The sequence below is a fragment of the Podarcis liolepis genome (genome assembly GCF_965112155.1).
Source record: "Podarcis liolepis genome assembly, chromosome: 2".
NCBI classification, from domain to species: Eukaryota; Metazoa; Chordata; class Lepidosauria; order Squamata; family Lacertidae; genus Podarcis; species Podarcis liolepis.
This window is the reverse complement of record NC_139555.1, coordinates 12,076,183-12,147,894: the sequence shown is the minus strand read 5'-3', so window position 1 is coordinate 12,147,894 and position 71,712 is coordinate 12,076,183. Positions and strand designations below refer to the sequence as shown.

The 71,712-nt window shown below is 47.4% G+C and overlaps 1 protein-coding gene across 2 annotated transcripts; it reads left to right on the top strand.

Moving 5' to 3' along the window:
- The first annotated feature begins 47,931 nt into the window (after positions 1-47,931).
- Positions 47,932-65,075, top strand: LOC310700473 (TBC1 domain family member 15-like). 2 transcript variants are annotated; one of them, XM_083490157.1, is made up of 12 exons: positions 47,932-48,080; positions 50,682-50,798; positions 51,703-51,938; positions 52,867-53,046; positions 53,181-53,266; positions 55,039-55,142; positions 57,404-57,471; positions 60,040-60,186; positions 61,969-62,059; positions 63,043-63,167; positions 64,082-64,229; positions 64,874-65,075. In XM_083490157.1, exons 3-12 carry the CDS (start codon positions 51,914-51,916, stop codon positions 64,923-64,925), a joined length of 1,026 nt encoding a protein of 341 aa, XP_083346283.1. In that variant the 5' UTR covers positions 47,932-48,080; positions 50,682-50,798; positions 51,703-51,913; the 3' UTR covers positions 64,926-65,075. The 2 variants fall into 2 exon arrangements, with proteins under 2 accessions (XP_083346283.1, XP_083346282.1); XM_083490156.1 differs by lacking the exon at positions 47,932-48,080 and adding an exon at positions 49,915-50,103.
- Positions 65,076-71,712: the final 6,637 nt, after the last annotated feature.

The following is a 71,712-nucleotide window of genomic DNA, read 5'->3' as shown; positions in this document are numbered from 1 at the left end:
CTTCGGCTGGTATCTCCAGCAGAGTCTTCAAAGAGCAGCAGCATGCTTGGCCCTTCCGCCAGCTGTGCTGCCCTAAATAATTGGGTGTCATCGCTAGCTTTCTCCAACTCATTACTCATTCTCCTCCCCACCTTCTCCGGATCATAAATGAATATATTGAGCAGCAGACACTGCATCAAACCTTTGGGCCTCTCCTGTTAACCTTTCATGGCAATGAGGATTGACCGCTCAGGCCACCTCTCTGCTCTGGGTGGGAGATGTGACTCATGGCGGTGCTTTTTCAAAAGGGGCTTTGAGTTCCTGCACAAAAGTAAGAATGGTGTAATTCCCCCAATTTTAGCTTTCTGGCTCCTGTCCTTGGGGTTGCACCTATTCCCATCACCATCCTTGTTCAATTTACCCGTATTTTTCACTCTATAAGACGCACCAGACCACAAGACGCACCTAGTTTTCGGAGGAGAAAAACAAGAAAAAAAATATCCTGAATCTCAGAACCCAGAACAGCAAGAGGGAAACGCTGCGCAGCAAAAGCAGCGATCCCTCTTGCTGTTCTGGCTTCTGGGATAGCTGCGCAGCCTGCATTCACTCCATAAGATGCACACACATTCCCCCTTACTTTTTAGGAGGGAAAAAGTGAGTCTTATAGAGCAAAAAATACGGTATTTGCTTGAAGCGTGGTTAAAGGATCTAGTTATAAGCTATATAACTGCGTATCAGCGGGTGTGTACATAATGTTAGTGATTAGCCCACTGTGAAAGCATGCTCACTGCATTTGGGGCACATAGAAAAATCTCCCCGGTGCCCGCCATTGTCACCAATTGAGTTTAGGGGGGCGGGAATCAGTTCTCCTAATTTTTAGCAGAAGTTGAACTTGCAGGACACTAACTGGTCAGGATTCATGTCCATCACAAAGCCACATGACACATGCACTAAGGCAGGCACCCCCAAACTCGGCCCTCTAGATGTTTTGGGACTACAACTCCCATCATCCCTAGCTAACAGGACCCGTGGTCAGGGATGATGGGAATTGTAGTCCCAAAACATCTGGAGGGCCGAGTTTGGGGGTGCCTGCATTAAGGGCACACAACACTGAATGGCTGATCTTTATGTCAATCACAAAGCCACCGCTCTGGAATGATTTTTAAACTACGAACAAATAAGATAAATGACTGGACAAAGGTAAGAGCAGATGGGCACACAGGTGTGCAAGCGGTGAAGATAACAGCTACCTCAATTGGGGGGTGGAAAGGAGCTTCCTGGATGCATGTCATTACAGGTGCAAAGGTGAAGGAAGCAGGGCTTACCGTGCGATAGAGAAACCTAGCTCTCTACAAAAGATCAGTAGATAATCTTAGGGAGCACTGCCTTCTGTAAAAGCCAGGCCACTTATCAGGGTCCATGCAAAGCCTTGGCCACACATCCATCAGACTGAAGTGGAAGAACCAGTGTGCGACTTCAGATTACAGGTGAGGAATACCAATTCTGAATGCTCCCCCATGCAACAAAATCACTGAAAATACAATACTAACATAGCAGGAAGTTCAATCTCCTAACCAAGTCCTTTTAATAATAATAATAATAATAATAATAATAATAATAATAATAATAATAATAATATCTTTATTGTCATTGCCCCCTTCAGGGACAACGAAATTACTTCTGCTATGCTGGTTTTTCTTTTTGCAGAGTTACGTATTTGACATAGGGAAGCCTCCAGAAATGGGATCTGACCTGCAGTCTGAAATGGCTCAGTCCATTCTACCACTTCATTCTTCTATATCAGGCTTCCTCAAACTCGGCCCTCTAGATGTTTTTGGCCTACAACTCCCATGAGCCCTAGCTAACAGGACCAGTGGTCAGGGATGGTGGGAATTGTAGTCTCCAAGCATCTGTATGAATAGACTAGGCAAAGGGCCGGCCCTAACATTAGACAAACCAAGGCAGAATTTGCTAGGCAATTGGAGGAGGCTGGCTGCACAAACATACACCCAGCTGTTCTTCACAAGCCCCTCAGCTGTACCAGCGCTGGGCGTGCCTCACAGCCTAGCTTGCATCCACTAAGGTAGCCTGCTGCCCTCAGGTGCAGCAGCAGAAGCCATCCCATCATACATTTAAAGCACGTGACTTTCCCACAGAGAATCTAGGGAACTGTAGTTTATACACCTGCAGGGCTACAACTCTCAGCACCCTTAACAAACTACAGTTCTCTGGATTCTTTGGCAGAGGAGGCACGTGCTTTAAATGTATGGCGTGTACATGACCAAAGGAAGATTTGGCTGCCACTCCCGACAGCTCCTCTAAGTGGAATAGGGGTCGGGGATGGTGCCATTTGTCTGAAGCAAAGGACATCTCTTGGGCCAACCATAACCAAGCCCAAGTGAGGATCTGCTCTGTGTTCTCCCTCCTCAGGACTCTGAAAACCCAAACAATGGGCCATTTCAAAGCAAGGATGGTGCTCCATCTATAGATATTCCTCTCTAGGGCAAACCTCATGAGGTTTTAATCAATTATTAAACTCCAGAAACTCCAGCGGGTACAGAATGCCGCGTCGAGACTCCTTACGGGGTCCTTGCTGCGAGATCACATTCACCCAGTGCTATACCAGCTGCACTGGCTCCCGGTGGAGTACAGGATCAGGTTTAAGGTGATGGTTTTAACCTTTAAAGCCCCATACGGCCTAGGACCCTCGTACCTACGGGACCGCCTCTCCTGGTATGTCCCACAGAGGATCTTACGATCTTCAAACAAAAACATCTTGGAGGTCCCAGGCCACAGAGAGGTTAGGCTGGCCTCAACCAGAGCCAGGGCTTTTTCAGCTGTGGCTCCGATCTGGTGGAACGCTCTGCCACAAGAGACTAGGGCCCTGCAGGACTTGACATCTTTCCGCAGGGCCTGCAAGACAGAGCTGTTCCACCAGGCCTTTGGCCAGGGCACAGCCTGACTCCCTCCTTTGGCAATCTTCACAGAACTCTAGCCCAACGGTTGCCATCAATTTGATTTGAATTCATTTTATAATGATATGATTTTAGAATGTTGTGTTATTTTATTGTTGCTAGCTGCCCTGAGCCCGGTTTCAGCTGGGAGGGCGGGATATGAATTAAAAATATTATTATTATTATTATTATTATTATTATTATTATTATTATTATTTGATTGAAAAATGAATAAGCAAGCAAGCATCTCAAAAGCACTTTAGGATATTCAAAGCTCTACTCCTCCTACTTTTGGAATACGTCCACAGAAGACCACCAAGCACCTAAGCCTTTTAAACCTCCTGAGCCTCTTAATGGCTTTTTGCATTTTCTAGCTTTTTGACTTGCAGTTCTTGGGTTACTACTGGCCAGCTGTTGGGAACAGGATCTGATTTACAGCGTGGTCCGATGCTGGCTTATGCAGAGGTAAGGCAAATATGTCTATTTCAGTTTCTCATTTTCCAATCTTAAGTTCAGCTCTCCACATTTCCACATCAGTTTGTGATTTCTTTAGAAAAACAAAAACACCTCATGAAATTCCAGCAGCATTTTTATCCAAATTTCTCTTACCACTCAAGTGCTTGTATGCAGTTTTGCATAATATGCATATTTTGGAAAGCTATTTCCCTATATATTTATATTTTGCTTAACATAATGCATTATCGTATTTTATTGTCACTAATATATGTATTTTTATGCAAGTTTTATTCTAGTACACATCACTCGGCTGCAACATTGCACTGCAAAATTCAGAAAAGAGCAAATTTTGAAGGATGGCCGAGTTTGTTTGCAGAGTGTTTTGGAAATAGCGAATTATGTAGACTCACCTTTCAATGTGAACTGAATTTAACTTCTCTTCCCCCCCACCTCCAACCACGAGTCCACCCAATGGGGCTTACTTCCAAGCAAGTATGCAAAAGATTACAACTTTACTATCGTAGAAAATCACAACTTTACTTTTTACTTTTTTGTTCTTAACTTTCAAGACTTACGCCATTGCTTTAACCGGGGAATTGTTTTGTAGTTCCTTTAAGTTCTTTAGTAGGATGAGTTGCTGAAATGGACCTTGTGTGCTTTTTAAAGCGGAACGTTTTGAAAAATAAAGAAACAGAATCTAGAAGAAGCCTGGGCAAGTTGTTTAATTACTTATATCCCAACTTTACTCTAGTGAGCTCAAGGTGTGATATATGGCTCTCTCTTTCTCTATTTTACCCACACAACGACCCTGTGGGGTAGGGTAAGGCAGAGAGACAGTGATTGACCCAAGGTCACTCAGTCAGCTTAATAGCAGAGGAGAGATTTGAACTGTCGTCTCACAGGTCCTAGTCAGATGCTCTAAACACGACACTGCACTGGCTCTCTTAATGAATGACTTGGAACACATCACTTTCCATTGTTGTCGTAGTCATTTGTGTCACACATGTATTAAACTTAGCAGCGCACTCGTAGCTGATCTCAGAGGTTGTCTCACACAGTGCATAGCTAAGCTAAGGAACGCTGTCCAAGGGGAGGCAGTTACGGCCACCAACTCGGATGGCATTAAAAGAGGATTAGACAATTTTATGGAGGAACGGCTCCTCTGTTGCTGGACACTGTGTTTGTCTCCCCAGAATGTTCCACGATTTAACTGATAGAACCCAATACTAAGAACTTGTCAAGAATGTATAACTTGCTGTTGAAATGGAATACACAAGATGAAACAGTGAAATCAGCCATGATAAAGTGGGCACAAGATATTGGTCATAACATCATGTTTGCTGACTGGGAACAGTTGTGGACCACCGGTATGAAATTTACGGCATGTAATGCCTTAAAGGAAAATATTATGAAAATGATTTATAGGTGGTACATGACCCCAGTCAAGCTTGCAAAAATTTACCACTTGCCTGATAATAAATGCTGGAAATGTAAAGAAACTGAAGGTACTTTTTTTCACCTTTGGTGGACGTGCCCAAAGATTAAGGCTTTCTGGGAAATGATATATAATGAAATGAAAAAGGTACTTAAATGTACTTTCCTTAAGAAACCAGAGGCCTTTCTCTTGGGCATTGTTGGCCAATTGGTGCCAAAGAAAGACAGAACTTTTTTCATGTATGCTACAACAGCAGCAAGAATACTCATTGCAAAGTATTGGAAGACACAAGATCTACCCACTCTGGAAGAATGGCAGATGAAGGTGATAGACTACATGGGACTGGCTGAAATGACTGGCAGAATCCGAGATTAGGGGAAAGAGACGGCGGAAGAAGATTGGAAGAAATTTAAGATCTATCTTAAGAGACATTGTAAAATTAATGAGTGTTAAACTGTTGCGGCTATAGAAGTAAGTGGATTACAGCTGTAAAGATTAGGTTAAAGGAAAAGAAAGGATTATAATTAGATTAAATTAAGGGTGAGGATTTGCGGAACTAAATATTTGAAATTGGAATGCAGAAAGGGGAGGTATGAGGAGGTCGGTGAAGTAAGTTTTAAGAGAATAAGGATTTGAAATTATATTTGTTTGTTTTTGTGTGTGTTTGTTTGTATTGTGTGTGATTTTATAATTTGTGAAAACTTAATAAATATCTTTTTTTAAAAAAACAGAATGCTCCATGATTTAACGGACCTGCGTCAAAATATTGTTCTGTTCTATTGCATTCTGGAGGGGGAAATAGTGGCTGTCAGCAGCGGGGAGCCAGGAGTAGCACCTGTGAATTTTGCACCCCCTCCCTTGAGATTCACTGCAGTCACCAAGATGCCTATTTTTTCCCCAGTCTGAAAATACTACTCTTAAATTTGCAGCAGTGGCTGAGCATTTCGATCCAGCATTAAAGTTCAAGAGAGGGCTTTGAACAGAGCCAGCGCCTTTTAGAAGAGACTGTTGTTATTTAGTTGTTTAGTCGTGTCCTATTCTTCGTGACCCCATGGACCAGAGCAAGCCAGGCACTCCTGTCTTCCACTGCCTCCCGCAGTTTGGTGAAACTCATGCTGGTAGCTTCGAGAACACTGCCCAACCATCTTGTCCTCTGTCGTCCCCTTCTCCTTGTGCCCTCCATCTTTCCCAACATCAGGGTCTTTTCCAGGGAGTCTTCTCTTCTCATGAGGTGGCCAAAGTACTGGAGCCTCAGCTTCAGGATCTGTCCTTCCACTGAGCACACAGGGCTGATTTCCTTCAGACTGGAAAGGTTTGATCTTCTTGCAGTCCATGGGTCTCTCAAGAGTCTCCTCCAGCACCATAATTCAAAAGCATCAATTCTTCAGCGATCAGCCTTCTTTATGGTCCAGCTCTCACTTCTTATAATTCTTATATCACTCATTTAGTCCACAGTGATCTGGGGTGTCCTCTGTTCCCTGTCCCAACAATGCACATTGCTCACTTTCATGCCTTGAAGTTCCTCACAAAGGGGTCAACATGGGGCAACTAAGCATCACAATCGTGTGATAATATTTCTGTGCTTCAGCTGGATGCCTGAAGCTCTGCAAATGTGGAAACTAACAAAGGATGAGGGGCAAAGAATAAACTTTCTAGTGAAGACATTCCAAAAGGAATTTACCCCAAGGGGCTGAGGCAGAGAGTGTGAACATCATACATTTAAAGCACACAGACACAACACATATGCAGACAGAATCCTGGGAATTGTAGTTTAAGGCAGTGTTTCCCAACCGGTGTTCCGCGGCACACTAGTGTGCCGCGAGACGTTGCCTGGTGTGCCGTGGGAGGGAGGCGGGCGAGTCGGGCGGCGAGAGGCGGGGCGGCGGCGGCGAGGAGAGGCCGCCCAGCGTGGGGCTCTCGCAGTCTGCCTGCCTGGCTGCCTGCGTGGCGCTGACGTCACGGGGCTGTAACGTGCCCCACATAGGCACACGCGGGGCGGCGAGCGAGCTCCCTCCCACATCCCATCGCCGCTCGCTCGGCCGGCCTACTGGGCTGTCGCAGGTGGAAGGCCTGCGCATGCACGAGGTTTTCGCGCCTTCGGGATTCCCTTCACACCTTCCTCCTCCCGGGTCCTTGAGAGCGCGGGAAGCGGCAGCGCGAGACCGGCGTTGAGCCTGGTAGGTATTGCGCTTGCCAAGGCAGTCATTTGGGAAATGAAAACTTGCAAAGCAAGCAACCAGTTCAATCTGAAGTACGTGTATGCTTAATATCCTGTATCTGAAACCTGTTCTGCCCCCTCCCCCACACTTGGTGCCATTTTCATCTACACATGCAGCAGAGTAAGTTGACCCAGAATAGTACCAATTCAGATGGCAGATGGGAGAATGACAGTGCTGAATGCTTTCCCATGTAGAACAGTCCCTGCAAATAAAAACCTAGCATATTTGGAAGAGGGATGCTAGCCTAACCATTACCTTCTATGCTGTTACTATTTTTTTATTTTTTTTTACATAAGTAAAAAGTGACCTTTCCCCATCTGGCATGGTGGTGTGCCTCGAGATTTTTTTCATGAAACAAGTGTGTCTTTGCCCAAAAAAGGTTGGGAAACACTGGTCTAAGGGTGTTGGGGACTGTAGTTCTGTGAAGGGGTAAACTTACCGTTCCTGGGATTGGTCTTTTTCAGGGGCGGGGGCAGGGGGTGTGCTTTAAATGTGCTATCTATGTTCCAAAAAACCTTTATGACTCACAACAGTTGTGTGTGAGCATGGGTGTACAGGCACACTACTTCACATACAAAAGTGATGTTTTAAAAAGCTGTGTGTGTGCATGGCAAGCACAAAATTTCACGCATGCAGATGAACACATGCTGATGAGCAAATATTTGTGGCAGACTTGTATTTAGCAACTTGTCTGATAGCGGGTGGCGCTGAGGGTTAAACCACAGAGCCTAGGATTTGCCAATCAAAAGGTCGGCGGTTCGAATCCCCGTGACGGTGTGAGCTCCCGTTGCTCAGTCCCTGCTCCTGCCAACCTAGCAGTTCGAAAGCATGTCAAAGTCCAAGTAGATAAATAGGTACCGCTCCGACGGGAAGGTAAACGGCGTTTCCGTGCGCTGCTCTGGTTCGCCAGAAGTGGTTTAGTCATGCTGGCCACATGACCCGGAAGCTGTCTGCAGACAAATGCCGGCTCCCTCGGCCTATAGAGCGAGATAAGTGCGCAACCCCAGAGTTGGTCACGACTGGACCTAATGGTCAGGGGTCCCTTTACCTTTACCTGATAGCCACAGGCAACCTGGAATTTCATTCAGACAAGTGAAAAGATTGAACTTCCCTTCTTCCATGGTCACTGGTCAGCATGCAACCACAGGGTACTAACTTCATAGCAGGCTAGCTGTTTTTTCTTCTTCTTTTGGCAGGCTAGTAACTGATTTATATATACAAAAATAGATAACAGACTATAAAATTGCTATTACCCTCAGGAATAGCTATCTATATAGACAGGCAATGAAAACTCACATATTCTTGCAGAGATCAACTATCCGGTTAATATTTGGCCTCTGTTGAGATAACCAACATAAAATTGGCAGAGAGTTCCTGCGGCAAATTTGTTTCAGCTGCATTATCTATAATTTTGATCTCAGTTATAACAAGACAGCTGTTGGTGAACTCACCCTGTAATTACCAGGTAAGAGATGTTGACATGAGTAGGCCCTGTGTGTGGTTGGGTACACCCAAGATCTATTGTGCATATGCATGCAAGATGCTGAGAGGGTAATAATGAACTTCTAAATGCAAGAGCCCTGATGGAGACTGAAGTGTCCTGGGCTGACCCTCACCTTATGGGAACGAAATATTTAAAAATCGGACTACCAAAATGTGAAAACAACAGCATAAGCATTGTGCCAAAATCCCTCGAAAATGTCAGCCCTGATCGGCTACACACCTCACAACCATTGGCTTGTAAATATCTGTGTGAATTCACCACCACCCACACATCTAAGTTTGCCAACTTATTCGCAGCGCCATAAACATCAGCAGGAATCAGCAGGCAAGACATTTCCTAGCATAAAGTCGTCTCCCGCCTCCCTTGCTAATTGCTACAGATCAGCTATTCAAGGTAGAACAACTACAGAGGCCACTTTTAAATTTGATAACCTATTAACATCTGGGTTTTTGCTGGAGTGTGGCACCAGGCACCAGATACATTTGTGTGCCTTCAGCAGATTTTATTTGTAACACATTTTTCTACAAACACACACACACACACACAAAATCATGTTCAAGGCAGCTTACAGCAAAGAAAACAGAGATGCATTTCAAACACTACAAAAACAATTTCATAGCAACATAGCAAAACGATGTAACATATTAACAATTTCATAACACAGCAAAACAGCTAAAAATAGGATAACGTATGAAAAGCCATACTTGGATACTATAAACATAACAATATCAATATCACATGAGCGACATGCAGCACACCAATAGCAAAATTAGCAAGGGAGCACCACTGTTTAACCTTAGCCCTAGAAACACCTGTCCCATGATGTTTCTCACAGTCATTTCTTGCAAGGCTTCAATAGGCCAAGGGGTGGAGTAGCTGGAAAAACCCCTCCCATAATATTACATCCCAGCAGGAGTTATGGGGCTGTGGACAGACTGAACACAGAGTGGCTGGGGACCAAGTGGTCACACAGACTCAAGTTAAAATCCTTGCAGTGTAAATGTTTTTATGAAAGTTGCAAAAATATTGAAATGAAATTACTAGGCTCTTGTAAGAATGTTTAAAGAATTAGGTAAAAAGGTAATGGTTATGAGAAGCTGGTAAAAATAAGATTAAAAATTTAAGTTTTAAGGTTTTATATAAGATAAGATGAAAATAGAGCAAGGTAATGTATTGAAAGAATATTATGAATTATGGAAAGGATTTGCTGTGACAATTATCAATCAAGATACAAGAGATGGGAGGAGGAGGTCATGGAAAGAAGGTAATGAAAGTGGAGAATTTGAAAATGATGGTTTTATTTTTTCTTTTTTATCTCGTGTTTTTGTCTTTTTTCTGTATTTTTGTCTTTTTCTCTTCTTTGTGATTTTAAAAATTCTTTTTTCAATAAATATCATTTTAAAAAAATAAAATAAAATCCTTGCAGTGTGTTATTATTATTGTTATTATCCCTTTCCATTGATACACACTCTGTTATTATGAGTGTACACAAATGGAAAGGGAATACAGTGGTACTTCGGGTTACATATGCTTCAGTTTACAAACTCTGCTAACCTAGAAATAGTACCTCGGCTTAAGAACTTTGTTTAAGGATGAGAACAGAAATCGCGTGGCGGCAGCGGGAGGCCCCATTACCTAAAGCGGTGCTTCAGGTTAAGAACAGTTTCAGGTTAAGAAGAGACCTCTGGAATGAATTAAGTACGTAACTAGAGGTACCACTTTACAGTTCAGCGGCGGAGCATGTGCTTTACATTCAAAAAGTCCCAGGTTCGTCCTCAGACAATGTAGTGATGGCCACCAACTTTGGCCAAAAAAACAACTTTTCTGTCCGGATTTTCACTTTCTGAAATACAGCAACCTTAGACATGGACAAACGACCTGACTTGCTATAAGGCAGTTTCTTGTTTCCCTAACAAGTCAAAGCCCAATCTCTGCAGTGCCATTACATTCACAATGGGCTTTCTCCATAGTAAACGTGTTCCAAGTTGGCTATTTTGCCAGTGTCTTATTCACTGCCACGAATTTCTAGTTCAGCAGGATTTGCAAGAAACCCCTTATCTAATCACAATACTAATTACTGTACTGAAATTTTGAAAAAATCGAGGCACATGCGCAAACACACCCACCCACCCAAGCCAGGTGACCCCCCTAGCCCGGGCTTACAAAATATAGTAACTTCCTGTCCCAGTTAGTTCCTTTTCAGGCCAGGCGTCTGCTGCCCCCTGCTGGACAGTCACGGGAACAACGGAGCACAGGGTCTCACTTCCCACGTTTTTTGTACAGACCTCGCCTCGATTATGCAAATGTCCGCCGTTGATGGGGGTGGGTGTCGAGAATTCCCATCGCCTTTCGCATGCACTGCAACACGGAGAGCAGAATCTCCCCCTGTTTCGGATTGCAAAATTTCAGATTGCTGAAATGCAGCCATTGGAAATTGAGGCGACTGGAGGAATTTCCCAGGGAAACGTTTGATTGCAAGCTTGAGTGAGCCCGGAAAGGAAACTTCACACAAGCAAAGAGGCCGTTCTCTCTCCCGTCCGGCCTCGCTCCCGACCCATAAACGGGCGTTTAGTGTCTCTCCATTATGGTTTATGGGACTGTAAAATTTAAGCAGCTCCCATTAGAGCCACTCTTGGCCCTACATCAAAGGGGCGGGCGGGCAAGCAGATCTCAGCAGTCAAAAGAGTGCGGCGACCCAGGCTGCTTTTACACGATCACAATATTGAGATAGGGAAGCCTGGCGGGAGCAGCGCCAGGAGGCTTATCACCACCTGGCCCAGGGGTTGTTCCTATGATAAACTCCGCTTTTTGGAAGAGGATGGGGTTGCTGAAAAGTAGGCGCCTCGTTCCCCAAAATAATAATGGTGCAATCCTACAAGTGCTTACCTGAGAGCAAGCAAGCCCCGTTGGACTTCTGAGCAGATCGCCTGTGAGGCTGGCAACCCTGTACCCATTTACTCGAGAGTGGGTGGCGCTGTGGTCTAAACCACAGAGCCTAGGACTTGCTGATCAGAAGGTCAGCAGTTCGAATCCCTGTGACGGGGTGAGCTCCCGTTGCTCGGTCCCTGCTCCTGCCAACCTAGCAGTTTGAAAGCACGTCAAAGTGCAAGTAGATAAATAGGTACCGCTCCGGCGGGAAGGTAAACGGCGTTTTCGTGCGCTGCTCTGGTTCGCCAGAAGCGGCTTAGTCATGCTGGCCACATGACCCGGAAGCTGTACGCCGGCTCCCTCGGCCAATAAAGCGAGATGAGCGCTGCAACCCCAGCCGTCCATGACTGGACCTAACAGTCAGGGGTCCCTTTACCTTTAAACATGCTCAGGATTGCACTTTTAACTTTACCATCACCCTTCGCACCTGATGAAGCTATTCAACAAGGTGTTCTGTCTGCTCTTCCTGCCTTGGACACAGTTTGTGTGTGTGTGGTTTGATACTGGCTGCCTTGTTGCTTTAGCACAGTTTGTGTCTTTAGTTATTCACCCCAGTTGCAATTCCTCTGCTGGGTGTTTTGTAGAAAGGTAGGACATAAATCTGGGATCATAAATAAATAAGCATTCAAATGAAAGATTAGTCAGGCTCAAGCAAGGATGTGTTGGATGTTGGCGGGGTTGTAATGGATTTCAAAACTCATTTTCTAAGGCAACAGTTGCCTCCCCATTCACTTTTACCGCAGTCTAATTTTGCCTTCCATAACAGAAGAGCCTGTGCATTTGCAGCTGATGCCATCAGCTACTGCCGCTTAGTGCGCAAAGAGGCTCCAACATCAGGGAGCTGGCTCACACTTGTAGACGCTTGTCCTCTGCTAGCACAGGTTAGGAAGGGTGCAAAGCCTACCTGGGAAGCTTGGGAAGGGCCTGGGATTTAAGTGGCCAGTCCTTTAGCAACTGGTGCTATAAATAAGAGAGGAGGAGATGATGTACAGATGGTATATGACACAGTTAGGGAAAATGTATAAAACTAGTTCAAATATATGTTGGAAGTGTAAGTATCATATGTGGCGGGATTGTAATGTAATTAAACAATTTTGGGAAACGATATACAATGAATTGAAGAAAATGTTCCATCTTAAATTTGTTTAAAAACCTGAAGCATTTTTGTTAGGGGTTGTAGGGAAAGACCTGCCAAAAAAGCTGAAAAACATCTTCATGTATGTGACAACAGCTGCGAGAGTCCTAAGAGCACAAGGATGGAAGACTGAAGAAATTCCAACTAAAGAATCATGGCAAGAAAAATTGATGGACTATGCAGAACTGGCAAAATTGACACATAAGCTACGGGTCAAGGATAACTATGACTTTCAAGACGAATGTGAACCCTTTACAAAGTATTTGAAGAGGCAACAAAGTGAATTGGACTCCTTGGCAGGTTTTGAATAAACATTCACAAACTTTTTGTTGACAATAATCAGTTAAATAATTTAAGGATTTATACAACTTTGTAACATGCAGAGAATAGCATTCAAAGAGAAACCAAAGGCTGAATATGTTTGTGGATAATATGTTTTGTTTAAATCTTCAATAAAAATTTTATATATATATATATATATATATATATATATATATATATATATATATATGAGAGGAGATTCCAACTTAACATCAGGAATAACTTCCTGGACAGCGGAATGGTCTCCCTCGGGAGGTTGTGGATTCTCCTTCACTGCAGGCTTTTAAGCAGAGGTTGGATGGCCTTCTGTCACTAAGATTCCTGCACTGCAGTAGGTGGACTAGACAACCCTTGGGGTCCCTTTTTGTAATTCTACAGTTATGTGATTCTAGACTAGAACTTGTATGGACTAGGACAGGATGGGCTTAAAAGTAGCCTGTCTTCCTGGGAAGACTTTGGTTCACTGCAAGCTTCTCAGAGGTTCCTCAAAAGGAGATGAAGACAGCCTTTCCTGAATAACAGCTTTCTGCTTACCACTGAGGTGCAGCTGTGATGTTGAGATCCCTGCATCGCAATGGGTTCGACTAAATGACCCTCAGGGTCCCTTCCAACTCCTTGTTGTTGTTTTTTGTTGTTTAGTTGTTCAGTCGTGTCCGACTCTTCGTGACCCCCTGGACCAGAGCACGCCAGGCACTCCTGTCTTCCACTGCCTCCCGCAGTTTGGTCAAACTCATGCTTGTAGCTTCGAGAACACTGTCCAACAATCTCGTCCTCTGTCGTCCCCTTCTCCTTGTGCCCTCCATCTTTCCCAACATCAGGGTGTTTTCCAGGGAGTCTTCTCTTCTCATGAGGTGGCCAAAGGATTGGAGCCTCAGCTTCAGGATCTGTCCTTCCAGGGAGCACTCAGGGCTGATTTCCTTCAGAATGGATAGGTTGGATCTTCTTGCAGTCCATGGGACTCTCAAGAGTCCCCTCCAGCACCATAATTCAAAAGCATCAATTCTTCGGCTTTCCAACTCTACAATGCTATTATTCTATGACTTCCAGGCAGGGCCGGCCTGCCCATGAGGTGAGCTGAGGAAGCTGCCTCAGGCTGTGGAATCCCACGGGGCAGCACTGGAGAACTGGTGGCCATGCAACCCCAGAGAGCGAGGCTTTGGTGGAGGGGGAAGTGCACCTTCCTGTTTCACCCTGGATGAGCCGCCCATGCTTCCAGGGAATGTTGGGTGTGTTCTAGACCCCAAATCCCCAGCCGTGTGACCAGAGCGTGCTCTTGAGAAGATGCTCCAGAATCCTTTGCAGCACACAGGAGTCCCAAGGCCGACATGCAGAGGCTTCCTTAGCAAACAAGTGTCCCCTTGAGATACAATATTTGAAAAATCCTGGCTAGAGGAGCGATGCTGCCAAGGGAGGGGGTTGCCTGTGTCCTGCAGTGTGCCTCAGAGTTGTGCTATTTGAAGCTGTTTTGACTTGACATGTACCACACTCCCTCAAAAGACGGTCCACTGCTGCAAAATAATCACATTCACATCATAACAGAGTGGCTGTGCATCTCACTTTACAGAGGGCAATCTTCTGCTTGAAGGAATGTTGCAGGACAGTCCTCTGTTTGACAAGCCTTCTTTTGAAGGGCAGTCTAGAAACCAAGTCCTCTACTATTTGAAAGGCTACCTTATCCAAGTCCGACTTAAAGATAAATAAGTGCTTGCACTTCGTTAACAGCTGGAGAGAGCAAACTGAGCAATCACATAAGTTGCTTGGTCCCAGTCTTTCCCCACTATGGTGAGATGTATTGTTTTTCTCTCTGAATTATAGTAATTACTTCTAATTTTGCACCTGTGTATATATATCAATTAGTATATGCAAATTTTATGCAAATCTGCATCCTCTGTAGTTTTGCAATTCGTAAGTGGTCACCCAAGAGCAGATCAGTGTAAAACGGTATCAACAGTGAATCTATAGATTTGAGAGAGCCATTAATACCGACCCTTTAACCAATGTTGCTTGATGGGGCCACTCACCCGTTCCATTTGGCACAATATGGAAGACAATGCAACACTGTTAGTGATAGTCACTGGAGGTTCCAACTTATCTGGGAGGAGAACAGCAAAATCCCTGTTTGTAGCATAGTCTTAACTACACTACAAGCCTAAATGGATTTAACTGTCATGGGCATGCCGTCTTAAAGCCCTGCCAGGTCTCAAATATAATATTAAGCAGCTTCACAAAAGCACTGTTTCCTGGTTACTTACTGTTTTAACTAACAGTAGGTCAAACACTGCAAAATGAAAGCAGAGCAAAATGCACACTTCCTCCAGGCCATAATTAGAAAAAGTTTTGCAAGAAGGAAGCAGAACTCCTTGCAAAGCCCTTAACTCCTGTTCAAGCCAGATAAGGCCTTGCACATAATCAACTGTAAATTAAAGATTAAAATCTACAAACAAGACAGAGGAACCAAGATACAAACTGCTGTTCAGCCTTAAAACGTGGCAGAAATAAAGTGGGTATTCTTTTGCTTTAAGCATGCTCTTAGGAAATAACAATCTGAGCAAATACAACACGTTATATACCGTATTTTTGTTTCATTGACTTGCTTTCCAGTTGGGTCAAAGGATCATGGCAGAATAAAAATTCTAACAAAGGAATCCTGGGGAGATATTTTTTGGGGGGAATGGTACTCAAATGCAGCTGTGGCTCAAGACAGAAAAAATTATTCCCAAATATTTTTTCCCATTCGAGTGAAAGACAGCCGTTCACAAACTCATCATTTCATAGAACACATGTGCCTATTTAGTGACACCATCAGAGCTTTGGGGGTGTTGCACAACAGTGTTGCCAACTGCAAACCACACACACCTCCAAAGACATGAATGGGAGCCATTGACAACCAGGTGAACTCCTATCTGCATAGTCCCACTCCTGGTCAGGGCTGACCAAGACACTTATTTCAACAAACATTTGGAGGAGCTGCTTATACACTTATCACTGCTGATATGGCTCATGTGTTTTAGTCTGCGGCTTCTTTCAAATTGAGGCCTGTTGGTTGCATTCCATTTTAAAAAATATTTGACGTGAGTCACTTTGGAAATGTATTGGGTATGTGGAAAGGTGAGGCACGACTTTTAAAGATTAAATATTGCACTAGTGCCGAGGATTTCCAGATTGAATTCAAAGGGGATTATCGTGACTTCTCCCTTGTCCACATCTCATCTGCAGAGATGAACATCTGCCTGCTCGTCCTTCTGACTGACAGATGGGCTCCACAGAGTGCCACATGTGTTTTGCAGGGAAGAGTCAACGCTTCCAGACCCAATGGCTGCCATCTATAGGGGGTTCCAGATGTCTGAGGACTTCTTTCTAGTTGCCAGGTGTTTTGTGGATGGGTTACCAGCTGTGTCATGGGACCCACAAAGTGTAGCCAGATGTTTTCTGGCACAGAATCTCCAGGTGTGTGTGTGTGTAGTCTAGCCAGAAACCTTAGTTTCAGGATTCACCTTCACAAGATAGGAGAGACTATAGGCTTTCACCAAATCCTCTAATCCGATCCACAAACTAAAGACTATTGAGTGGAACACATTATGTTGAGTATTGTGTACCATTGCCTATATACCGTATTTTTTGCTCTATAAGACGCACCAGACCACAAGACGCACCTAGCTTTTGGAGGAGGAAAACAAGAAAGAAAATATTCTGACTCTCAGAATCCAGAACAGCAAGAGGGATCGCTGTGCAGTGAAAGCAGCAATCCCTCTTGATGTTCTGGCTTCTGGGATAGCTGTGCAGCCTGCATTCGCTCCATAAGACGCACACACATTTCCCCTTACTTTTTAGGAGGGAAAAAGTGAGTCTTATAGAGCAAAAAATACGGTATATATTTACGACAAAAAGGAAATATCTAAATCTGACAGTTGCTGGATATTATTATTATTATTATTATTATTATTATTATTACAAATCACCCAGTACGAAATAAAAAGGAAATTATATAAAGAGATATGTTTAAAGGCATATGGCTCATTTAAAGAATTGCCAGTAATTCCATCTCCTTTCTCAGCTGCTGTTCCAGAGTGGTTCCGGAGAATCCCAGCGAAATTGGAGCTGTTGCCAGAGTGACCAGATGATCAGGCATCTTTTTTTGCAAGCTGAAATGTGTAGGCTAGGCTGAAGGCAACTGAGGGACCTTTGTCTGACAGATATATGACCTGCAGGGAACCAACATCAAATTTTTACCAGCCTGGCAAAAAGACAGAAAGCGTCACATAATCCTGATCGCCCCCTACTGGCCTCTTTGGTGCACAGCACCTCAGTCAGAAGTATCTCACCTTTTCTACACAGACTCCACCTCTGTTTGATCACTGTCTCTTAGCCAAATCAAGACCTAAATTGCAGCAGTATCATATAACAACAGTTCTCTATGGCAGCAGCTGATGCACTTATAGGGCACTGAGATGGGATGCTTTGACATATACTTCAATGTATAGCCTTTCCCTTCTAGTCAAGTGCGTAAAGGTAAAGGGGACCCCTGACCATTCGGTCCAGTTGTGACTGACTCTGGGGTTGCGGCACTCATCTCGCTTTATTGGCCGAGGGAGCCGGCGTACAGCTTCCGGGTCATGTGGCCAGCACGACTAAGCAGCTTCTGGCGAACCAGAGCAGTGCACGGAAATGCCGTTTACCTTCCTGCCGGAGTGGTACCTATTTATCTACTTGCACTTTGACATGCTTTCGAACTGCTAGGTTGGCAGGAGCAGGGACCGAGCAATGGGAGCTCACCCTGTTGCAGGGATTCAAACCGCCAACCTTCTGATCAGCAAGTCCTAGGCTCTGTAGTTTAACCCACAGCGCCACCCGCGTCCCTTGTCAAGTGCATAGGAAACCAGAAATTTCTGCAGACACACATTTATTTATTTAGCCAATTAATTTTTATTCATTTTTCAAATGTATAACACAACAACGCCAAATTAATACTGATTTAATACAATTCCACCCCACAAATAAAAACTGGCTTCCCAATCTGCCGGGAAACCATGTTACCATTACTCTGCCCCCTCTCGTCTATTAAAAGCACATTGTCTGTGATCTCCTTTGGATGCATCTTGCATGCATCTCATTATCAGAAGCAGACAGTGAGGTGCAGTGGTTAGAGTGTCAGCCTAGGACCTGGGAGACCATTCAGTCATGTAGCTCACTGGGTGACCTGGGTGTGCCAGTCACTGTCTCTCAGCCTAACGTACCTCACAGGATTATTGTGATGATAAAATTGGCAGGGAGAGAACCACATACACCACCTTTCTTGGGGGAAAGCTGGGATACAAATGTAATAATAAACGGACAGAAATAAATCCTAGGCCAGATCTTGGTGGGTGTAAGACAGGAAAATGTGATTGTGTAGACGTGCACAGTGGACGCTCAGGTTGCAAATGTGATAAATGCGGGAAGCACATTCGCAACCCGCAGTGTCCGCAACCAGCCACGCCGCGTCTGTGCACGTGCGGGTCGCAATTTGGCGCTTCTGCGCAAGCACAAAGCGCAATTTAGTACTTCTGCGCATGTGCCTTAATTTTTTTTAGGCTATGTATGATTGGCCAATAAAGCGAGAGGCGCGCCGCAACCCCAGAGTCAGTCACGACTGGACCTAATGGCCAGGGGTCCCTTTACCGGCCAAAGTCAGTTCCCTTGGCCCTGATAACACCTGAATCGGGTGGAGTGGCAATACTGTACAGTGGTACCTCGGGTTAAGTACTTAATTCGTTCCAGAGGTCCGTTTTTAACCTGAAACTGTTCTTAACCTGAAGCACCACTTTAGCTAATGGGGCCTCCTGCTGCCGCCGTGCCACCAGAGCACAATTTCTGTTCTCATCCTGAAGCAAAGTTCTTAACCCAAGATACTATTTCTGGGTTAGCGGAGTGTGTAACCTGAAGCATCTGTAACCTGAAGTGTAAGTAACCCAAAGTACCACTGTATTGTATTTTCTCCCCCAAGCTGGCGGGCCAGCCTTTCTCCCATGCGAGATGTGGCAAGGCCTCTTCCCTCCCTCGCTCCTGCCCATCCAACCTCCTCCCCAGAGTAGACCATAAACCCATCACGGTCTGCCTCGTAATTGCCTCATTCTCCAAGCTCCCCAGAGGCCCCCAAAGCCCAGTCACAGCAGATAAACATCTCCGGGCCTGCGCTTTGTTGTTGAAGAGCAAAGAGTAACAAAGTGTCTGGCGTCCTCCACACACACACACACACACACGGCCTCCCCGACACCCAGCCACCCACCCAACGCCGGCCTCATCCATGCCTGGGCTGAGAGGCCCAGGAGATGGAGGGGAAATCCTGGCTGGCTGAGGCCTGCAGCGAGACGCAGCGTGCTCTGGAGTTGCATTCCACCGCCAGGCCTCCTGCGAAGGTATTTATGGCTGCCTGCTGCCGGCCTTTTATTGCACTTGGTTGTGAGCCTGTTGTCTCGCTGCCCTCAGCCCCATCTGCAGCGGCGCTGTTCACACAGAATTGCCCCTCCTAGGCCTCACTGGAAGGGGACCCCTCAGCCCCTTTGAACCAAGGCAATTATCCCATCTGCTTCCCCCACCCAGAGGGGTCTTCCTTTGTGACTTCCCCCCATCTTAGAATACCCTCCCGGGGAAGGATCCAGTTCTGCCTTGCAGAAATGAGGGGTCTGATCCACCAAGGGATGAATGAGCACAATTTGTACAGCAAAAGAGGCATCTCCACCGTCAACCTGGTTTGCACGCGGAGAGCAACGCAAACTGGGAACGACCCACAGATTTGCACACTGGCGCGCTTTAAACAAAATGCACAATTCCGCCCAGGCAGGGGAAATTTCCACATGCCCCCGTGTACTTGCGCAACAGACGCTTCCCCATCTGCAGTCTGCCTCATTGCGCTCCGCAACCTGGTCTGAAAGATGGTGCCCTCTGGTGGGTCGAGCAAAGAGCTCGCCCAGGAAGGCCTTTTTTCGGCAGTCGCATCTGTGCCACGTTTAGGGCGAGTGGAAGTTTGCTAACGTCCACGACATGTGAAAGCTGCAAGATGGAGGCGGGAGCATTTTAGCGCATCTGGCATTATTTGATTCTGAACTGGCAAGTGACCCAAAGCTTAAGATTTGGTTGCTTATTTGAAATCATCATGAGATACTGGGGCCGGTGGGGGGCGGTTCCAAGAGACGTTTCCTAACACATTTAAAGTGTGTGTGTGTGTAGGGCATCTTCATTCACTCACCAAATGCATGGTTAAATGGGTTGGGTCTAGCCCATATGGTCTCACGATTGCCTTACATTTAACATGGGGGGGGGGGGAGACTGCTAGCTTGCAGAATTCCAAAGATTTCTGATTGCTTTAGAGCAGGCATCCCCAAACTTGGCCCTCCAGATGTTTTGGGACTACAACTGCCATCATCCCTAGCTAACAGGACCAGTGGTCAGGGATGATGGGAGTTGTAGTCCCAAAACATCTGGAGGGCCAGGTTTGGGGATGCCTGCTTTAGAGTATCACTATTGGATATTTGTAACTGTGTCACAGAGAAGTAATGAGTGTATTGGGGGGTTAGTTGTGGAAATCTGTTCTAAGCCCTAATAGACTTGTGTTATTGAAACATACTGAAACCTTAGGTATATGTTTTTAGGACCCACCCTATTATTATGACTGAAATTTGTTTTAACCATTTTTAATATTGAATTTTAAGTTACTGTAACCCACCCTGGGACCTGATGGTGAAGGGTGGGTAATACACTGAAATAATTGTTGTCATCAGTATATTTAATAGAAACCTGCTTCAAATTGTGCAGGAGCACAATTTATGTATCAGCTGCCCTTGTCTATAAAAAAAAAAATTACTTAAGGGAGGCTTTTCCATGCATCCTTGGGCCTACCCTGTGTGGATAGCATCCTTTGGACATGTGGGGCCACATTTTGAAACGGGTGCTGCAACTGCAATCCGAAGCACTCAGGAGTAAGTCCTATTGAATGCAGCAATATTTACTTCTAGGATTCACTTACGAATAAAGAAGTCTATAAAGTCACATGGTAACCTCACCTCCCACCAAAGGTTACATCCATGCAGCAAAGACAATTGTGTATCGGTGACCGTACCTTATACAAAAGGCAAAAAAATATCTATCCAAGTTCAACAATGTACAGTGGTGCCCCGCAAGACGAATGCCTCGCAAGACGAAAAACTCGTTAGACGAAAGGGTTTTTCGGTTTTGCGTTGCTTCGCTAGACGAATTTCCCTATGGGCTTGCTTCGCAAGACGAAAACGTCTTGCGCTTTTTTCTTAAAGCCGCTTGAAGAGGCGCAGTTGCGGCGGACCGTGCTTCGCAAGACGAAAAACATCGCAAGACGAAAAGACTCGCGGAATGAATTATTTTCGTCTTGCGAGGCACCACTGTATACAATTTTGGGCACCGGTAATCTACAGCAATGTCTCCTAAATTGTCCAGGGCAACCTCAGGCCCTTGGCATCCCTAGCCCTAACCCACGTGTTCCGATGGACACGCTGAGAGCTGAATTGTTTTCAGAAAAGATTACAATCCTAATTTTGACCTAATTGGCACTGTTGAGGCTTCACTGAGAGTAATGGATACACATTTGGGTCCTGAAGCCTTTAAAAACAATGTAGAAACACTGGGCAGGGTTCAGAGGGCAGCAATGGAAGTGATAAAGAGTTCTGGGGGGCGGGAGAAGGATCTAGGAGAAAAGAAAGTGGAAGCGCCCAGGAGTGTTTACTCACAGTAAGAAAATATTTATAAAGGGCAGGATACATTAAAAGGGTGCTATTAAAAAAGAAGGCGGTCAACCGCTGAGGAGACTCCAAGTTTGGGAGTTTTGTAAACAGGCTAGATAAACATCTGTCAAGGGTGGTTTACGTTCCAGTAATCCTACCTCAGAATGAGAAGAGAGATGGTGCAAAAGATCATCGCAAGGTGACCTCCAGATCAACATTTCTATCATTCCGCCATTGAATGTGGTAATATGGCTACCATTGTGCGCAAGGAAGGCCCATTCAGCTCAAGGGCATGTGCATTTTTGCCTGTGTATGCAACATAAGGTAAAGGTAAAGGGACCCCTGACCATTAGGTCCAGTCGTGACTGACTCTGGGGTTGCGGCGCTCATCTCGTTTACTGACCGAGGGAGCCGGCGTACAGCTTCCGGGTCATGTGGCCAGCATGACTAAGCTGCTTCTGGCGAACCAGAGCAGCGCACGGAAACGCCATTTACTTTCCTGCCGGAGTGGTTCCTATTTATCTACTTACACTTTGAGGTGCTTTCGAACTGCTAGGTTGGCAGGAGCAGGGACTGAGCAACGGGAGCTCACCCTGTTGCGGGGATTCAAACCGCCGACTTTCTGATCGGCAAGCCCTAGGCTCTGTGGTTTAACCCACAGCGCCACCAGCGTCCCTTGTATGCAACATATATAATGCAAATTTGCAGCTTTGGGCTATCACACAAGTTTTGATTTCTACATTATATGGGCCAGGAGGGAAGCCTTTCTGTCTGCGCCAGATCATTTTAACCATATGCAATGCTGGACACATTCCCATGTACCATGAGCTGCTAATGATTAGCACATCAGCAGCTCATCAACCCAGCTCATGGATTGCTGGGTTGCTAGTGTTGAAATGCAAGTGGTTCGGTGCACATTGCAAGCAGACTTTGATGTGACCGGGTGCATGTGGAGAATTCATGGGTGTGGACTTTTCCCACAGCTTGCACACTGCACGAATAAGGTCTCAACTCAGAAGCTTGACACAGGTGTGCCTTCCTTGCACACAAGGGTACGCCTATCACTATAATCAATGGGGTAGTACAGGAAATGTAGACTTGTAGACCAGAAGTCACCTTGAGATTATCTTCTGGGCCACCTGCAGGGCTTCAGCATCCTCTTCAACCCAGAACTCTGTAAAAATGGCCCAAACCAGTCTGAAGCCTGCTTATTAGAGGAAAACCCTATTATGCAAAATAAGTTGTTGTTGTTTAGTCATTTAGTCGTGTCCGACTCTTCATGACCCCATGGACCAGAGCCCGCCAGGGCCTCCTGTCTTCCACTGCCTCCCGCAGTTTGGTCAAACTCATGTTGGCAGCTTCAAGAACACTATCCAACCATCTCGTCCTCTGCCATCCCCTTCTCCTTGTGCCCTCAATCTTTTCCAACATCAGGGTCTTTTCCAGGGAGTCTTCTCTTCTCATGAGGTGGAGCCTCAGCTTCAGGATCTGTCCTTCCAGTGAGCACTCAGGGCTGATTTCCTTCAGAATGGATAGGTTTGATCTTCTTGCAGTCCATGGGACTCTCAAGAGTCTCCTCCAGCGCATGCAAATTGAGCTTAGTTTTAATTTATTATCGTGGCTGCAGAATTTTGAAGGAAGTCTATTGCAGAGTACAGCCATCCTTTCATGTTCAGTAATGTCATTTGTATGTGTGCATGAATGCATGTGCATGGGAGAAATCTTGCAGGCCTCTCTTTCTTTGCACATTTCTGTGCATGAGGTACATTTAGCTGTCTACACAGGAAGACATTACAACCCTATACATGCCTACTTAGAACTCCATCCCACTGAGCTCATTGGGGTTACTGCCGGTAAGTGGATTTAGGGTTGCAGCCTAATAGTGACATCAATTTCTTAAGCTGCATCAAAAACCTATATATGTCTGCATACGCACTATACATTTAAACCACACACACACAAACCAAGAACAGTTTTCTTAAGGGTGCTGGGAATTGTAGATCTGTGATGGGTAAACTACAGTTCCCAGGATCCTTAGGGTGTGCTTTAAATGTATTGTGTGTATGCAACCCTTGCCTTCCCAGATGTAATTACCATTGAGTTCTATGAGACTTGCTCCCCGCTAATCCTGTATTGATTTTTTGTATCCGTGACAAGAAGAGGGAGGAGAGAGGGAATATTTGACATTGGGGATCTAATTCTTTTCGCTGTCAGAGGTTTATCTGCTTTGTAAAAATAGCACTGCTATTTTTGGTTACTCATATAACCATTGTTAGGTAAAAAGGCCAGCAAACAATGAAATTTCTGCCTCATTATTTATAAATAAATAAAAATGCCTTCTGTAACCACCATAACATGGTAACAGTGCTCAGAAAAATACCCTGGGGTGGAGGGATGTTGCTTGTGAATTAATATGTGTGTGTTGGGGGTACTTTACACTGAAAGCCCCTCTTAGGCATAGTGCTTACTGAGAGGAATTACCGTATTTTTTGCTGTATAAGACTCACTTTTTCCCTCCTAAAAAGTAAGGGGAAATGTGTGTGCGTCTTATGGAGCGAATGCAGGCTGCGCAGCTATCCCAGAAGCCAGAACAGCAAGAGGGACTGGTGATTTCACTATGCAGCGATCCCTCTTGCTGTTCTGGCTTCTGAGATTCAGAATATTTTTTTTATTGTTTTCCTCCTCCAAAAGCTAGGTGCGTCTTGTGGCCTGGTGCGTCTTATAGAGCGGAAAATACGGTATGTGCAGCACACATACACATGGAATGAAAGTCCAACAGGAAAAAGCAGCTTTGGGAAGAGGCAGTTGGAGTTGTGAAGCAGGAGGAGGGAAGGGGGTGCTTCATCCTTTATATGCTTGCCACTTCTCCAGTCCAAAACATTCCTTCCTCAACAGGAGGAAGGAATGTATCTGAATGTATCTGAGGTGTGTATCTGAAGAAGTGTGCATGCACACGAAAGCTCATACCAAGAACTAACTTAGTTGGTCTTTAAGGTCTTACTGGAAGGATTTTTTTTATATTCCTTCCTCAAGCCATTGCAGACACACCACACCAAATGCATGCTTGGAACAGGTCTGGCTGGGACTAAGGGATGCTTCTGCGATTGTTCCTTACTTGTTGGCTGCAGCAGAGGATGGTTAAAGGAACCCGGGTGCATCCTTACTACTCCTCCTCCAGAATGACAAAAAATGTCAATTACGGTCAGAAATAGGGGGAATCAATACTGCATCAGCCTTCCTGCCCTGAATGGCAAAGAGTGGCGGGTGCTTCCTAGTTCAAGGCACAACGTAGCCCCCACTCAGAGGTCAAGGCACACTAATGTGATGTGCTCTGATACACAGTATGGGAATCGCTATCTTAAGGTCTCAAGCTGTGGGCTAGGAAACCCTTTCCCCCCCACCACCCTTTTTTTAAAGCAATTAAGCCACAATTCTAAACCCACATGTCTGGGAATACATCAATGAAATCAATAGGACTGACTTCTGGTTCTGAGTTGAAATGGATAGGATTGTGCTGCCAGTCAAATGTTTAGGAACCACACCTGTAGTCTCTTAAAATATATATATTGTGAGGTTCTGGTACCTAAATCTCTTTTTAGACATTGGTTTCCCCCCACCCACCAAATCATGTATAAGGGTACTATTATATCTATAACGACTACTCCGGTCTGGTAAGAGACTGAAACTCATTGGCAAAGCACATACTTTGCAAGTAGAATATCTCATGTTCTTTCTATTTATTTTGCTTAGAATACTAATACCCTGCTTTAAAGCCCTGGGAGGCTCTTAAAGTGACTTACAAAGGACTCTCAGAATAAAATCACATATAAGTCTGGTTTCAGCAACAGGGTATCCCTTGGTTGGCAGGGTTATTCAGCTGGCATTTCCTGCCTTTATCCTGATATTTCTCTTTGGCCTCTACCCACTAGGCAGCAGAGCCCACTGATGACCTCAAGGGAAGAGAGTAAGGCTGAGTGTCTGAACCTCATGCAGCCCCTTGATAACAGCAAGACTTTCTTACATCGTCACTCAAAAGGACCTCGGGTACTGTGAGGTCGGAATGCTGCAGAGCGGCTGCCAGTCAGAGCAGACAGCACTGGGCTGCCTGGCTTCTTATTTTTATCTCTGAAAGTAATGTCTGGATCATGTAATTGCTTGCTTGCTTTCTAGCTCCCTCCATCCCCACAGGCTCCAGCAATATGTCAATCATAACCCCAGATTAGAATCGCTTATTATAGTCTCCTGCGGATATTTGGCCAAATAAAATGTGAAGATAACATCTTTTATGGCCTAATAATAGCTGCTGGGTGGGGCACTCACAGCGTACAGAGCAGCCCCAGTAGCAGGCAATCCCCATGTTATCATCAGCAGTCTGTATACAGCTTGGTTATCACCTGACAGATAATCAGAAATGATGTGTGGGCGGTTTTGCCGGTGATCACATTACCAACAGTGTCATCTGCGTCATTATTAAAGGGCTATAGCTACACACCTTCGTGGGCCCGTGACCTGGGGATAAATCCCATTGTACTTAGTGGGGCCAATTTCTAAGTTAACATTGCAGAAGATCACACTGCACGGAAGCAAGGCTAGTATTCACAAGGCTTTGCTTGCTCTCCGGTAGGTGTCTAGTGGTGGCTGGCCCTGGGGGAATTGCCTGGTCCAGCCCAACAGGGGACCAAAGATGGCAGCAAAGGTTGTTTCTCTGGGAAAGGCAGCAGCACAATCATGCCTTTTGCACAGCAAGGGCAGCCATAAAACCAGGGCCTTGCAATGCCTCTTCCCCTCCCACCGTCTCGCTGGCGATTTATGGCTGGCCCAAACACAGACAGACTGACTGATAGACATGGCGGTTGGTGCTTTTTCGCCTTCTGCCGGATGGCTGGCTGGGGGAGTCTGCCATCGCCAATCTCTCGGGCCAGACACCTTCCCAGCAAAGCCTCCTGTGTAAACACCGTCGCTGATCCCCTGCAGATGGCTCTCACCAGCCGGCCTCTGACCTCCTTGGATTCCAAATGCTCGTCCGGCATGAGTTAGTCTGGCAGGCTGGCTGACTGCTGGTCGGCAGAACAGACAAGGCAAGACCAAGGCCTGATAGACGTTACAAATCCGTGCGCATTTCTGGCCCTTCCAGAGCAGATACCTGCACGAGCGGCAAGACCAAGGTGGAAGCCAGACCTGCGCTTGATTAAGAAGAAGGGTTTGATCTTGTGGACTAGAGGATTAGTGGAGCTCAGACCCATGTCAGGGCTCGGAGCAGAAACCTGCGGTAATGATTAAGAACAACCTCTGACCCAGCTAGTGCCCTCTGGGCAGAAGGCAGAGAAGCCAATGTCAGGCAGGACCAACTAATTCCAGTTTTGTCCCCATTCTCCTCCACGCTGGGTTCCACAAGGGCAAAACTGGAAGATAGGAAGCTGACACAGTGCCACCCCTTGGGCTGGTTGTAAGTAGGAAGGCAGGCAGGTGGGTAGGGGCTGGAGGAAGCCAAGCTGAGGCTGGTGGAGCAGGGCCCAGCTCACCCTAATGGAACAGCCTCCCCTGCTCTGATCATGCACAGGAAGCCTCCTTCTTGCAGCTCACCCAGCCAGTGCAGTACAGTATAGGGGTCAGGAAACCTGAATCAACACCTGAGGTTAGGCAACAGGTCTTCCAGGCAAGCCTGAAATGCAACACCTCTCTGTAGGGATTAAGTGCTTTGTGGAAACAGGCTCAGCCTGGGCAGATCCACACCAAGCATTTAAAGCACATCTAATGCACTTTTGGGATGCGGGTGGTGCTGTGGGTTAAACCACAGAGCCTAGGACTTGCCGATCAGAAGGTCGGCGGTTCGAATCCCCGTGACGGGGTGAGCTCCCATTGCTCGGTCCCTGCTCCTGCCAACCTAGCAGTTTGAAAGCACATCAAAGTGCAAGTAGATAAATAGGTACCGCTCCGGCGGGAAGGTAAACGGCATTTCCGTGTGCTGCTCTGGTTAGCCAGAAGTGGCTTAGTCATGCTGGCCACATGACCCGGAAGCTGTACACCGGCTCCCTCGGCATATAAAGCGAGATGAGCGCCACAACCCCAGAGTCGGTCACGACTGGACCTAATGGTCAGGGGTCCCCTTTACCTTTAATGCACTTTTAAAGCAAATGTCCTGGTCACTCTAGTTGCTTGGAATTAGCTCCGTGTGAGGGAAACTACAGTTCCAATAATTCATTGGGGGAAGCCATGTGTGCTTCAATTATGTGTTTGATGTGCTTTAAACGTATGGTGTAGGCCTGCCCACTTTCTGTCTGATGTCCCCAGCGAGGCTAAAAGTAGCTTTCAGGGAAAGGGGTGAATTTAACTGTAAGAATTGAGGAGAAAGGACTAAACATCCCCCTCTCCATAATTACTACTCTGATCAATACAGGAAACCTCCAGAGCTATTTTTAAAAAATGGGGGGGGGAGATCTTATCACAATTCTTCTGCACATTTTTTAAAAACAATATTTGGTATACTCGTATGGAGAAGCAGGCCACACATTCCAAAACAAATACAGTGGTACCTTGGGTTACATACGCTTCAGGTTACAGACTCCGCTAACCCAGAAATAGTACCTCGGGTTAAGAACTTTGCTTCAGGATGAGGACAGAAATCGTGCTCCGGTGGCACAGCAGCAGCAGGAGGCCCCATTAGCTAAAGTGGTGCTTCAGTTTAAGAACAGTTTCAGGTTAAGAACGGACCTCTGGAACGAATTAAGTACTTAACCCGAGGTACTACTGTAGATCAGAGAAGAAGACTTCGCTCCTCGGGCACCCAGAAGAGAAGGAAGACGACGCTCAGAAGTGCTCAAGGCGACAGTGCAATCTGTTGGCATTACAGAGGCAAAGGTGGAGTTCTGTGGCTGTAGCACTTCAGACTGGCCTCCCTGATCCCACTTACTCCCAGGGAAAGAGACTTGATTTATGGCTGGAGGGAATGAGCAAAGCCGTCGCCTTTGGGAGAGAGGCTAAATGCATGTGCTGGGCCAGTTAGGAAGAATTGGCAATGCGGGGGAGAGGAGAAATGATGATGGAATGTGGCAGGATCAGCAGGACAGACAAGTTGGCTTCCCCTCCAAGATAAACACCTCTTGTTATCCTCCACAGAGGGTTAACAGGAGGACAAGCCCTCCCTTTGCTCCTGGAGCCAGTTGGCTGGTCCATACATGCAGAGATTGAGAGAGAGAGCGTCCTTGCTATTTTCAGAAGGGATGTGTAGAAGATTGGTCATGTGGCACCACTGACCAGTTCCTGGTGCACTGCCAAAGAATGTGTTGCTAATTGCTGGGATTCTTGCAAAGAATCCTAGACTCATCCAGACCCCCGCTGCAATCCAGCAATCCTTACCGTACTTTTCCGTGTATAAGACTAGGTTTTTTTCTTTAAAAATTATGCTAAAAAGTTGGGGTCGTCTTATCCATGGATAGTGCATAGGGTGGACGTTCAATGGGTTGCAGCCGTGGCTGTCAGCAGTTATTGGGCATGTTCTTGGTTGCTGCGTCAATAGCTGGTGTTGATTGGCTGATGCTGCAGCAATTAGGTGGGCGATTGCCAGTGAGCGGACAGAGACGGATGTTGCGACGCGTGCGGGTGAGCTCAGCAGCCATGGGTAATTCCCCGCCCCCCCCAAAAAAGCTCAACAATTCAATCCTCTGCAAAGAAAGTTCAATAATTCTGTGCCATCTCCCCCCCCCCTTAAATTTGAGTTCCCAAAAATACATGGGGATGTCTTATACACGGAAAAGTACGGTATGAATTTAGACATGTCCATTTGTTTATTTAAATAATTACAAGCAACATTTTTGCAGAAACTGTAGCAAGATGGCATAAAAACACCACACCACCATAACAGCAGAAACAATAAACGTAAAGGTACCCCTGACCATTAGGTCCAATTGCGTACGACTCTAGGGTTGCGCGCTCATCTCGCTCTATGGGCCGAGGGAGCTGGCGTTTGTCCGCAGACAGCTTCTGGGTCATGTGGCCAGCATGACTAAGCCACTTCTGGCGAACCAGAGCAGTGCATGAAAACGCCGTTTACCTTCCAGCTGGAGTGGTACCTATTTATCTGCTTGCACTTGACGTGCTTTCGAAGTGCTAGGTGGGCAGGAGTTGGGACCAAACAACGGGAGCTCACCCCGTCACAGGGATTTGAACTGCCAATCGGCAAGCCCTAGGCTCTGTGGTTTAGACCACTGCGCCACCCGCGTCCCCAGCATAGAAACAATAGCATATCCATAAAAACAGGCTGGTTTTTTTTAAAAAAAAATCATCACATTCTAAATATTAATCATATTTCTAACAAATTAGAGAAAATAGGCTAAGCTGAAGGAAAAAAGGGATTGATAACAGAAACCGGGGTGGTGGGAAGTCAAGGGATTCTGAGTTTCCTAAATGTGAAGGTGAATGATACATTTAAACTGAAATTTGTTATGTAAAACCTAATAAAAAATACCGGTAGTTATAGAAAGCAGGGGTGACTCCTGCCAAACTTCTGCTGGCCATGAGTTCCACAGGGAAAGGCTTGCCACATTAAAGGCTTGGTCCCTGGTAAAGGATGACCAAACCTCAGGGGCTTTGGTGGGAAGAAGGGGCCACCAAAAGTGCTCTTTCAGAAGGTCTCAGTGGTCAAGGTGGAGCACAATTAAATCTGTAGCACTTCATCATGCTGTCTGAATTGAAACAAAGGATGGAGTGTGAGCAAGTGAGGGATATGCATGTACTTTGGTGATGCTTTGGTTGAGGACTAAGGGCCTGAGCCAAAGGGGGGCTTTGAAGAGCAATGCGAACGACAGGAAAGAGGAACTTCGGTCCTTCCCCCATCCAACATCAGTTTGTAAGTGAACTAGAAGCAGTTTCCACTGCTCCCAAGTAACCCTTCCCCATTCAACACGCGTCCAGTCTCACAGTCTTCCTTTTACCTTTATCCGCTGTGCTGCATCTAGGGTTCATGGGAGCTGGGAAGGGGACAAGATTTTGAAAATGTACCGAGCCTGGGAACAAGCAAGGAAACATGTCCTCTTAAGCATATCCAGAGCTTTCGGTCACTGCCCAAGAGTCGCATGCAAAATAAAGGCAGGAATGGGGAACCTCAGGCCCAGAAGCTGAATGTGGCCCTCCAGACCTCTCTACCTGGCCCTTGGAACTCTCCCAGGCCACACCTCCTCCCCAAGCCACACCCATGTATTGCATTCTCCTTGAATGTTTTGCCTGCCTGGAATGTGCCTTTGAACTCTGATCATGCCTGGACAAAGAGAGGGGTGCACAGACATTATTAGCCTACGGTTCTAATATTTGTTTTCATTTCCCCACCCACTTTTGACCCACCCAGGTCCCACCTACCACTGGTCTGTGGTCCCGGCAAGGTTGTGGTGTGGTTCTCAAAATTCCCCGCCCTTGAGTTAAGGTCTCCTGTGGCTTGATCAACCTTGATCCTAAGAACCTCTGCTTAAGCTTTGCAAAACATCCGCTTCTTCCCAGCGAAATAAATAAATTAAGGTCTTATGTATATAATAAAGGTTCATAAATGTACCAAGCAAACACATACATAGATCTATAGTCCACATGTCTGAAGCTGCACAGGAGAGCAGCCGTGGAGCCATTTTGACTCCCAGGCTGACCAGGTGTTTTCTCTGCAAGAATATGTGTATGAATAGGGTGAGCCTGTCACTTGCCTCAGGAACTAAGTACTTATCATTACAAAAGACTGGCCAGGCTCCCCAGGCAGTCCAATCAAGTGACCATTAAACAAGTAACCTGGCAGACAGGACGTAAACAAAGCACTCAGATTTCTGCTGTAGACCACCCTTTCTGTGATGTAGGTATGATGTTTCTGGGGGTGGTCTTTGACTCCAAGGTGGGCAATTTAAAATGTCTATATAGTGGCGGACACAGCTTGGTTCTGGGTCCTCCTCCTCCTCCTCCTGTGTGTGAAGGGGGCACCTTGTTGCAACAGTTCAATAAAGATCAGGCTTACTAGCGGCTTTGCTTCTCAATATCCTCTGGTCGGCCTCTGTTTTTTTCTCCGACCGATGGAGAACCTACAAAGGACTCTGTAAGGGCTCTTGTGTCCCCCATAAGGGAATAAGGGCAGCTTTTCGTTTATTACACCAGCATTCTGTAACAGCCGTTCCCCCCCCCCCCTTTACCCCAACTTTTTTTTTAAAAAAAAAAACATGCTCCAGATTTGTTTTCTACTTAAACTGTCCAAGAACTGTTGCAGGTGAAAGTTAGCATCTTTATGAATGCTGCTTTAAACCACAGTGGTGAAAGTATGGGTTGCCAACTGATGGCTTGGGAAGAGAAACTCTGCTCTTGTGCTTTCAACAGCACAAGTGAGGAAGCAGCAAGTTAAGCATAGAGATTAAACGCCACTCACTTAACGTCTGCACAGCAAAATGCAGCTGGGGGCACAGCAACAGGGACTTGTTAAAGGAACCTAGTAAAGGAATTGCTGCGGTTTGTACATGAATTTGTAAATCTGTCTCTGCTTGGCTATCCAGAGCTTAAACACATGACCTTTCACACACCTTTTCAAACACATGCATTGGGAGAAGATCCCTAACTTGGCAGAGAGAGAGGACTTGAAAAACAGGGCAAAACTAGATCAATACAGGACATAGCGTTTTGCATTGAGATACGGGACAATCCCATATTATACAGGACAGCTGATAACAAACGTACATTTTGTTCTCTCCCAACTAGGCCTCCTGTGCCTTTAGCAGCACCCGGCATGAAAAGCTTTCCTATATCTTCACCTGTTGAATTTCTGCCTTTCACGCAAGTGTTAAAAAATAAGAGAACCTGTCAAGTTGAAAGGTGGCAAGTCCAGATGGCACAGCCGTGAACTCCCCCTGGCCCCGGCCTATGGCACACACGTACCCAGGAAAGCAGCAGACAGACAACTCGCTGCCACCCCTCCTCCATGAGGGTGCCCTCTCTAAACTATGCCAATTATCCCCATTAATGAGCACATTATACGCAAAGTCCCATTCTTCGCTTATTTATTAGCCATTTTGGAGTCTGCCACTGCAAAGAGCCAGCAGCTCAGAGGCGAAGCCCTTCACTGCCCTCTAGTGTCCTGAATGGTGAACAGCCTGGGTTGAGAAATTTAGGGTTTCTTTGTCAATACTAGAACAGTGTTTCTTATGCTCCAACCACCAACAGTGTTTGATTCAAGATGCTGTGATCAGTTCATAGTCTGGCTTTTAACTGGGCAATCAGTTCATGGATTTACATAATTTACAGGCTGCAATCCCCTTCATCAAGGTGTGCTTTTAAGGATCGTGGCTGAAGGTGGGAGCAACAAATTTTAAAAACCCACAAAATCAGCCAACACTCGCTATTTCCCCCCCCCCAAAAAATGTGCATACTGCCTTACAAAAATATATTGTTTTCAAATTATTTTGACATACGTCAATTACAGTGCAACCATAAGCTTTAAAGGGCTTTAAAATTCCATGGCTTCTGTCAGAGTCCTGGGAAGTGTAGTTTGTTAAGGCGGCTGGCAACTGTAGAAGAAGAAGAAGAGTTTGGATTTGATATCCCGCCTTTCACTCCCTTTAAGGAGTCTCAAAGCAGCTAACATTCTCCTTTCCCTTCCTCCCCCACAACAAACACTCTGTGAGGTGAGTGGGGCTGAGAGACTTCAAAGAAGTGTGACTGGCCCAAGGTCACCCAGCAGCTGCATGTGGAGGAGTGGAGACGCGAACCTGGTTCCCCAGATTACGTGACTACCACTCTTAACCACTACACCACACTGGCTCTGTAGTTCTATGTTGGGAAACTACAGTTCCCATGACTCTTTGGGAGAACCCATGTGCTTTTAAATAGGGACGCCGGTGGTGCTGTGGGTTAAACCACAGAGCCTAGGGCTTGCCGATCAGAAGGTCGGCGGTTTGAATCCCCACGACAGGGTGAGCTCCCGTTTTTTGGTCCCTGCTCCTGCCAACCTAGCAGTTCGAAAGCACGTCAAAGTGCAAGTAGATAAATAGGTACCACTCTGGTGGTAAGGTAAACGGCATTTCCGTGCGCTGCTCTGGTTCGCCAGAAGCAGCTTAGTCATGCTGGCCACATGACCCAGAAGCTGTGAGCTGGCTCCCTCGGCCAATAAAGCGAGATGAGCACCGCAACCCCAGAGTCGGTCACGACTGGACCTAATGGTCAGGGGTCACTTTACCATTATCTTTATGTGCTTTTAATGTGCGGTGTATGTATGGTGTGGAACTGCCCCAAGAGCCCCATTAAGTTTGACGGGGTTTATTTCCAGATAAGTATCAGATTGCAGCTTAACCCCCCTCTTCATTTAATAGTCCAGTCCCAGAGTGGGGAACAATGAAAGAAAACAACATGAAAAATTTACACACCCACACACAAAAGCAATACAACTGGTGGGTAAGAGAGGGGTGATACCACATGCCCTGAATAAAGTGGTGAGTAGGAAGTGCCTGGGAGGCTGGTAGAACTCTAGATTGGTTCTGCCAACATGCCCACACAGTGCCAATCTCCCGGCCGCCTTGCCCCTCTCCCAGCAATCAGCAGCAATTCCACAACCGGGTGCTCAGTTCTGCCCCGCCTTACCGAACGCTCCCGGACACAGCAGTATACGAAAATTACAGAATCCATTAAAAAAACAAATCCAGGAAGTAATGACCAAATCAACAGCCTCCCATCAGGAAAGCTAAACAGCCACTAATACAGCAATGAGGATTTTCAATTTAACCAAATGCCTGCTTAAAGACAACACAGAAACACCCACCCCCAACTGCAACAAGCAAATGGCCTTAGCAAGCGTGCTCACCCCATCTCTTCCCCTGGGTGAAGGCATCGGCTCAGCCTGCTGCCTTCTAGGTCTATGGGGTTTTGGACAGAGGATTCTACCACCTCTGCAATCTGAGATATTTCAGCTGATGATAAAGGTAAAGGTAAAGGGACCCCTGACCATTAGGTCCAGTCGTGGCCGACTCTGGGGTTGCGGCGCTCATCTCGCTTTATTGGCCGAGGGAGCTGGCGTACAGCTTCCGGGTCATGTGGCCAGCATGACTAAGCCGCTTCTGGCGAACCAGAGCAGCGCATGGAAACACCGTTTACCTTCCCGACAGAGCGGTACCTATTTATCTACTTGCACTTTGATGTGCTTTCGAACTGCTAGGTTGGCAGGAGCAGGGACCGAGCAACGGGAGCTCACCCCGTCGTGGGGATTTAAACCGCCGACCTTCTGATCGGCAAGTCCTAGGCTCTGTGGTTTAACCCATAGCGCCACCCACGTCTGTATCAGCTGATGATATAAGGGGCTGAATACCCACCAAACAATTAAAATACACCCCCGGCCCCAAAAGCTTATACAAGGAGATATATAAATCAGTATGAATTCATTTTCCTTCTGACACACCCTCCCTCTCAGCTTCCGGGTTCTCACCCGGGGCCAACAAAATCTCAACTCATCCACAAAAGTTCCACAACGAGAAGTGTCCCTGGAAACACCCTGATCTCTCACTCTAGACTTGCTTTTTATGGGCAAACCCAAAGTGGACGCTGCTTCCTCAGGCTTCCCACAGCTGTGTCCCATTCAGCTGCACTCTCCACACCCAGCTCCAGGTACACCAAGGCTTGTGGAGTTTTTTGGGGGGTCCATAGGACAGGGAAAGTGGGGGCCCCTCCACTCAGAGCTTTTTCTTCACCCCTTCCTCCTGCAGCGGGACATGATTCAGTTCGAATTCCCAGCAGAACAGTGGTACCTCGGGTTAAGTACTTAATTCATTCCAGAGGTCCGTTCTTAACCTGAAACTGTTCTTAACCTTGAAGCACCACTTTAGCTGATGGGGCCTCCTGCTGCCGCCGCGCCGCCGGAGCACGATTTCTGTTCTCATCCTGAAGCAAAGTTCTTAACCCAAGGTACTATTTCTGGGTTAGCGGAGTCTGTAACCTGAAGCGTCTGTATGATGAAGCATATGTAACCCGAGGTACCACTGTATTGTTAATTTGCTTGAGAGAATCAGAATTTTATATTTACTATTATTGCTATTGTTGTTGTTGTTAGCAAAAAAAAAGTCAATCTAGGTGGGGTGCAAAGCAGCGTCTGTGAAAATGACGGATGTGCACCTTGTTGGCTTATCCCAACTGATATCCCCTAGGGTACAGGATGAGGGGTTTGCATTCCACAATCACTTTGGTCAAGTTCTAGTGGGGGTGGGAGAAGCAAGGAAAGAATGAAACATTTTTGGTGGAAGGGGCCAGAAAGCCACACGCAGGTCTGGGAATGGCTCCGAAGGCAGCGAGATGCCGAGAGCTAGTCCTGTATTTTAGCTTGGCACCCGCGTAGCATATAAATAAGCAGCCTGCTGGAAGAACAGGCCAGGCAGTGACCAAAACACCTCAGGCACCGAATGCCTCCGATCTCACCCAGCGCATGGGGTCAAACCGAGAGGCCCCCTGAGAACACCTGAGTGCTGCTGCTGTGCGATCTGAGAAGCTCATAAAAGGGAACTCCCCTCTAGTGGTTTCATGCTATCTTAAATCTCAGCGCTGTGCCAAACCACAGTGGGGCGCTGTGCTGCAGTAATGGGGCATTCTTTCCCCCCAAAAACAGCGCTCCTTTTCCTCTGCCATATCTGCAAAGCATCGTCTGCTGGTTGCTTCAAACTCCGTTGTGAAGCCCTTATCTCTTTTTTTTGCCCAGGCTTTTCCTGACCCATAAAATTTGGCTCTGCTATCTCCGAATTCCTGTTTTTACTCCTGAATCTTGTGCTGTGTTACTGGGTTGTTGTTTTTTGTTTTCTTTCCACATGTTATTTTGCAAACTGCTTAGAGATTTTAAAGTATTAAGTGGATTAGAAATGCTATTAATGAATTAATTAATGCAATACCCCCCCACCCTCTCCAGTGCAACACCATACTGTGGTACCTCGGGTTAAGAACTTAATTCGTTCTGGAGGCCCGTTCTTAACCTGAAACTGTTCTTAACCTGAAGCACCACTTTAGCTAATGGGGCCTGCTGTGCGATTTCTGTTCTCATCCTGAAGCAAAGTTCTTAACCCGAGGTACTATTTCTGGGTTAGTGGAGTCTGTAACCTGAAGCGTCTGTAACCTGAAGCGTCTGTAACCTGAAGCATCTGTAACCAGAGGTACCACTGTACTAGGAAGAAAACTGCACACACAGTCAACTCAAAAGGGGTTGATTTGCCCCAGCGGATGAAACATCAGCCCCTTTTCTCACTCACCTCATGGCTCCAAAAAGCTCCATCCGCTTCCCAGCCCCAATCCACTGGCGAATAAAGATGTCAAGAGGAAAGTAGTGTCAATAAGGGGGAGTTAGGCTTGACATTTTTTTCCTGGTGAGGCTTCAGGGCATTTAGCAGCTTGCGCCAGGCAGAAATTCAACTGGCGAAGCGTGACACAAACAGAAAGTCACATGGCTATGTGAAGTAAAGCATTTGTGGCAGGGGTGGGGAAGCTGTGCCCCCCCAGATGTTGTTGGACGCTCATCAGCCCCAGTGAAAGTGCCCAGTGGTTAGGGATGTTGGGAGCAGCAATCTGGAGACTCACCGTTTCCTGCAAGAAAATTCTGAAATAAACAGAGGTCTTTCATCGGTCACTATCACTTCAGAGGGCAGGAGGAGAAGCAACCACAGAGAAACAAATTTCAGTCAAACACTAGAAGCTTTTTCAACAGTGCAACACACGCTGCCTTGTTGGGAGCTGGTGGGATCTCCTTTTGCTGGAGGTGTTTCAATATAAGCTGGGTGGCCACCTGTCAGGGATGGAGTAGTTGCATCCTGCTTTGCAGATTCTGCACTGAGCAGGGGGTTGGACTGGATGACCCCCAGGGGCCCTTCCAACTATATGATTCATGTATGGGATCCTTCCTGGCTGTGTACAATCCAGAGTGGCAGTGTGTGCCGGCTCACACATTTGAATTGTAACAAGGAGGGCAGGAATGAGGGGTGTCCTTCTCTATGGTGGCACCCCAGTTATGGGATCCTCTTCCTCCGAGGTTTGCCTGATGCCAACCTTGGCTTTGTAGCAGTTCCAGGTCAAGCCCTGGCTCTTTTCTTAGGCTTTTATGAATTATTTTGTGTGCGGCTTATTATTAAGGTAGGTCGCCGCTCTGCGCTTTTAAGAGGAGAGGTGTTATTTATGGCTTCATCTGCTCCTTGTTTTACGAATCAGATAGTTGTTTTAAATTGAATTCAGTGTTGTTGCTACACAGGCAGCCTATAAATATTTGGAAGGAAGGAACAAATGAATGAATGAATGAATGAATGAATGAATGAATGAATGAAAGCATTGCCTGCCCAAATTTTCATGCACATATGGGCACAAATGGGAAACTTTGGGGTCATGCACTGTGGAAAAGACACAAGCAAACCAAAATATGACACAGCACAAAATCCTCAGGTTCATTTTAAGCTATGGTGAGTGGGTGTGTCGTTGCTTGCCTAGCTTGAGATGTGCATTGCTTAGGACGCCAGGATGAGTTAGAAAAATTGCTTCCCAGGGTATAAGCTTAGGCCAGGGTGTCATGTGGGACTCAGCACGAGACAAGCACCTCTGTGCATGTGCAAAGTTCATTTCACCCAGGGGCGACCCATCGTGTTTCACCGCCTGGGGCGAAACAGGAATGTGACGCTCTGCGCCTCCGCTACGCTCACCAGGGTTGCACAGCTGCGGCTTCTGCTTTCTGGCAAAATCTCGCAAAAGCTCCTACAAGATCTCACAAGAGCACTTGTGAAATCTCGTGGCAGTTCCACGAGATCTCGCAAAGCTGTTGCCAGAACCTGGAAGCCTCCGCCATCACTTTTCGTTGCTTCTCCTGCATTGACGGCATCTCCTTTGATTCTCAGTCTGCTTCGTGGACAGGCGGGCTCTGATCTCACCCTACTAACTACAGTTCACATCTCTCTGGGATGAAAGGGCTTAAGGTATAGAAGAGTCATACTGGATAAACCCCAAACTGCCCCAGTGTTTTGTTGCCAGTAGCAGCCAAGCAGATGTCCTTGAGAAGCTAGCATGCAAGGCACAGCCCCTGTTTCCAGTATCTGAGAATCAGAGGTATTATAGACTGCCCCTGAACATGGAAGCTCCATTCCTAGCCTTTATGGCTGAAACACCACGACCTCCAGGAATGTATTTGCTGGGTGCTGATTATCTGTATTTATTCTTGGGCTGAAAGCAACATAGAAATATGTAAAAATATGAAATAATAATAATAATAATAATAATAATAATAATAATAATAATAATAATAATATTTTTTTATTTATACCCCACCCATCTGGCTGAGTCTCCCCAGCCACTCTGGGCAGCTCCCAATCAAATGTTAAAAACAGTACAGCATTAAATATTAAAAACTTCCCTAAACAGGGCTACCTTCAGATGTCTTTTAAAGATAGGATAGCTGCTTATTTCCTTCACATCTGAAGGGAGGGTGTTCCACAGGGTGGGCGCCACTACCAAGAAGGCCCTCTGTCTGGTTCCCTGTAACCTCACTTCTCGCAATGAGGGAACCACCAGAAGGCCCTCGGCGCTGGATCTCAGTGTCCGGGCTGAACGATGGGGGTGGAGATGCTCCTTCAGGTATACAGGACCGAGGCCATTTAGGGCTTTAAAGGTCAGCACCAACACTTTGAATTGTGCTCGGAAACGTACTGGGAGCCAATGCAGATCTCTCAGGACCGGTGTTATGTGGTCCCGGCGGCCACTCCCAGTCACCAGTCTAGCTGTCGCATTCTGGATTAATTGCAGTTTCCGGGTCACCTTCAAAGCTGGCCCCACATAGACTGCATTGCAGTAGTCCATTTACTGAGCAGGGAAGGTGCTGGGGAAGCAGGATTGAACTCTCTGCTCATCAGCTGATGAGTGGAATGTTCAATCCTGCTCTCTGCACCTCCCCAGACAACCAGTACTCAGTAGGGTTGAAACACCCCAATCTGCCCATCACCCAGTGATTGACAGGTGGGCAACCTCATACCAAAAGATACAGGTCCATGCAATCCACCCTACCCTAGCATCCCTTGTCTCCTTTCCAAAATAACCCCCAGATGTGCTGGGGGACACATCACATCCCCCTGCCCTTTGCTGCGTGGTGCCTGGGCAAATCACGGTACCAACAGCAATGCAGGCAGGCAGATGCTGGCAGCAGTGGCAAGCTCCTTTTGGGAGCTATTCCAAGCAGGGCTTCCCCCGGCATGCTTTCGTGCTCCCTCCTCCTCTCGGGCAAATTTTCCAGTGAATGAAAGCAGATCATTAGCAGTCAGGGAGCAATCAGTAACCGATGGATGAGCTGCGTCTAATGCCAAGCTCGTTAAATGCCATGAAATTAACCAGGGGAAATCACCTGCTGAGCCACTTCCCTTTACCACGGGGCCAGGGAGATTCCACTGCACCTGTGGCTGTCAGGAGACAGGGAAGGTTCCCTAGCCATGCTGCCAAGGGAGTCTAGCATCGCCAGGTGTGCTGGCGCAGAGGCACTTACCCAGGGATGTGTGCAGAAAAACTGCAGGATGCCTTCAAAGCATCTCAGCTTTCCTTTTTAACAAGAAGCAGCTTGGAAACCTCGTGGTTGCAAATATATGCTTGAAAGCCAATGCCTGCAGAAATCCTAAAAGCCAGAGAGGGATTTTTGCTTTTTGTACGCAGGAACTAAGCAGCTCAATCTCTCTGTCAACTGCACAGACTGCAATAGCAAGCCTAAAATAGTCTACTTAAGAAATCTTGGCAGTATGCTATCAGAATTTCAGTGGGTACATGCAAGCCTTTGTTCTGGCAGAAGGGCAGCACACACGGAATCATCTTCCCAAGGTGAGACTCAAATATCAAGGGAAGAATGAGGTGCAAATCTGATCTCCTCCCATGTCTGCTAGTAGCAGTAGCACCGACTTCACCCAGGGATTTGATCCTAGCTGAGCAGCAGCCCCACAGACAATGAGGAATCTTACCAAAATTGGTAGCACAAAGAGGCCCCCCTGTGGCTACCTCAGGAATCGCAAGCATGGTCTTTGTGTCTGTCCCCCCAAATCGATGATGATGGAAAAGAGAAACCAAACATAAAAAGAGGAAACCGATTTGTTTTACGGAAAACCAAGGCGAATATGCTTCAAAATTGCATACAATTAACACTGAACCAGGGAGGGGTGGATCGCTCTTTCCAAATTCAGACAAAGGTATGTACTAGAATCGAGCAAAGCCCAGGTTATGCTGCTGAAATCCGTCCGTTAATGTTTTCAAAGTCAGGGAAAACATACCCTAACATTCGCAACTGGAACATGCAATTCAAAACTCAAACCCAACAGCTCTGCGTCAAAGAATGATGCTCAGTTGCCTTGAAAACAAATGCCACCTGGAATTCAAGTGTGGACATGAAGAATGCCAGGGACGGAGATAAAGCTGTGTCTAACAACAGTCTTTTGTTTTACAAGCTTCCTTAATTTAAGAGATCACAGAACCTTTAGGGCTTTAAAGTTCCACAGAATGCTCACAATGCTATTGGAAAGAAACTGGTCCGTCCCCCCCACTGTCACTGTCTTCAAATCCAGGGCATGTTACATATATATTTAATCTCTGGAGAATCTGTCCACTGCTGCAGATCTTTACTTTTGCTCTTTGAAGGCAATAGGCTGCTTGTCCTTTAGCCTTTCTGGGCTAGATATGGACCTCTGGGGACCTAGCAGGGTTCCTTTTACATTCCTATGATTTGTTAGGGCCCTTCAGATACGTGAGCTCCATTTAAAAAATTTAAACATCACGGAGGCAAGGAGGCTATTTCAGGCATAAGAAGAACGGCGTGGTCAAAGGCTTTGGGGAACGGGAGTGGGAAACATATATGAGGGACCGTGGAAAGGAACCTCGGGAAGAGGCTTAACTCTGCTCCTTGCTAATAGATCACACTTCCAGGTAGGAGCAAAAGCTGCAGAAACCCGGCACCATGTGAATGTCCACATAAATCTGAGCACGGAGGTGGGGAGCTTAGCAGGCACAGTTCAAGAGGCTCAGGCTGAGGAGTGACAGATGCGAGGCTCTGGCCTCCGCTTCCCAAGCCAGCCCACCCATGTTCCAGACTAGGGATCAGTGGGGCAGGTGGGCTGTGGTTTTATGAGTCTCCAGCTGCTGCAATATAAATCCCTTTGGCTCTTGTTCCCTTCAGGGTGGGGAGTCCCATCCTGAAATGCCTATACATGAGTGGGGGGGGGCAGCAGCAGCAGCTGCTCAAAGCTCTCCCATCCTCAAGGAATCAAACTGCACACTGGCAGCGCCCCCCCACCCACCCCCCAAAAAAATCCAGAAGATGGCATTGGGGAGAAGGATGTGTGCATGCCAGAGAGATAAGTGAGGAGGACAGACGGGGGCATTAGGAAAACGATGGAGAAATGAAAGTGGTACCCACCCCAATTTTGCCATTGTAAGAGGTGATCTCAAAATTATGGGGGATGGTTTTGAAAAATAATTTTGAAGAAGGGCTGTTTCTTCATTTGTTTGACAGGAAGGTTCATGCAGTTTTGTTCTTTAAAATAAAATGGAAGGGGAAAAAGTGATGAGGGTCATGCTAAATGGGGCTGCCAATATTTAAAAAAACTTTACCGCCCTGCTTTTAATCATCTGCCGTACTACTATTAATATGTTGACATCTGTGCAACAGGCAGGAGTTCAACTGGTGCATCTTTTTTGAATGCCGCATTTCCATGCCAGAGAAAGATTTCCGTGCATGGAAGCAAATGCACTAACAGGGACTAACGTACGTGAGTCAGGACTTGCTCTTGGAACATGAGATGAGTGTTTGAGTATATTCAGAGTAAAAAGGTAAAGGGACCCCTGACCATTAGGTCCAGTCGTGACTGACTCTGGGGTTACAGCGCTCACCTCGCTTTATTGGCCGAGGGAGCCGGCTTACAGCTTCCGGGTCATGTGGCCAGCATGACTAAGCTGCTTCTGGCGAACCAGAGCAGCGCACGGAAACGCCGTTTATCTTCCCGCTGGAGTGGTACCTATTTATCTACTTGCACTTTGACGTGCTTTCGAACTGCTAAGTTGGCAGGAGCAGGGACCGGGCTACGGGAGCTCACCCCGTCATGGGGATTCGAACCGCCAGCCTTCTGATCGGCAAGTCCTAGGCTCTGTGGTTTAACCCACAGCGCCACCCGCATCCCTTTATATTCACAGTAAGTTGCATTAATACTTGATTGTTAGAGCCAACTGCTCTCCCTCTCTAGTAAGGTTGCCAGCTTTTCTGTTTAATAGAGGCTCTTTGGCTTCTAATGTATGCTGGCCAGATGCAAAAGAGGGCAGGGGCTCCAGCCTGCACCTTTTCCTAACGGTGCTGGAATTTCAGCAGCTGCGGCCGGTGTGAGACGAACTCCACCTGCTGAAATCCGCTCCCCTATACAACAATTCAAGGAATCACGAGGAGGAAAAGAACTGTCCTCTTTCCTTTCTTGTGCATTCAGGAAGCCGGATGCTGTGTGCCAGCCTTAGGCATTCGCACAGACTATTGGTGAGGCCTGCCGAATGCCACACACATTTGTCCTGAGCACACAGCCTCCAACGCAGGACAGCCAATGTTGCCCACAGCCTCCCTCCCACTGAGCACCGCAGGCAATCTCCTTAGCAGTGGGCGAACACTGGGAAGCTTTTCCGCCTGTACGGATCGTCTTATCAAGGGCTCCCCGGAACGCAGTTTGATAACCACCATCTTAAGACTGTCTCGCTGCAGAAGTGGCCCTGCTGCCAATCCCGGCCCTCCTCCCTCCTTCTGCCACCCAGGAAAATTGTCTTTAAATTACTCTCCACATGGCAGCTCCTTTACCCTGCGGCTGCACAGCAAAGGAAGCCGGGAATTACCTCCCTCATAAATCCAGCCGCCTCTGCCTGCTGAAATATTCCCTCCGCCGCCTCCACCCACTTCCTGCTGCATCTGCTCCATATTAATTAGCGCAATTAGTGGTGCTCTGGGCTCCCCAAACGAACCTGCTAGGCAGCTAGAGGGTAGCAGTGCTGTGTTGCTGCTGTTGCCGCCACGGATGGTGCCAGACGAGAGGGAGAGGAAGAGGGAAGGGTGCATGTTTTTGAAGTAACTGGTTAGGCTCCTCAGTGAGGAGGCACAGAATTTGGGGGCTTTGTGTGAGCACCAGAACCTGTGAAGATGCAACACTGCCAGGCAGAAATATAAGTCAGACAGACAGACAGACAGACAGACAGACAGACATACGTGAGGATCCCTCACAGACATGTGACAAGCAAGGGCCTATTTTGAGGCTTTCTCTGTGGAAATCCAGGCTAGCTCCATCCACCACGAGTGTGGCTGGCAATTGTCTGTGGGCCAGTATCATACCTTCCAATATTTCTCCAATGAAAATAGGGACATCCTATTCCATCATCAACATCATCATCAATTTTATTATTTATACCCCGCCCACCTGACCGGGTGCCTCAGCCACTCCTGGTAGCTTCCAACATATAAAAACATAATAAAACATTAAACATTCAAAATAAACTTCCCTATACAGGGCTGCTTTCAGATGCCTTCTTTGGGGTCATATAAGGAAGGTGCTGTTTAAGGGACTTGGGTCCCAAGCCATTTAAGGCTTTATATGCCACTATTATGAACACATTGTATTAGGCCCAGTAATTCAATGGCAGCCAACATGACGTTTTCAAGACTTGTGGCAGCACATGGAACTATCAGGCTGCCTCACTTACCAGCCGCACTCTACCTGCAGAGTCCGGACCAGGTGTAGGCAACCTAAGGCCCGGGGGCCAGATGCGGCCCATTCGCCTTCTCAATCTGGCCCACAGACGGTCCGGGAATCAGCATGTTTTTACATGAGTAGAATGTGTGCTTTTATTTAAAACGCATCTCTGGGTTATCTGTGGGGCACAGGAATTTGTTCATTACTATTTTTTTTCAAAATATAGTCTGGCCCACCACGTGGTCTGAGGGACGGTGGACCGGCCCACGGCTGAAAAAGGTTGCTGACCCCTGGTCTGGACCATCTTCAAGGGCAGCCTCACTTATTTTGCATTACAGTAGTCCAGTATCTTGCTAGGTAAGACTCTACCCACCGTGCCCACCGTGAGGCAGAGTGAGACAGCTGCCTCTGGGTCAGGGAAAGGCAGCGAGGTTTTGAGAAGGCATAGGAACCTGCCACATGCCGAGTCAGACCACAGGCCTATCTGACTCAGTACTGTCTACACTGACTGGCAGCAGCCGTCCAGGTTTTCAAACAGAAGTGCCTCCCAGCCCAATCTGGAGATGCTGAGGGTTCAACCTGGGATGTCCAGCGTGCAAGGCAAATGCTCTACCAGTGGGATAGCAGGCTGCCTTCAGGTGCGGGGGCAGGCACTGTCTGCCTTCAGGTGCGGGGGGCGGAAGGGCCCGAGTCTCCTGCCAGTCCCAGCGGGGAGGGGCTCCCGAGGGCCAGAGGGGGGCGGGGCGGGCAGCCAAGCAACACAGTTGGAGCCTCCCTCCTCCCTGGCTGGGAGGGAGGGAGGGAGGGAGGGGAGCTGCTTCCTTTGAAACCCGGGAAATTTAAGGGACATCATCAATAAGGGACAGCAGCGGGACACGGTGCCGGGGTAAGGGAGTTTCCCGCCAAATAAGGAACGGTTGACAGCTATGCATCCTAGTCTTAGCCTTGTTGTTGTTGTTGTTGTTGTTTAGTCGTTTAGTCGTGTCCGACTCTTCTCTTGGTCCTGCCCTGTTCCTCCTTCACCATCACCTCTCTCTCTTTCTCTCTCTCACACATCAGCACCATTAACTATTTCACCTCAAGAAAATGTCTCGGGTGGAGCACAGCTGCCACCTCAGTCATCAGTGACCCCTTCTAACCTCCAGCTGCACCCCCATACATTTAAAGCACATTTAATGTGCATGACTGTCCCTCAAATAATCCTGGGAACTGCAGTTTGTGAAGAGTGTTGGGCATTGGCGCTCATTGAGGGGTGAACTACAGTTTCCTTGAGGAAAGTCATGTCTGTTAAATGTATGGCGTGTATATACAGCCCACCATCTCCCAAATGCAACCACAGGTTGCTCCTTTGTTCACACTTAACAACAACGTTGTTGTAGGAGATGTAGGGGACTGAAGTTTGTATGCAAACCACATGCTCTGCCCACTGAGCTACTGCCTTTCCCTGTTATTTGTGTTCATCTCCTCTGCATGCTTGCCCAAAATAATTTCCCCCGTGGTGATCCGACTCAAGACACAACCACAAATCCCCATTCAGGAATTTCTGGGGATTCCAGTCAGTTCTTTCCTGTTAGCCTGTTACATTCATTCATGCCCCCTGCAATTTCCCTGAACTCTGGCACAGACATACCACAAACATGCACACAAACCATGCACTCAGGAAACTGACTTCTTCGTTTAAAGAGCAATCTGCTAGCGAGAAAATGCTTCCCACTTTTGCTGAAGCACGCTTTCCCCTGCCCCAGGCAATAAGCACTAATGAACTCAGCAGCTGAATGCGGAATTAACTAATGCATTGTCTCTCCAAATATCTAACCGGTGACCTCAAACCACAAAGCTTGGAAAGGAACAGGAGTGCATTGCAAATTGCAATGTAGTGGTGCAATGACAGAGGAGAGAGGAGGGAGGAGGGAGGAGGAAGAAGCTGAAAAGCTTTTGCCCTGCAGTCCCAATGACTGCTTTGAATTAAGGCACTAGTCCATCTAGGCTAGTATCATCTACTCTGGCAGGCAACAGTTCTCCAAAGACTCTCAGGCAGGGATCCTTCCCCAAGTGGCGCCTGGCCTTGCTGCTCCTTCTCCTTGCTTTTGCTGCTTATTTGCCAGCCAAGGGAGCGAGCCATGAGAAGAGCGAGGAAGAGAAGGAAGGGGTGGGAGGAGGAGGATCCCTGTGTTGTAAACAAAAATTGCCCTTTTCCCTTATGGGGTATCCAAGAGCCCATATAGAGTCCTTACGTAGGTTCCCTATTGGTAGGAGAAAATAACAGAGGCCAGCCAGAGAATATTGAGAAGCAAAGCAGCTAGTAAGCTTGATCTTTATTGATCTGTTGCAACAGGGTGCTCCCCTCACCCGCAGGAGAGAAAGAGGAACCCAGAACAATGGCGCACAAGGCCTTATAAAGACTTTTGAAGTTGCCACCCTGTAGATCAAGACCACCCCCAGAAACATCATGCATACATCACAGAAGGGGTGTAACTTAAGACCACCCCTCAGATACATCATACCTACATCACAGAAAAGGCGGTCTGTGGGTTGAAGGCCAACTCACCCAAACCCTCTCTTCAGTGCAGAATCTGCAATGCAGGAAGCAACCACAGTTGACAGATGGCCCCGCACAGCCTCTGCTCCAGTGCCTTCCGCAAAACTAAGAGCGCAACCACCTTTCAACAATGCAGGCTATTTCTTACCACGACGAAGCTTCTCTGGATGTTTATCCAAATTTGGCTTCAGTGCTGGTTCTAGCTCTGCCATCCAACCAACAGATTTGCAGTCTGCTCCATCTTCTGCACTGACAGCCTTTCAGGCTCTTGGAAGACCATAAGCACATCTTCCCCTATTATGTGCCCCACCAAGAGGCAGACAAGCATGTTCCGCCTAATCCACTGAGAGCAATTTGACTGACACACCCACACCAAGGAGCGGTACAGAAGACCCTCCTTGCTGGCAACAGGCCTTTTTAATGCAATTCTGCTCTGCTTTGCCATGGCAAAGGGATAATTTGCCTTGCGTGTATGCTTTGAAACTTGTCCTACTTTAGGCTTGCCCTATAATGAAGAGGTAGGGACGTGGGTGGCACTGTGGGTTAAACCACAGAGCCTAGGGCTTGCTGATCAGAAGGTCGGCGGTTTGAATCCCCGCGACGGGGTGAGCTCCTGTTGCTCGGTCCCTGCTCCTGCCAACCTAGCAGTTCATCAAAGTGAAAGTAGATAAATAGGTACCGCTCCGGCAGGAAGGTAAACGGCATTTCCGTGCACTGCTCTGGTTCGCCAGAAGAGGCTTAGTCATGCTGACCACATGACCCGGAAGCTGTACGCTGGCTCCCTCGGCCAATAAAGTGAGATGAGCAATGCAACCCCAGAGTCGGCCACGACTGGACCTGATGGTCAGGCGTCCCTTTACCTTTATAATGAAGAGGCCTGTGGTAACAGGCAAAACTTCTCCCGATGTTCACCACAGCAAGCACCTGCTATGAGCATAAGCTGAGCTCTGGGATGACAAACAGGGCAGTTCTGCACAGGGGCTCAAGATGACCTGCTGGAATGGCCTATTGTGAACTGAGCAACCGCAGCATAGGCTACAGCATCACAATCCAGTTGCCCCCACCTCTCTGAAGCATTGTGAGACTAGTCAGTCAAAGATGAGCCACTAAAATCTGGGCCACCTTTGCCCTAGATTGGGTATGGGGAACCTTTGGCCCTCCAGATGCTGCTGAACTACAACGCCCAAACACAAGTGAGTGAGAAGATTAGTGATTTTATTCTAAACAGCAAGCAATATATACATTACCAAGCAACACTTCAATCTGCCACTGGGAAGCCCTCAAGAAGTGGTGAAGTGCCTCCCCCAGGTAGCCTCAGTTTTTGCACAGCCCCACGGCCGACAGTCTGGGCACGAGGTTCTCAGCACTCGGCCCCCAAACCATCTGATTTATAGATTATTGATAGCTGGATGTCAGGGAACTGACATCGGAGCTAGAGGCAGAGGGAAGGCTCTCAAATGATGCTGGAGAAGGAACCAGCAGGGAGAGAGGCAGCTCCGCCGATGGGGAAGCAAATCAGCGCAACACCAGGGATATAGAGGGGCTGATGGGGGAATCGGCGAGAGGGCTCCAGGACTCTTCACCGGACACCAGCGGGGAGAGCACGGATCCTCCACTACCCACGCCCACCCTGCGCAGAAGACTTCCGCGCAGGGAGAGTAGGAGGAGACTTGGCGTCAAACAGCTTTTATGCTGGAAAAGGTTTAAGAAACGCCCACTGACGGATTCTGCTAGCGACTGAGGCAGCCACGAATTCTAGGGCTGTCCAGACAGAAAGGTTTAACAAGGCAACCCCATACCCATTACACTAGCCTATATGGCTTGCCCAACTGCCTACATGCAAGTCATTCATTCGTCACCCTCTTCCCAATGCTTCTACATCAAAGGTCAGAAAGTGCCCATCACTATTGCGTCTTCCTTCCAGCAGATTATACATTAAAGGCTGCTCTCAGCCATCAAAGGACTTCAACAAGAGACAGAAAGGGGAAGTAAACGGAGGCAGGAAGAGATGACCATGCTAGATCAACTAACTCCTGGAAATTACAATTACCGTATTTTTCGCCCCATAGGACGCCCACAGGACGCACCTAGTTTTTTGGGGGGAAAATAAAGAAAAAATGTTTATTTCCCCCCCAGGTACGGGATTCCCCCGACCCCAGCCCCCAGAACAGGCTGCTATCCGCAAGCCGTGGGAGAGCTGCGCTACTTTGCGCAGCTCTCCCACGGCTAGCGGAGAGCTTCCTGAAGCCTGGAGATCAAGAGGGGTCGGTGCGCACCGACCCCCCTCACTCTCCAGGCTTCAGCAAAAGCCTGCATTCACCCCATAGGACGCACACACATTTCCCCTTCATTTTTGGAGGGGAAAAGTGCATCCTATAGGGCAAAAAATACGGTATCTTCCAGAAAGATTGCCCATACACCATCATCCCTGGCCATTGGCCATACATGCTGGAGCTGATGTCGAGTTGTAGTTCAACATTTGGAAGGCCAGAGTTTCCTCACTCATGTCTCCCTGTTAGCCGATTCCCAGATCCCTCTTTGTCCCAGCGCACTCCAACCCTTCTCACCTCCTCCCTTTGCCTCCTTTTCATCTCCCTTTAAACAAAACAAGGGAGCGGCAAGCGAAAAGCCCGGTCAGGCGGCTATAAAACAGGGAAAGTGGAAAGGCTACAGGGGCTGGATCTAGACACATCAAATAAGTTTCCATTAAATGCACTGCAAACTTTGTATGGAAAATTGGGTTAGCAAAAATGGAACTACACAGCGCCATCTGGTGTCACAGCATTAGAATGCATAAACAACGCATATACTGTTATGCGCTTTTTCTTTGCCAATATAGCTGAGTCCAGAGTCTAGAACAGTGATGGCCAAACTTGGCCCTCCTGCTGTTTGGGGACTATAGTCCCCATCACCACTGGTCCTGTTAGCTAGGGATGATGGGAGTTGTAGTCCCAAAACAGCTGGAGGGCCAAGTTTGGCCATCACTGGTCTAGCAGCACAAAGAGCCATTATGAGGTCACAGGGGTTCCACAATGCCGTCAGCAGGCAGAGGTGCCCACGGAGGCAGGTAAACAGACAAGGAGAGCATTGTGGGCCATGTGCACCTGTATCCATGAATAGCCCCCATGCCTATGGCGCCGGGAGGCAGGGAATGAAGGTCGCAGAGCCCAAAGGTCTTGTGTCTCAGCTCCTCGGGAGCTGGTTACGAGCCATCCGGTAAGTTATAATGCCAGAAACTCAGAGTCAACCTCTGAAACTGGGAGACAAAAAAAAGGTACTTTTATTTTTACTCATTGTGCTATTAACTTATGGAACTCAGTGCTACAAGATGTGTTGGCGGCGGCTGGTGGCCACCATCTGCAACGGCTTCAAAAGGGAGTTAGAGATATTAATGGAAGATATGGCTTTGCCATAAGAGCATAAGGAAAGCCTGTTGGATCAGGCCAAGGGCCTATGTGGTCCAGCATCCCAGTCTCACACAGTGGCCAACTGGGAAGCCTGCAAGCAGATAGCCAGGGCGTTTGAGCCACCAACTTCAGATGCAATGTGCCTTCAACCACCAGTTACTGCTCTAATTACAGGACTCTTGAAAGCGTCGGGCTGGCGACTGTGGGTTACATACAGACCTTTGGTCCAAACTTGCAGGGCTCTTTTTATATTCCTATGCTGTCACCTCAAAACTTGCTCTCTGTCATCTAGCTTCACTCATTCATGAATTGTTCCTACCAGCTTCCACATGGCTCCTTATCCCTGTCTCTGATGATCAGAGCTAACCAAATGCTTACGCCCCACAGAGAGACCATTGCAATCCTGTTGCAGTTTGCAGAAGATCAGACCCAATGGTTACTTCAAACGGCTGCCAGTTACCCTGTCCTGAAGGCCCTGTTCCCATATCTGGAATCCTTTGCAAGGTCAGAGCTTCTGCAGCGAAGAAAATGGGGGTGGGGGGAGAAGGAGATGAAGAATCACAGCTGTGATTGTATGGTTGGTGTTCATATGGCAGGACACAAAGAGGAGACACTGAGCAAATCCTACGTCACTTTTGATACCGTTCTAAGAATTTCAGCTTAATTCTTTTAAAATAGGTAATGTGTTTCAGCAAAAAAACAGCAACACAGGAGGGCACAAAATAAGGAGTCTAGTATAAAGAAACTCAACTTCATGGCAGTTTCTTCGGTTCCTATCAATTCAAAGTACAGAAAATAAATATACCGTCGTACCTTGGATCTCGAACGCCTTGTCTCCTGAACAAATCGGCTCCCGAACGATCAAACCCCAGAAGTGAGCGTTCCAGTTTTCGAACGATTTTCAGAAGCCAAACGTCCGGCACAACCTCCGTGGCTTCCAATTGGCTGCAGGAGCTTCTTGCAGCCAATCAGAAGCCGTGTTTTCGTTTCTGAACATTTAGGAAGTCCAACGGACTTCCAGAACGGATTCTGTTTGACTTCCAAGGTACGACTGTATAAGGAATTTTCAAACCTTACTGACTGAAATTTGGTTGTACATCTTACGATTTCTATTTTATGTATCACAAAATCTCCTCTTGTGGATGCAGTTTGATTTGTGAACTTTAGAGGCGGAAAAAAGTTGTCAAGCACCTCCCACACAACATTACCATTTGAGAAAATATTTAAATGCCACAACATTTCAGTCTGGAGCATGGGCTAGCCAGTTTTCAAATTTGCATGATGTTTCAGTTCTTCATTTTGTACTACAGCTAAGTTCATCCTAAGGACCAGCAGATCACCTATAGACCTACAGAAATGAAGTCTAAAAAAATCTGACATGTTCCACTTTTCCTTTCCTGGTCTCAAGAAGCCAACACGTAAGTTCTGCTGAGCTCACGACAATCCCCAGCAAGAACCAAGAAGAGATAGCAGGCAGTAGCCAGAAAGATCCCACTAAGAACCACCGGGACGAAGATGGCACAGCATTTCCCTCCCGCTCCGCAAGAGAGAACACATCTCTGCCCTCTCAGTCAATCTACACCTTATTTGACAAAGATGGGCGGCTGGATGTCTTCCGCATGCGCAAGCTGGTCTACGAGAGAGGTAGCCACACAATCTACACTGTGGATATATTGATGGGGGCAGGGAGGAGGAAGCCTGTTTCTGGCATCCTTTAGCCCCAGGGGACACGGGTGGCGCTGTGGTCTAAACCACAGAGCCTCTTGGGCTTGCTGATCAAAAGGTCGGCGGTTCAAATCCCCGCGATGGGGTGAGCTCCCATTGCTCGGTCCCTGCTCCTGCCAACCTAGCAGTTCAAAAGCACACCAAAAATGCAAGTAGATAAATAGGTACCACTCCGGCGGGAAGGTAAACGGCGTTTGCGTGTGCTGCTCTGGTTTCGCCAGAAGAGGCTTAGTCATGCTGGCCACATGACCCGGAAAAACTGCCTGCGGACAAACGCTGGCTCCCTCAGCCTGTAAAACAAGATGGGCGCCACAACCCTAGAGTCGTTGCGACTGGACTTAACTGCCAGGGGTCCTTTACCTTTACCTTTTTAGCCCAGGGGTGAGGAACCTTTTTCAGCCCAAAACCACATTTTCTTCAAACACAGTGGAGAATTTTGGGAGGTCATTTGTGCACAGCACTGGGGTGGGGGGACCACACAGAAAATGTGGTGAAAGGACACTAAATTCAGCTTTCCGGGTGCTTGATTAGTACTAAAGCCCTGGGTTTTTGTGTGGGAAGTGGAGAAGAAAGCAGTTTTGAGCTGAAAAGCAGTAGCGGGGAAGGATGCTTAACCCTTTCCCCCAGCGACTTTTTTTCTGTGCTGCCTGCAAAGCTGCATCCTCTCCCTTCTCGGGTTTAGACACATGTTTGCAAGATTAACCCCAACTCTGATTCCGCCCCACCACTACTGCAGTGCTATCCACCAGGCATCTCAACTGGATGGGGACCCATTTAAAACTGTGGTTTGGTGTTACTACACTGGGGGTGGGGTGGTCAATGTAGGGTGATGTGTGTCTTTTCTTAGGCACACATCCCAGTGAGAGAAAGATCACCTGGAAGTTTCTCTTTGGGGTGTACCCGGAAAAATCCACAACTGAAGAGAGGAAGGAGCTGGACCAGCAAATGTCCTCTCAGTACCGGTGGATGAAGCGCTCGTGGAAACAGCGCTTCCCCTGGGCTGCCCTAATGAGGGTTCATTCCGACTGTAAGTACAACCAATGCCTGATGGCTTTGTATCCTGCTACATCCCTCCCACTGGGTGGAGCAACAGGGCTCCACCTCTTAAAGGGACCACACCTGGCAAATGATGCGTTGTTTACTATTCACTTACTCCTATAGTGGAGCTTTCCTTGGCGATCCAGAGACATGACGAACAATGGAGGGAAGCTGAAACAGCCAGTCCTCCTACAGATATCTTTGATGAGGTGAGATATGAAATAGAAAATTACTTTCTTGAAGTGGATATTAATTAATGATGTTGAGGCGGGTAGGGTAATGAGCTGGTGAGCAAGGCGTAATTTAACTCAGGCTCGGCAAAGCTTAGTCCTAAAATTTGTTTTCAGTGCATTCCTGTTTAGGGAAGCTTTTAATGTTTAACAGACCACTGTATTTTAATATTTTGTTGGAAGCCAATCAGAGTGGCTAGGGAAACCCAGCCAGGTGGGCGGGGTATAAATATTATTATTATTATTATTATTATTATTATTATTATTATTATTATTATTATTATGACACAACCCTGGGAAGACTGTTTCTTTTTTTTAAAAAAAGGGTCATGCTTTAAGCACATGCAAGGTGAAGATTTTCCAGTTACCACAAAGTGACTCTTAACCAGCCAGAGGACACATAGAGTTAGTGTTTCCCAAACTTAGGCTGTTTTCAGACTACAATCCCCATCATCCTTAGCTAGCAAGACCAGTGATGGTGGGAACTGTAGTCAAAAAGCAGCTGAAGACCCGAGTTTGAGAAACACTGAGTTAGAGGCTTCCACATCACAGGACATTTCTTCCAAGTGGTGTTGAGGCCCAACGTCCCTCCCTTCCTCCTTTTTTTAAAAGGAAATTGTAATGACTTGGAAATCTCTGCCTTTTAACTCTCAACAAAGGGTGGTGTAAAAAAAACACCCAAACCACTCCTAGCACATTCGAAGCCAGCACATCAGAGAAAATACTTACCCCAAATCTTCTCCCAGACATTGTAATTCTTATATTCTTTGTGGCGAAAAACATTTAAACGCCTGGCTGCAGTTTGAAATGGTGCAGCCCAGCAATGGTTGGTACATGTGGTATTCCCCATGCATGGTTTTAACTCTTAGGACCAAACCAGATGACAAGACAGTGTAAGATCCACAGAGTGGATATCCTGAAGGATTGTTTTTTGTTAGCTAAAAGCAGCTGTAGGGAGAGGTGAACCACTTCAGAGCCATGACACTGGGGGAGGAGCGGAGTTGTGTGTGGTTTTCTCCCTTTACACTCTGTATGTTTCCCACATCTGAAAAATGGTGGCAGGTGGGAGGGTGGTAGTTAGATCAGGAAAACAACAGCAGAAGGAGGAATTAAGCCCCATCTTACCCCAGAATTCTAGTCAATCCACCCTCACCCTGCATGGCTGCTTTTCACTTTCAAGGAAATGGATCTTGACTCTTGAGAAGGGATTGATGGAAGGAAGAGAGCCATGTCAGGGATCTCCTGGTGTCTTAATCCTCTTATTTTACAATGGTCACAGAGTATAGGGCTCCATCTTGAGAAGGTTTTCAGAAGCATCTACTGGCCAAAAAATCCTGGACCAGGCTGACTCTTGGCCTAATCCAGCACACAATTACTCCGTTCCCAAACATGGGGTGGAGCTGAGAACTCACAAAATATGCTTCCAAGCATCAGTGTGCTAACTAGCCCTTCCTTAATGTTAAGTTGTGGGTGAACATATCAGACAACACAGCGATTCTTCAAACAGCTCTTGTTTATTCACAGGCCAGAACAGAACTGAATTGAAGGGTTCAGTCAGCCTGCTTATATAGAGCTCCAGTACAATGTAACTGTAACAATTTTCTAAAACTATCCAATCACTGAACGTCACTTTCGATCCCTTATTTGCATAACTATCTACAGTATCCCCCTGCTGGCCCAGGGTGAGAACTTCAGTACATAACACCTAACGTCTCCCACTCTAACGTCAATGCAATTCTGTCTTTCGTCAGCATAGCCTGCCCTTCTCGCACATTAACGAGCAACAGTTCCAAAAGGCGCTGCAAGACATTGATGCCGACGTACCCCAGACGGACAGACACCGGACATTCTTCCAGTGAGAAGTTGGCCCTCCCCAGCCGAGGCGAAACAAAAAGTTGGGACTTCCAGCAAATTTTGAAAATTCAGATTCTGAAAATTCAAAGGGTGGATTTCCTGAATGATGTACAGGCCTGGTGTAAACTATGACCACCGCTTCCCCCACAAGCTGGAATCAGCTCACCAGGTCCTGTTTTCACACATACACACATCCATTTTTGCAAACCCAGGCAGGCAGGAATCAAACCTACTGGAGGGTTGCTGCTCACACCTGGCAGTTTTCATTTAGTTTGGTAGGCATTGTTAAGGTCTGAAGTCAAATATTGTAATATCCCAACAGATTATACCCAAACATGGACAAGTCTGCCCTCTCCTTCAGGAAGAAGTGCACAGAACATTTCTTCCTGGGAATATTTGGCTTGTAACAGCAGAGGAATTTGACATATAGGACTTTTCCAAAACTCAGATCACATTACTAAGCTGTCAGCATTCGTCAAAAGCTGGAATATGCCCTGCCCCCCACAATCTGGGGGGGGGAGGGGGAACCCCACACCTCAAAATGAAAACTTTAGGCCAAGAAACATGTGATACAGGAGACGGGTGATCATATCTCCTTTTCATTATTCGTTTTAGCTTAAAAGCAGTTCTGATTTTGCTCAGAGAGCAATGGCACTGGTGGAAGGAATATTTAAACCTTCCCAACTCCTGTGATGTTTTGCTAGTCTAAATCTACCATGACACTGCTGTTAGCACCAGTGGGTGGGTGGGATTTAGATCAGGAAAGGAGGGCAGGGCAAAGGGTTAAGGATTCCCTAATCTAGCATCACTCCTCCAGGCAAAACTAGAATCCCCTCACACAGAGAGGTGTTTCGAAGGGTGTTTTTTTTTTTAAAAAAACATTATTATAATTTTAAGTTGAAAAATCCAATCAGAAATTGTCACTCCTGTGTTGGACCTGAGATAATCAGGTTTCAGGTTATCCCCACGCAGAACCTGCTACACCTACGTATATACCTGTTACACAAATTGCCCTATACGAGCAAACTTGCCAGTCCTTTTGTAGTACCTACTGTTAGATTCCTCCCTGCTTCCCATTATCACACATCCAGCCCTTTCCAGTTACATTCTTCTCCTGCCCTCTCTGGTCCTGAATATCTTATTTTGTAATTCCTGTACTACAGCAGAGCTTTGAGGCAGCAATTGGGGAATACTCTCTACCCTCCAAACCTCTATTGTTTATATACAGGTTTTAACGTAGCCTCCCCCAAAGAATGCTGGGGATTGTAGTTTGGTTAGTGTTGAGAATTCTCCCTTGGAAATCCCTATTCTCATTGCTACTGTCCACCAAGCCTCCTTGAAGAGCAGGAATAGTCGTTGACAGTGTCGATACATCCAGTAGTGCGGCAGGAGAGCTGAAAATAAGGCCAATATATTTCACCTCTGGTATCAGACAGTTTGGTCAGAACAAAGTATACACCTCCAGAATGAGCTCCCATTGCTCAGTCCCTGCTCCTGCCAACCTAGCAACATCAAAGTGCAAGTAGATAAATAGGTACTGCTCCGGCGGGAAGGTAAACGGCGTTTCCGTGCGCTGCTCTGGTTTGCCAGAAGCAGCTTAGTCATGCTGGCCACATGACCCAGAAGCTGTACGATGGCTCCCTTGGCCTATAGAGCGAGATGAGCACCGCAACCCCAGAGTCAGTCACGACTGGACCTAACGGTCACGGGTCCCTTTACCTTACTTCTGGTAAATGAGCCAACCGAACCACTAGAGCAGGCACAGGCAAACTCGACCCTCCAGATGTTTTGAGACTACAGTTCCCACCATCCCTCACCACTGGTCCTGTTAGCTAGAGATGATGGGAGTTGTAGTCCCAAACATCTGGAGGGCCAAGTTTGCCTATGCCTGCGCTAGAGAGCTGTGAACATTGGTGTCCTGGGCTACCCATGTACTATCTGAAACCAAAGGGGCGCATTGGTTGCCAGATGCGATTTCCCCCCCTCAGCTCTCCTACACCACTCTTGAATCGACTTTAATTCTAGGGCTCTGACTGGGAATATGTGAAGGAATAGCGGGGGGGGGGGCCTCCTCTGAGTATGTGCCAAGTGCCTTTCCCTTGCCCGTAGATAATCCCAGTTAATGGATCTAAGGAACTGGCCACTCAAAGCTGTCCCAGATGCTTTCACCTCTCTTTTTAGAACTAATTTGGGGTACACTCATGATCAGGGCCACCACCATAATACCTAGCGTATGGATTTATTCTCTCTCTCTCTCCCCAGACGCGAAGGACTAGTGAATCTGCTTTACCTCCGGGAAATTCTCGTCACGTACGTGGCCTTCCACCAAGGTGAGAAAACTGCTGTACTCGACCCACTTCCAGGAATCTCACTTGATGGCATCAGATGTCTGCCTGCCAGCTTCCCTGCTCCATTCACCTCCACCCCTCTATCCATTCCTGACACTTTACAGGCCTGCCATTCATCATTTATATGGTGCTTTTAATTTGCCACGTCCTTTTCAACCCAAACTGTTTCTCAAAGAGGCGTAGGGCTTTTCTCAAGGCAGTTCAGGGGCGGAACAGACCTTCCCCTCAGGAGGTCTCTGCTAAACATCCCACAGCCAGCATTGTAGACCGTGCTAGATATAGTGCGTACATTTTTGTACAATAAGGAATGTGCAAAACTCCCTAGACCCACTCTGTATGCATCACACTCACGTGTCTAAGCCCACATGTGTCCACCGCTCATGTGTATTCATACACACGCTACCAGGGTTCTTTGGAGCAGGGGGGAGCCAGGGCTGTTAAAATGGTGCTTTAAATGTATGCCATGGATGTGACCTTAGCACCCTCGCTTTCTACAGAATCCCATCATGAAAATATAAAACCGCAGGCCCAAAGATGACATCCAGACCAATCTTGCCAATCCTATACTTCTGTCATAGATCTAGCTTACCAGAGTCTGTGAAGTGTAGAAATTAATAAAGGGTAGTGGGTGGCGCTGGGGGTAAAACCTCAGTGCCTAGGACTTGCCGATCGCATGGTCGGCAGTTCGAATCCCCGCGGCGGGGTGAGCTCCCGTCGTTCGGTCCCAGCTCCTGCCCACCTAGCAGTTCGAAAGCACCCTTAAGTGCAAGTAGATAATTAGGTACCGCTTTATAGCGGGAAGGTAAACGGCGTTTCCGTGTGCTGCTCTGGTGCCGGTTCGCCAGAGCAGCTTCATCACGCTGGCCACGTGACCCAGAAGTGTCTGTGGACAGCGCTGGCTCCCGGCCTCTAGAGTGAGATGAGCGCACAACCCTAGAGTCTGTCAAGACTGGCCCATACGGGCAGGGGTACCTTTACCTTTACCTTAGTATTTAGACAATGGAACACGGGTGGTGCTGTGGGTTAAACCACAGAGCCTAGGACTTGCTGATCAGAAGGTCGGTGGTTCGAATCCCCATGACGGGGTGAGCTCCCATTGTTCAGTCCCAGCTCCTGCCAACCTGGCAGTTCGAAAGCATGTCAAAGTGCAAGTAGATAAATAGGTACCGCTCCGGCGGGAAGGTAAACGGCGTTTCCATGAGCTGCTCTGGTTCACCAGAAGCGGCTTAGTCATGCTGGCCACATGACCTGGAAGCTGTACGCTGGCTCCCTCGGCCAGTAAAGCGAGATGAGCGCAGCAACCCCAGAGTCGGTCACGACTGGACCTAATGGTCAGGGGTCCCTTTACCTTTATTTAGACAATATTTGGAATATGAAGGGAGAATACAAGCTGCAGAACTGTGCCACGCAATAAATTCCTGAGCTAGGCTTCTGCGAAACAGCTTGGCTGGGCTAGCTCAGTGCAGAGCCATGAAAAAAACAACAGGGAGCCAGGGACAAAACCATTAACTGTCCTTGGCAATGCAAAATGCTATCCTTCCCTCCTGCTCTGAGGAATGGACAGCGAAAGGAGATCTGGGAGGTAGCCAAGGTGGCAGGAGCGTGTTGTCACAGGAAAAAGTGTCCTTTTTGAAATCTAAAGGTGTAGGAGGAAGTAGACAGGATTCCAGGCCACGAAGGGCAAAACCACCTTGGCAGGCTGGGACAGAGGCACGAGAGGGGCTGCAGGAAGCCTTGAAAGCCATGCCTGCTGGCTGGAGGAAGTTGCACCGGGAAACCAGGAGCCATGACTGACTGTTGCTTTGGACCCCAACTTGCTGAAGCTATGAGAGACACTCTTGGGGTAGAATGTTCTGCACCCCTCCATTGAAGGCTTTAGGTGTAAATATGTGTAAAATAAACCACATTTCTTCATGACACTAGCCTCAATTTCCCCAACGGAAGCACAATAGCTGGCATGTGCCTGGACCCCCTGGAATCTTGCTACTGCTCGTCACAGGTTAGGGGTGGCTCACAACCTCTTTAACAATACATTCTTTCTCTGCTTTTAAAGCAATGCAAGAGTAAACAGGGTTGTTGCAGAGTAAAGGGATGCAAAGATGTAGTCAGCAATGGGTAATTGGAATAGTGGGCTCAGATTGTGATCTTTGGGGATTCCAACTACGCAAGTATATCATTCCCACTCCCCACCCCCCTCTGTGAACAGTAGAGGAGCATGATCTTCTGGATTCATGATTCTGTGATATTTTGAGCTATTTATTATCCCTTTATTGCATGACACTTTGCACATGCCATGTTTCCCCCCTGAATGGCTGCAAGGTGGGCTGGCAATTCCGGGTGCCAACAGCACTTCTTCCCATAGCTGTCAACTTTCAGATTTGAAAATAAGGGATCAGCAGCCTCACCTGTCCCGGGGACAGTCTACAGGATATCTAACAATCCAGGATAGCAGCGAGAAACAGCGCTAGAATAAGGGAATTTCCCACACAAAAAAGGGAAGGTTGACAGCTATGCTTCTTCCCTACTGCTGGTTTCTTTCCTCCTCTGCAGACATCGGATATTGCCAGGGCATGAATGACTTTGCCAGCCGCTTTCTGGAGACCCTGGAAAATGAGACTGAAGCCTTCTGGTGCTTTGTGGGCTACATGAGACGTTCAGCGTGGAGTTTCACCACCATGGGTGTCCGCCGCAAGACACGTGAGAGAGCGGGGAGGGAGAGGGAGAAACACCTCCCCACAGCACCTGACGCAAACATACATTATCCTCTCCAGGTTTAAGCACTAGGGAGGAATGGACTGTTCTGAAAATTTTCAGGGAATGTGGATTGTGGAAAGCGCCAACTGAATGCTGCCTGTGATGTCACTCCCAAAATTCCCATAATCATTTTGCAACTGCCCCCCTTTAAATGCCTTAGAATTAACATATGAATTGGTAAACATACATGTGGCATAGGGGAAAGAGGCACCACCATTGCTCACCCCATGTTCCATTTGCTAGAATGCAGCTCTGCCATGCAAATTGCAAAATTAGGAAAAAACCTCACTCACACCATGCGTGAAGAACCTAGCTGTGGACTCTCTACATATTTTAACTGTCTTCAGCCAGGGAAAAAGAAATATGGGAGTGGGCAGTGAACCAAGCAGTGGAAAGGGACATTGGGAGAGAGGAGGCAGTGGTGTAGCGTGGGTTGCTGGCATCCCGGGCAGGCAAGCTGAAGCCGACAATGGAGCAACCCCCCAGCAAAGCCAAGCAGGACCATGCTGCACCACCTGCCTGCACGCACAGGGTGAGCCTGCCCTGCTGACGTGGCCCTTGGCGGACAAATCATCCTGACGCCTGCAAAGAGAAGAGAGCCGGGCTAGGCTATGCTGAGGTTGCCCCTTGCCCGCCTCCCTCCATCGGTGCCTGCTCACCATGGGCCTAGGCTGTTCCCACCGCCAACAGGGAGAGGGAAGCATATGCACCCCCAATGCACCCAGGGCAACTGCCCCTCTCACACACCCCCAAAGCTATGCCACTGAGAGGAGGTATATGGTCTCCTGGCTTCTACTTGCTGGACCATGTGCAAACTCAGCCCTCCAGATATTTTGGGACTACAATTCCCATTATCCCTAGCTAACAGGACCAGTTGTCAGGGATGATGGGAAATGTAGTCCCAAAACATCTGGAGGGCCAAAGTTGCCTATGCCTGTATTAGGTCTTAGATTGAAGGAGAGGGTATTGATAGGCAGAGCTGTGTGCAATTAAAAAGAAAAAACCTGCTCTAAGAAAAGCTAAATTCTGCAACCTGAATAAAGCCAAAGGGCATACATTTGCTAAAGAATCTACTTTGTTCAGCTTTTGCAAGTAATGGGGAAGAAAAAGAAGCTCCACTCCCCACCCCAGCAAAGTCCACCGGCCTTGGACATTTTACCATGCATTACTCATGATGTGCATGTAATGTTTCTTCCAGGTGAGAACACCTCTTTTGACATGTTGGCAACCTTCGCAAATCAGGATCTTTGTCACCACCTATCCCAGTTTTGTCCCTCTCCAGAGAGCAGTTTGTTGAGGGCAAAGATGGCATGGGGACATGGAGTTGGTTGGTTGGTTGAGTGCATGATGTGAGGCATTCTTTTGGCGCTGTGGGTTAAACCACAGAGCCTAGGGCTTGCCAGTCAGAAGGTCGGCGGTTCGAATCCCCGCAACCGGGTGAGCTCCCGTTGCTCGGTCCCTGCTCCTGCCAACCTAGCAGTTCGAAAGCACGTCAAAGTGCAAGTAGATAAATAGATACCGCTCCAGCGGGAAGGTAAACGGCATTTCCATGCGCTGCTCTGGTTTGCCAGAAGCGGCTTAGTCATGCTGGCCACATGACTTGGAAGCTGTACGCCAGCTCCCTTGGCCAGTAAAGCGAGATGAGCGCTGCAACCCCAGAGTCGTCCACAACTGGACCTAACAGTCAGGGGTCCCTTTACCTTTACCTTTCTCCTGCCTGCACAGAAATCTGTGAGGAGCTTCTGAAACATGTGGACCCAGAACTGCATGACCACATCGAGAGCGTGTCCAGTGACAAGCTGCTCTTTTGCCTCAGGTAAAAAAAACAACCCACCTCCCTACAAATCCTGGACAAGGAGGAGGGAGCAAACTGCAGAGATCCCCACAGAACGGATGGCTCTCAGCCAGCATGCAGAGGTGACCAAATTCTGCAACAAGAGCTTGATTTTGTGACCTGCATAAATCATACAAATTAAGCCCATCCTGAATAATTGATTATGCAGACACAAGTTTTGCATAATCAGCATCTATGTCTCTAAGATATGGAAGCTAGCACCCATGCAAAGACCTCTTTAAAATACAAAGCTTTATTTGTGTGTTTCTTTCCTTATATACTATACTAGCCCTTCCACTCTTGCTGTCCACTTGTCCAATATGTGCTTCTTAATTTCTAGCTCTGATTACTGGGGCTGGTGGAAAAAAATACATGCTGTTCATGCTCAGAGACATCACACATTAAACGGGACAAAGTGTTCCAAGGGTGCTAGTGCTGAAACCCCAGGAGAGTGGTCTGTGTCAGATTTGACCCAGGCCGAGGAAGGACCTAGAAATGGGCTAGAGGGGTCTGTAAAGAAGTGGGCTTTTGTCAGTGTAAAATGAAAGGCTAAGACCGTCAGTTTTCCTTATCCATCACCTCTTGGAACCCTCTATGTCAGGGGTAAGCAATCTGAGGCCCAGGGGCCGGATGCGGTCCAATCGCCTTCTCAATCCGACCCACGGACGATCCAGGAATCAGTGTTTTTACATGAGTAGAATGTGTGCTTTTATTTAAAATGCATCTCTGGGTTATTTGTGGGGCCTGCCTGGTGTTTTTACATGGGTAGAATGTGTGCTTTTATATATATTAATATATATAAATATATATAAATGCATCTCTGGGTTATTTGTGGGGCATAGGAATTCATTCACCCCCCCCCAAAAAAAAAAAATAGTCCAGCCCCCCATAAGGTCTGAGGGACGGTGGACCGGCCCATGGCTGAAAAAGGTTGCTGACCCCTGCTCTATGTGCCTCTATGTCAGGTGGCTGCTGCTACTTTTCCAGAAGGACCTAGACCACTCTGATGCTGTGAGGGTCCTAGAGATCAGCGCCTTGGAATCTGAGAGGATGAATTTTGGAGCCTGGATCTGGCTGACTCGTAGGGAAGGTGAGCCCTGTGCTCTTGGGAAGCAGGTCCCTGGAGGCACAGCAGTAGCATAAACTGGGATTCCTCCACCTGGGGACAAGAATGGTGCACTTCATTCTGCCATGTGAGCATTCTGCTGCCTCCTTTCACTGTGCATTTATACCAGGCCAGAAATGTCTTAGGGAGAAGGAAAAGGTGTTTCTCGGATCTTCTTCTTCTTTGGTGATCGCTCGTAGCAGAGTAGGATTGTCTTCCATAAACACGGTTTTAACAATGAGTCCATAAGTGGCTGTGGAGGCCAATTCTGAATCCACACATCCTTCCACAGTGGGGACACTGGTTTCCGGACGGGACTTCATCACAGTGTGGATTTGCCGATTTCCTCTTAGCACGTTTCTGGGATAAACTATTACAAAGCAGGGAAGTAGGTTTCAGCATACAATTTAAAGGCAGCAGGTGGTCAGTTAATTAATGTTTATTTATTTTTGCAAGCCACCAACTCACTCAAAATAAAAAAGTGATGATCTACAATTTTTATTTCTACAATTGTCACCATTTTTATTTTCTTGCCTCAGATTGTCTTGGCAAGTGAAATGAATCCTTCAGTACAATTTCAGTGGCAACATTAGAAAATGATCCAAATGGGAGTCAAATTCTAAGAGGGAGTCAAATTATAAGGTGCTACGAAATTTTGAATCTGTGTGAATCTTTGCTTCAGCTCTAATGGGAGAGCAGGGAGTTGCTGGTTTCCTCAGAGGGGACTTTATCAAGGAAAAGCCCCTTTGCACAACCTTGCTCCACAACTCATCCCCACCCCCAGGTCTCCCATCACTGAGTTCCCCTGGTGCCTCACTCCCAAACAACTCCCTGAATTGGTTTAGGTCCACAATCCAAAAGAAGTCTTGGAGAAAGCATACAATATTCTTTGCCAATAGGTGAGGAGTCCCTGCCAGGCCCTTTCACATCTGTAGATCGGGAGGAAATCACGTTTGAAGTGCTGCTTTGCATTGCTGTCCTGATCAAGAACAGGAGGAAGCTGCTGCAATACCAGGACGTCAGTGACTTTTACCTGTTTGCACAGAGGTAAGAAACACAGCTACCTGTGAAGTGGAGCTTTAAAGTTCTGGAGATGCATGTTGTATTAGTTAAGGGCAGTAGAGGCTGGTGTGCCCATTATGACTGGCTAGGGAGACAGACACTAGGTGGGGCCAGAGCCAGGAAACGAATTCTGCTTATCTCCAGCTGAAGCAAAGAAAAAGCAGGCAGTGCTCCTCTGTCCCGTTCCTTCCTGGGTCTTCTCCTCACCTGCTGGGCAGCACACTTGGAGACCTTGGAGACACAGTAGGGACAGACAATAGAAAGAAACTGGTCTTTTATGCCACTTCAGCTGAAGATGTGAAAGGCAATGTCAGATGTCTGAGATGACAACTTTGATATTGTCTACACAGATGCTTCTCTGCTGCTACACCTGCCTGGCCTTTAAGTGTAAGGACTTACGAAGAATATGGCTAGATCAGATCACAGGTTCATCTAGGCTAGCAACAGGGTCCAGCCAAATGCTTCATTGCTAAAGAATTGACCGCTTAGCTAGCTGGGTCATCATCCTGACCCAGCACTCATGCGCTTCCAAAAGAGGAGTCCAAGTGTGGTTCCCAGCAAGTCGTGTGATATGAGTTTGCTATCAAACGTGGGTAGCTGGGCTGATGATTTTGCTACTCTGGGCACAGGTTGCAGGGGAGACTTCAGCTGAACACACTGCATGGAGAAGAGCGGCGGTAATGAGTGACCTCTTGAGAGCAGGGATCTAAAGAGGACTACAAAGAACACCCCACCCCCCATGGACTTGAGTGGTCCCTGCAGGAAGAAATGAGATCACCATCTCTTTGGAAGCCAATCTCCAATGAAGCTATAAGCAATATCAACCTAGAATTTTGTCACAGCCTCTTAATAAGCAAACATAGAAACTAGGACACCTTCTCCACCTCAGACCTAAATATCCTACAATATTAGTTTCCGCCCATTTCAAACGAGATGTGGCTCCCACTCAAGGGATGCTGTGAGTTGCAGTTCTGTTTAAAGTTGTTGGGCTTTCTAACCAAAGGCACATGTACACTACAGACTTAAAACTCATTCCAGCTCCTCAGGACACACAGGGAACTACCGCTCTGTCTGTAGGAATCTCTCAGCACCTTCACCAAAATTACAGCTCCCAGGATTCTTCGAGAGAAAGCCAGGACAGTTAAAACCGCAATAAAACCAATATACAGGTTTGTAGTGTAGATTTGCCCTAAAACTTATCGGCACATTCACAAAACAAATGGCAATTACCAGTGTTCATTACCAACGAAAAACACCCAGGGCTAACCATTTTGCATGATGAACCAAGGAAAATGAGGAACGGTTTGGAGAGCAAAATTGTGCCTTGAACCCAGAGTGATGACAGACACACTGATATTTCTGCAAAATGTCTCTCTTGAGGCTGTGGCTGTTTGCGGGGAGGGGATTCAGGGACCGTACAGATGCTTAGAATTCTAAAGTCTAAATACCGAAAACTTTTCATAGATAGGGAACAGAATGTTCCCCTCTTCCTCTTCCCTCACTTTTTCCCATTATCCATCATAAACTCCATAATCTAGAAGGTAGTTTTACTGCTCTACGCCTCGGCAGTTGTTGAGCCTGAAAGCACTTATATTCGCTTGATTTCCTTAAACCAGGAGTGAGAAACTTTTGGCCCTCCAGATGTTGCGGAACTACAACTATCAATCCCAGTAAGCATGGGCAAATGGCCAGCAATGATGGGAATTGTAGTTCAGCAACATCTAGAGGACCAAAGATTTTCTACCCCTGCCTTATACCATTATAACCCCTGGAGTGGAGAGGGATGCAGAGAAAAACCCAACAGAAATTGTTTTAAAAGATTTGGGGCACGTGGTGTGTGGGGAGAGACACGAGAACTAGAATGTTTCAGAGTTCATTTTACAGTGAACAGGAAGAGAAATATATGGAGTATCAGCAAAAGCAATGGCTTTTTCAGAAAGAAATGTCCCCCCCCCCATTCATTCCTGGCCTAAACAAACAGCTCCGTATCTGGTATTCTGTGCCTGCACTTGACTGCTGTGGGTCAGGGAATCTGCTGGCTGAATGTTTTTCTCATATTAAAAAGCAAAACCTCCATGCACACAGAACAGTCCTGTTAGAGAAGGATGCCCCCCCCCAATACACTCACACTGGAAGGTCATTCAAGCCTGCAATCCCCAACCTGTAGTCTCAAGTGGTTTATTGTCCATAAAGAGCTGTATCATGTGATCTGCTGTTTGTCTAGCCTGGACATGAGCCCCAGTGATGGGGGAGGGGATCTGTAGTCCATTCTCACCTTTGGCCAGATTTCATAATGGGCATATAACAGTGCACAATGGGATAGAAGAATATACACAGAGAAAGACAACAGGGGTGTGTTTTTTTAGAAGGCTTTGGAAGCAAATTCATTCCGTGCAAAGAGACTTAAATGCAAGCGAAACCAGGCAACAGAAAGGGAGAGCTGGGAGATGGTTCAAAGCCTGTTCAGAACAGGCTATGGCAGAAAGGAAATAGCAAGAACTGAGAAAGAAATATTGCATAAGCGTCGTTGGGGAACATGGTGCCAACCTGGTGCAATGACAGCTACACCCAGGCCCGTCTTACCCATAGAGGCTAGTGGCGCGGGGCGCCGGGGCGCCAAGTTCTGGAGGGCGCCAGGCGAGAGTCTGGGGAACACCGAACGAGCGCGCTGAGTGAGCAAGGGTGCGTGCGCCGCTCCGGCCGAGCATCAGCTCGGTTTTTTCCCTTTTAGCCAGTGGCGTAGCGTGGGGGGGTGCAGGGGGGGCCGGCCGCACCGGGTGCAACATCTGGGGGTTAGGGTTAGGGGGCGCAAATCCATGGATTAGGGGGCGCAAATCCACGGTTAGGGGGCGCAAATTACTTGCCTTGCCCCGGGTGCTGACAACCCACGCTACGCCACTGCTTTTAGCCTGCAGGCGCCGAATTCTGCGGGGTGCCAGAAGGCTAAAAGGGGGAAAAACCGAACCGCTCACTCGCTCAGTGTGCTGCCTGCCATGCCCACCGCGGCACGAAGCAGCCAGCTGAGCTGGGAAGTGCTGCGTCCAGCCTCCGCCTCTTCCCCGCCAGAGGAGCTGCCCTCCAGCTGCTGCCTGCCTCCTCCAGCCCTAAAAAAGGTCGACAACTCTGGAAAGGGAGAGGCGCCGGAGGGATCTTTGCACCGCGGCGCCGGATATGCTTAAGACGGCCCTGGCAATGCCCACCAGAAGCATCTCAGCAATGCTGCATGGACAGCCGCCCTGATCTCCCCAGCAACACTGCAATGACATCAACTGCTCCTACCCCAGCACAGCAGCAACAGCCCCATTGCATTTAATTCCCTGTAACGTTTGGAGCCACACACACAAAGAAACTCCTCACTGATGTTACAGCACCGGGCGATTTATTCCAGCCCCAGAGATCCCCCTTCTCTCGTGATCCAGGGTCTGCCCTGGTTACAGGGCAGGAGAGGGAAGCAGTGGGCCCCCACCTCCTCCCGTTCCTCCCTCCCACGCCAAGGCAGCATTAGTTACTGAGCGCACAGCAGAGGCAGGGGGAAATAACAAACGGCTTCATGCCACCCGTTTCCCCCTTTAATGCTGCTTTATTGCAGCAGCGAGTTCAGGCGCAGGTGACGGCGCCATAAACCGCGGCTCGGGTGCTGGCAGAGAAGCCATTTATTAAAGAGAGTGAAGGCAAAGAAAACATTAAGAAGGGCAAGGAGATTACGGGCAGAGAACTTTCTCACAAGGATGCAGCATGCCGTAAAAAGCTGGCCGAGACTCCTTCCTGTAGAGCTTGGCACTGTGGACCACCACAGACCATCTGGTCACTTTTGCTCCCCCTCCACTGACTGCTTGAAGCCCCAGACACGTCAAGAAACCACCTTCTTTCCCCTTTGTGCTGTCACAGGCACCAAGATCACTCAGAGAGGTGACTCTCTGGACAGCACACACACCCCCCCCCCGCCTTCCCTAGGCTGCCTGTCACAGGAATAGAAAGAGCCCTGCTAAATCAGGTCGTGTGATCTGGGGGTTGCCTCCAGACTCAGGATTTTGAAGACGGATTCAAGGGCATATCAGATTTTTAAGTTTGCACATTTAAAGTGGGTTAAAGTACTCTGTTGGCCTAGCGCAACAATTCGACAGTATACAGCTTGGAAATGAATGGCCAAATACATCAAAAAGTGTGGGTGCACGCCCCATTAACAGGAAGCTGTATAGACACCCTGCAAGCAAATCAGGACGAATGCCCATTGTCATGCAACCGCCCCATAAACAAATGAGAACAAATAATACATACATACATACCGTATTTTTTGCACCATAACACTCACTTTTTTCCTCCTAGAAAGTAAGGGGAAATGTCTGTGCGTGTTATGGAGCGAATGCCTGTGGGTGGCGGGGAGGATCTGCTGCAGTCGTGAGCAGAGGATCCATGGTTCCCCTTCCTTCCCTCCTCCGTGGTTACAAAGCATGGATCCACATGGATCCTCAGGATTTTTGCATTGGGCTACTCCAAACTCACTGTCAGATCACATGTCTGTGGCCACAGCATGAACCACAAAAATCATATATCCACTATTTCGTTTAGAATATGTTTTTCCTTGTTTTCCTCCTCTAAAAACTACGTGCGTGTTATGGTCAGGTGCGTGTTATAGAGCGAAAAATACGGTACATACTTTTATTATTTATACCCTGCCCATCTGGCTAGGTTTCCCCAGTCACTCTGGGCGGCTCCCAAAAAAACACTAAAAACAGAATAAAACTTCCCTAAACAAGGCAGCCTGTTTATAGGGCTGCCAGATATAGCCTAACTACCAGCTAGATAAGCAGTGTACAAGAAAATCAGGATGAATGCTGAACAGGCCCTCCATAGGCACCCTGATCAAGCATCCTGTTCCCACACGGGCCAAACTAGGTGCCCTGGGGAGCTCAAAAGGTCTGAGCCTGACTATTCTCTAGATTAATGATGCAACTTGGGATGCGGGTGGCGCTGTGGGTTAAACCACAGAGCCTAGGGCTTTCCGATCTGAAGGTCAGCGGTTTGAATCCCCGCGACGGGGTGAGCTCCCGTTGCTCGGTCCCAGCTCCTGCCAACCTAGCAGTTCGAAAGCACGTCAAAGTGCAAGTAGATAAATAGGTACTGCTCCGGCGGGAAGGTAAATGGCGTTTCCATGCGCTGCTGTGGTTCGCCAGAAGTGGCTTAGTCACGCTGGCCACATGACCCGGAAGCTGTACGCCGGCTCCCTCGGCCAATAAAGCGAGATGAGTGCCGCAACCCCAGAATCGGCCACGATTGGACCGAATGGTCAGGGGTCCCTTTACCTTTTAATGATGCAACTTACCTCTTTGGGCTGACAGTCAAAAACCAAGGTAGAGTTAATGTGGAGTGTTTGTAATGTTAACTGGGTATTTTCCACTTCTTTTTTACTGCAATTTGCTTTATGTTCTAACTTTTTACACACCAGCCCAGGAAGCTGTGTTACACTGAGTCAGACTATTGCTAAGCTCAGTATTGCTTATCCAGGCCTGGCAGGGCCAGCTCAAAACATTTTGATGCCCAAGGCAAGGAGCAACATGGCTCATTCTACATGCAGAAGCCAACCAGAGTGGAGGTTGAACCTTAGCTTGCCTGGTGATGAGACACCATCCTCCAGCACCCCCAAGGGCAGCCAGTAGGGTAGCTTAGAAGCAAGGCTACTTGGGACACACAGCTCTGTCCTTCCAACACCCCACTGCCTCTCCAGGCCTCCCAGAATCAGCCATCTCACACAGCCAGCCCCACTGGCCTAGAGAAAGTCTCTTGGGGTTAGAGCCTTTTTAGCTCTGCTAGTGGGAGATTTCAGAATCTCAGCACCGTGGGTTCGAGCCCTACCTGGGGCAAGAGATTCCTGAATTTCAGGGGGTTGGACTAGATGACCCTCATAGTCCCTTCCAACGCTACCATTCTGTGATTCTAATATTATAAATAGGGACGTGGGTGGCACTGTGGGTTAAACCACAGAGCCTAGGACTTGCCGATCTGAAGGTCAGCGGTTCGAATCCCCGCGACGGGGTGAGCTCCCATTGCTCGGTCCCAGCTCCTGCCAACCTAGCAGTTCGAAAGAACGTCAAAGTGCAAGTAGATAAATAGGTACCACTCTGGCGGGAAGGTAAACGGCGTTTCCGTGCGCTGCTGTGGTTCGCCAGAATGCTGGCCACATGACCCAGAAGCTGTACGCCGGCTCCCTCGGCCAATAAAGCGAGATGAGCACCGCAACCCCAGAGTCAGCCACGACTGGACCTAATGGTCAGGGGTCCCCTTTACCTTTAATATTATAAATCCAAAGGTGCCTGTGGTTGAACCTGAGCTCTTATACATGCAAAGCACGAGCTCTATCACTGAACGTCCTCCTCCCGTTACCTCCAGCAAGCCTTTGGGAAGAAGGTGGGATAGAAATCAAATGAAACTAGTAAATCACAACATTCGAGAGGCCTTGCTTCACACATCACACGACAATGTCTTTCGCATCTTTCCTTTCCCCTCTTTGCTTTACATACAGGTGTGCGAGGGTGTGTGTGCTGGCGTACAACCTTCAAAGGGACATACGTTTTATTAATTTTATTTATAACCTGCTCTGCATTCTTCAAGTGAATCCCAGAGGCAACATTAAAAACATGATAAAACAATATGTCATTTAAATACAATTAAATTTAAAAAAAACCACCCACACAATATAACAACACTATAATTACATCAGCCAAGCAAGAAGTAGCACCACATTAAGAGATGGGGTGAACACCTCACATCTCCCCCTGATGTAGAAACGCCCATAAGCACACCCAAGGCTTTTTTCAGTCGAAAAAAACAGGTGGGAGCCATTGTCATTGTAAGACAACAAGGGAGGCGTTCATGGAGAGCTCTGGCACCTCTTTTTCTAGAAAAATAGCACGGAGCACACCCCAAGCGAGGATGCCGCTACCCAGAACACCCTCTCACCAGCCACCACGTGCTCAAAGAGCAGAGACACTGGGAGAAAGGCGTCTCCGATGACCTCAAAAGTCTGGACAGGTGTGGAAGGGAGAAGACGGTGCTTCAGGTATCTGGCCCCAATGTTCAGGGCATCTACGAAGGGTCAAGATATCCAGGGCCTTTATGTCAAAATTATATCCAGCTCAGTAGCCTATTGCCCGCCGTTGCTGAGCTTCCAACACTGGTATTATATCTTGATGGTGAGCTGCCTCCACCACTCTGAAGTAACTGCAAATTATGGTGGCATCCATGCTATACATTTAAAGCGCATGGCTGCCCACCCTCTCCAAGAATCCTGGGAAATGTGGTTTGCTAATTTTCTGGGAGTTATAGTTTTTTGGTTTTTTTATCGAAATAATTTCAACTATAAAGAAATGAAGTGATAGGAAGAAAAGAAGGGAAAGTGTATGAAAGAGAAAACAAGGACGTGTACAGTCTTACCTCAGGTTACTGATGCTTCGGGTGGCACGGTTTCGGG

What these genes read in the sequence shown, in the direction of transcription:
- LOC310700473 (XM_083490156.1), top strand. Translation starts at nt 50,000, where the DNA reads ATGAATAGCCCCCATGCCTATGGCGCCGGGAGGCAGGGAATGAAGGTC. An exon ending in GGGTGTCCGCCGCAAGACAC is followed by an intron (nt 60,187 to 61,968) that starts GTGAGAGAGCGG and finishes CTGCCTGCACAG; the next exon opens with AAATCTGTGAGGAGCTTCTG. An exon ending in CTGGCTGACTCGTAGGGAAG is followed by an intron (nt 63,168 to 64,081) that starts GTGAGCCCTGTG and finishes CTTTGCCAATAG; the next exon opens with GTGAGGAGTCCCTGCCAGGC.